This window comes from Monodon monoceros, unplaced genomic scaffold, assembly GCF_005190385.1.
Source record: "Monodon monoceros isolate NGI ecotype Baffin Bay Population unplaced genomic scaffold, NGI_Narwhal_1 Super_Scaffold_12, whole genome shotgun sequence".
Taxonomy (NCBI): domain Eukaryota; kingdom Metazoa; phylum Chordata; class Mammalia; order Artiodactyla; family Monodontidae; genus Monodon; species Monodon monoceros.
The window spans coordinates 100,796,966-100,864,152 of record NW_021703768.1 but is presented as its reverse complement, the minus strand read 5'-3'; the positions used below and the strand labels follow the sequence as shown (position 1 = coordinate 100,864,152).

The 67,187-nt window shown below is 37.4% G+C and overlaps 1 protein-coding gene across 2 annotated transcripts; it reads left to right on the top strand.

Annotated features, from left to right (window-relative positions):
• The first annotated feature begins 38,616 nt into the window (after window positions 1–38,616).
• LOX (lysyl oxidase) lies at window positions 38,617–50,729 on the top strand. Of its 2 annotated transcripts, XM_029215623.1 has the most exons (7): window positions 38,617–39,855; window positions 40,208–40,316; window positions 41,389–41,526; window positions 42,764–42,920; window positions 46,306–46,401; window positions 46,760–46,875; window positions 50,019–50,729. In XM_029215623.1, exons 1-7 carry the CDS (start codon window positions 39,234–39,236, stop codon window positions 50,023–50,025), a joined length of 1,245 nt encoding a protein of 414 aa, XP_029071456.1. In that variant the 5' UTR covers window positions 38,617–39,233; the 3' UTR covers window positions 50,026–50,729. The 2 variants fall into 2 exon arrangements, with proteins under 2 accessions (XP_029071456.1, XP_029071457.1); XM_029215624.1 differs by lacking the exon at window positions 50,019–50,729 and having other exon boundaries at window positions 46,760–46,879.
• Window positions 50,730–67,187: the final 16,458 nt, after the last annotated feature.

Genomic DNA, 67,187 nt, shown 5'->3' with positions numbered 1-67,187 from the left:
TGCAGAAAAGTTTAAAAATGAAAAAAGGGCATACACAAAGAATAAATTTTTTTCCCACCCTAGACTCACCAGGTTCCCACTTCAGGATCTACTGCAGCAGCAACCTGTGTTACCAGTTTCTTGTGCATTCTTCCAGGAAATCTATGCATTTACAGAAGTATACTTGCGGGTGAATATCACCTTCTGACCTGCAGGTTGGTGCCCTTCCCATTCCTCTCTATGGCCACCACAGGTTCTATTGCTCAAGACCAGCCATGACAAAACAGATGACACATTTGTCCTGTTGAAGGAAAACTTGGTGATTCAGACACAAATTGTTCCATACACCTTTCATCCTCATTACCAGGTAACTTTGCCAAGGTCAAGTGGTGACATTCTGATTTACTACTAAGCAGACTGAATACAACTCACATTTGATGAGAATCTGAAATTCAAATAAAAAAAAGAAAAAAATATATTTCATTAGTTTCATAATTGAACTTGCTTTTTTGCTTTGTTGAAAATATTATTTTCAATTTGGTTCAATGAATATGGTCTATCTGAAGGAATGAAAACAAGACCTCCCCCAAACCTCCAATTAATCACCAAATCTTTAAATTTAAGATCTAGTTTGACCACATTCCTGAAATCTCCATTTAGCAGCTCAGAGAGCAAGGACCGAGGAGACTCACTGTTTCCACTGGCCAGATTAGGTTGAGCCAAATCCAGACTCCAGGTATGAAATGCAAATTTGGCTGATTGCAGATTTGCCATTTACTAGAACCTGTATTTGAATAAATCAAAGGTACATTTCTCTTGGCTCTTATAGGGAGCCTTTTAAATGGTGACTTCAGCCCTCCTAAGGATTTTGTCCAGGTTGCCTGAAAGTGAACAATTTTCACAAGTTTGTTTTGGCATCCATGGCATAAATTTTTATTGAAAGTCACAGTTGTTTTAGTGGGCACCACAGTCTCCCAAGAGATCTCTGTAGAGGCCTCTCAGCCAACTTGATGAGAACTATGTGCACCTAAAACATGCCAAGTGTTGTAAGGACTGACCTGCCCTCCAACTCTTTGCTCATCTGTACACGACCACTGACTCATTTGTACTTTGGATTTAAAGACACGCTCTTGAGTGTGTCTGCAGCATTTCCGAAATCAAACAGCCATCTCTATGTTGAAGATTCTTCTGTTTTTGTTTTTTTTCTGCAAAGATTTCTGTTTCTCTGGAGTTACACCCAATTTATTCTATCATATCAAACAGGTAAGGTAATAGCAAGATGGGTTCATTGGGAACATACATTTTCCCTAGAATTAAACAAAATAAAGATTTGGTTGGGAAGGATAGGAATGTAGCCCCAAATCCACTCTCAAAATGTCCTTTAAACAACCAGTGGGAAAGATCACTGATTTAGGAGGCTTCAAACAAATATGTAGAGGTATTTTGAGACAAAAAAGGACATCTGTTATTTCTATACTACCACACATAAATCATCACATAATCACCAGGAAGTCAAACCAAAATTGGCTTAAATTGGAGTTTACAAGGTCCTTGTCCCATGATTGAGAGGTCCCCCACATTTTTCCTTTATTATTATTTTTTCTATATGTCATTTTATCCTTGTGTTATTACTTTGTATGATTGGAAAAATTGTTAGAATTTTACTTTATGAAATACTTAAGAAAGCTTAGCTTATTAATGGCTCAACATTGAAACAACATAATTCTCATTTAAAAAATTAAACTAAAAACCTCTAAGCCAGTTATTTCATATTTATAAACAACTTTCTTAACAAATTTTCAATAAGGCCAGAAAACTAATGCACAGCAAGGAAAAAAAATGTACATGAAAATAAATTTTATTAGTGGCTTTCAGTGAAAAAATGTTGCATACCAACCAGAGCAGAAGAGAAACCTGCTATTTTATAATTTTCACCTTCCCTTTAATTATACTAGCTTTAATATTTTTCCTTTGAATTCTCCTGGGTTAGACAGCACTCTTAAACCTCAAGATTATAAAAACAAGAAACCATTCCAAAATCACACAGGTAAACTCTCAACCTGCTGTTAAAAATACTACTGATGAGGACAGTGCTTCCTTCTCTGGGCGGGTTCCATAGGTTACATGAACCCAGAGAGCCACAGCAGGTAACACTGAACAGCAGGGAGCATGGCGTTCTGCACCACCCTTTCTCCAGAGAAATACTATGGCAGATCCTGGGAGTTGTTCCACCAACAGTCATTCCCTGCCTCATTTTTCCTTTCCTCTTTCCCACTAAAGAGGCTAAAAAAAAGGAAGATTACTTTCCCATCCTCCCTTCCACCTGGGGATAGCTATGTCACCAAGTTCTGGCTAAAAAGACATTAGAAAAAGTTTATAAGGGCAGTACTTCTCAAGCTTTACTGTGTATGAAAATTACCTGGGGATCTTGCTAAAATGCAGAATCTGAGTCAGTAATCAGGATAGGGCCTCGAATGCTGCATTTTATGTTCCTAGGTGATGGACCATGCTGTCGTCTGAGGACCACAATTTGAGTAGCAAGATGTCAGAGGGCTTCTGGCAAGGATTTCCCCCCTTGATTTGGACAGAGGTGTGCAAAGAGAAAGCCGCTTCCTGTCCTTTCCTTCGGCTTCCTGCTTTGAATAGGATTGAAGAAGGAGGTAGGTATGGGGCTGTGTCAGCTATCTTGCATCAAGAGAGATGGAAACCAACCAACTGAGAACAGCAAAGTAGGAGAATGGGAAGCGTCCAGGTACTGTATTATTTTCTTTTTCTCCATTTCACTCTAATTCTAGTTCAGTATCTTCTTATATCCACAACATTCTTGTTAATATGATCAAAGAAACTCAGCAAGCTTGAAAAGTATTTGTAGGTGAGTACACAACTTGGGGCTAACCAATGATCACCCTAAGACAAGTGTGGAGGATGGACAGACTGCGTCTATTAAATCATTACGTGCAAAAGGGCCTATGGAGACTCCCAGAAGAGAAATTATCTGAAGAGAGGGAATCTTTTAGATGCATTGGTTTATTTGGGGTACTCATTGCCAGGACAGAGGGTAAGGATGATTCTGAGAATAGCCCCATTTATGTCTGTAACTGTGGTCTAGCCACCATGATCTCATATTTGAGCTCAGGGACAAAGAGGATTGTAATTTTAAAAATGAATAAAAACTAATACAAATAAGATTTTTGAGCGTATATGGCATTGCTATATTGATGCTACAAGCTTACATGACAATGTAAGGGGGCATTTGTATTAAATGCAACAGTCAGAGGTTTGGTTTAGGTGCCATTGTCATTGGCTTAGGGCACTGCCATCTTGGCTCAGCAATTGCTGTATTGTGGTAGAAACACCTCAGCTGTGCATTGTTAAAAGAGCGACTACTTTGTTCATTGCCGTTGCCATAGAGATTTGGAGCAAAAGAGAAGATCACAGATGGTACATTGCAGCCAAAAGATTTGGCTGCAGAGCACAGGAAGAGTCTCCTCGAACTTTCAGGACTACTTTGGAAGAATTTGAGGGTTACTAGCTTTTCCACAAAACAGGTGACATGTGGCTAGAAAAAGACTGATTTGTAATTGTCCATTTTCTTCTTGTTATGATTATAGAAGTTCATTCTTCATTCAATAGTTCTCACAATTCCACATTCCCCAATGGCTATTGTATGGATATGGTTCAAATCAAGCCTGTTTGATTCCATCTTCCACCAGCTATTGCTCCCATCTGAAAAAGGCACACATCACTTTTCTTCCCATTCCATTGGCCAAAGCAAGTACAGCCTTAAGGAGGACAGGGAATGAAGATAAATACCATATGCCCAGAAGGAGAAGAATCAGAATTTAACAGTAAAATGACTGCCACAGTACTTAAACAGTGAATTACTGTTTAATTACTTAAACAGTGACTATCAAATGTCATATGATAGGACTGGGAATATTAGTTATGATAATTTTTATAACCAAATCAAAATTAAATTACTCCACCTAATTTTGGGGGTAACAACTGCATTAATTACTGTCCTCCTCACCTAGCTCAACTCTTCATGACTCCCTACGATACAGGTTGTGCCTACTAATGTATGACCTAATAGCCAAAGAGTATAAAGGAAACCATGATTCTTCTGGTCTATATTACATTGAAAAATTGGCCATGTAACAAAAAAGGTCTCACACCTGATGTTTATAAGAAGTTACATTTTAAAAGTACTTTCCAGTTTCCCCTTGAATGGCTATTGTGGACAGGGCTCAGAAGAGGAAAATTTGTGAATAGGGTATGATATGGAGCCATTTCATTATTGTTTGGGGGTAATACCTTCTTTCCACTCTCTACTCCTGCTTTCCAAGTCTTCTACCAGTCTACGGTCCACACTTAAGTTTTCATTTTTCTAAAGAGAAACCCTTATTAGGAACTGTTTTTATTGAAATATTCACAATCAAAATTTAACTCTACTGTGACACATTCTTTAGGGACACAGCTCTTCGTTAATCAATATGAAAAGATAATTTATTATAAAGTGTTCATGGCCAAAAGGAATAGAATACATGATCCTTTCCACTAACAAATTTACAAATTAACATGGGCTTTCAATACTTGAAGCCAAAGAAGAGAGAAACCATAGGAATTTCAGTGTTCAGGAAAAGAATTATGGGATACCTTGTTGAATACAGCTTCCCTTGAGGGTTTCCCTCAACTCACTCCATAGATTTTGAAATGATACTTAAAACATAAATAATATCTTTTTCATTCTCCTGCTATTAAAATAACCTAGATGATACCATCTGATGCTGGCAAGGGTACAGTTTAACTGGCCCTCTAATACTTTGCTTGGTATTAGGATAGGATGACTTTTGTTGGAAAGGAAGCTTGGATTATCTGCTCAACAGATACGTCAAGGTTTAAATCTGATTGTTGATGAATGTTAAGCAAAATGCAAAAGAAACCTTCAAATATTCCTACACACGATCCCCTCTGCAGGCACACTGCTTTCTTTTTTTTGTTTTTTTTTTCACCACACACATTCCCTTGCTTTGTGGGCTTTCACATGCCATTAGTGGTGCCTGAAGTGCATTACCCTCTTTCCCTATCCCACCCGACATCTTTGCTGACTAGTTCTTTATTCTTTACACTTTATTTAAAAGTTACTTCTTCTAGGAAGCCCTAGAAGGTTCTGTAATTAGAAGGTTGAGCCCCATCTATGTGTTTTTATAGGATATCTATGTCCCCCATCAAAGTACTGTGTCTTCTGTAGACTAGTCTGCACCATCCATAATAAGGAAAGCTTTATCTGGACAGGGATGGTGTCTCCCTTGGTCATTGTTGCCTTCCTAGTATGTCAGGAATAGTACTTGACATACTGCTCAAAAAGGATATTTTGAATAAATTCATTAATATATTTAAATTGTAAAAAATTATCTCTTCCTAATATACTAATTGGCTGTACCCTTGCCTGATGCTAGGGTTTCAAATTTTAACTATCGTAGTAAGTCAATAATAAATAGATACACACAGATATACTCTATTAGATTTAGATCTAGACAAATTAATAGATAGTCTATAAATAAATAATCCCCCATTAAGTTAAACAAAATATGTAAAAAGCTATAAGCACAAAGATGCTATTAAGAGTCTCGTTTATCAAACTTAAATATCAGATGTATTTCATATGGTCACCAATAGGGGATTATTTAAATAAATTATAGTGTGCCCCTGAATAGAATAATATATAGTCACTGAAATGATGATTATAAAAAAGAGGGTTGAAGAGACTATGTCATAACATGGAAAAGCCTTATGATAAAACGTTAAATAATTACAAAATAAGACACTAAATTGTATGGACATCATTATTATAGCTATGTGAAAACATGCATGAGAAAATAAATAAATTAGTGATTGCATTAAAGTGGTGGATTGTGGGAAAATACACTATATTTTCCTTCGGTTCATATTTTAATTCATGTGACTATGTTACTTTTATAACTAAAGTATGTAATAAAGATGTTTGTGACTTTAAAAGCAAATTAATATACATTATGGGTGACAAAATAAGAGTTTGACTAACCATCACGATTCAAAGTTTGAAAGACAAGATGCTAATAATGGAAACTAATATTGACTGGATAAAAGTAGAGATTTTACTTAGTGTGACAAATGAAAAGGAAATAAATTACTAGTTTGATAACAAATGTTTCTTTGGCAGAGCTCTTTTTGTCCAACAGAATGAAGGCAGCTGGCTTGCTTACCAAGCAGGGAGGAAATGCAGAAGAAATGGAAAGGTAGAACAAGCAAATAGCTAAACAAGGGAGTGTTGCAGCAAGGAAATAATCATGTAAGGACTTGGCCCAAAAGTAAATGGACTTGCAAAGAGAAATGTTCACAGCATCTATTAAATGCACACTCGATCCTTTCCATCACAAAACAAAACCCATCTGTTTAAAATTAACATTTGCAATAAACATTTTAAAGGAAGAAATGTAGAAGGCAAATATATATTGTAAAACAAAATCTACACTCTTGGGATAAGTAATATTTCCTTCAAACGAATTGCAGTGCTCCAGAGCTTATTCTTTATACCAGAAGAAATAACAATTAGATGCACAATGTTAACAGAGGCATATTTAGTTCTTTGAGAGGAAAGACTATTAAGCTGAGACTCAAGCACATGATTCCATTGTTTAGCATGCCAAACTTCCTTAGATGTAACTGACAAAAGAAAAAAATATGTAACTGGAGTGTATCCTAAAAATTAGAAACACAAATCGCACATCTTAAAACCATGACTTAGATATATTAAATTGTTTGGCTACTCGAAGAAGTTATTTGTCAGGAACTTCAACACAGAATCATGATTTACTAATTTACATTTGGACACTAGCATTAAATGAATATATAAGCATGTTAAAAAGGATGTATTTGAGAGAGCAAGGCTGGGGCAATAGAATACTAAAGGTTTAAATTGAGGTTTTTTTCCCTTTTTCAGTATTTTTATGGCTAGGTTTCATGCACATGGACACAGACCATATTAGATACTTAGCAAGTGGAAAGAAAAAAAAACTCCTGTCTTTTATATTCCTGGTTTATAACTGTTCCTAAATATCTGTGTTGAGAAACACACTTTAATAAGCCTGTCCAGTTCAGAAAGAGTGGCCTTTTGGTCAATGTTGGATGGTTGGGAGCTGTGGTATCCAATATAACAACCATTATAATAGCCACATGTAGCTATTGAATGTAAATGTAAATTAATTAAAATTAAATGTGACATTTAATTCATTTCTAGTGCTCAGCAGGCACATGTGGCTACCATATTGTATACAGCAGATTATAGAACATTTCCATCACCACAGTTGGAGAATGCTGATCTAGAGAAAGTTTGAGAGAGGAACTACTCTATAGGAATCTTAGATTTGAGGGACCAGTAAAACTCTAAAGAAGTGGCAAGGAGATGTGAAGGGTGAGGATGAAGGCTGCAGTGTGGGAGAGGCAAGGTCCTTATTAGAAAAGGGGGCCTGTTGGTTATAGAAATGTCTGGAGTATTTTTACAAACACAGCTAATATGCAGTGTGAAGTGCTTCACCTCATCCTATCCATACCCTTTGTTCCAAATCTTCAGGAAATTCTCCCCCACACACAGCAGTATTATTTAGAGGAGTATGAGTCAGTGTCATAGACTGTAGGTGAAATGAAAAGTGGAGATTAGAAATTCAATAGAAGCAGGAGCTTAAGATGAAAGATGAAAGCCAGGAAAAAATGAAGATATTCCCCCTCCTCCCCTTACTTCAACTACCCCCAAGTGAGAACCTTCAGAGAGGGGCTTACATCAAGTTTTATTTAAACTAATCAAAGGATAGGCAATCCCAACTGATCCTACAATTACTTCAGTTTGCCAAATGACACAGGTTATTACACATGTGGGAAAAAAATTATAAATTACCATTCCTTTGTCTTTATTTCCTGAGAGACAATAAACATTTTCTTAGGCAATAAGAAGGATAAAACAAAGAACCCAAATGCACTTTTCTCCATTTATTCAGCTGAGAAAAGGCTTAAGTTAAAAAAAGATAATTTTTTTTTGAGGTGGGAATTCCTTGCTGTTGATGAGAGATCAATTTTGGAAACTTTCCTCTTAGCTTTATCTCTGTCTGCTCTTTGCTACCAGTTTCAGAAACGTTAAGAATAGAAAGGGCCTTCCTGCAGAGCCTACTTTTTGAGGTAGATGTTCCAACTCAGAAATAAAATAAGGTTTATGTCATGAGGTTTCTGGGTTATCAATACCAGAAAGTCTGTTAGCTTTTGGGGTTGGGTGCAAGAGTGACTGACTATTTTTTGTTTTTCAAAAACCGGTAACGTCCACCATATTAAACAGGAATTTGATGTTTATTTGTGGCTTTTTAAAAAAGTCTTTTGGTCAGCCCTGCAAATAATGCAGACTTCCAAAATTAAAGGAATACCAAAATAACTGTGGCATTTCCTCAGTTGAGCAGAATGGTTTCTTCAGAGCAGATTTGCTGCGTAAACACTGAACATTTTCTTTCCCTCCAGTAACATCTGTGAACGAGTTTACCACTTGGGAAAATGAAGGACTAATAACTACATCCAGACATGGGTGGGTACAGGTGCTTCAACACACAGTTCCACAAACACATCTCAGTTCCGACAAGTGGGCTATTTCTGACAGACCTCTTAAGACTTCAGTCACACTGTGCATTTGGCTTGGGAGAAGGGTGACCTGCTGGCAGGGTTGTCAGCAGCATCATCTAAAGAGACTGACCTTTTACTAGCAGAGTGCATTCCTGAACATATTGACTCTCTGAACAGAGAACATCAGCCCAACAATTTATTAAAAGCAATTGTGTGTTTCTTAGGTCTAGCCAAACATTTGGTGCATGTTATACAACCCTCCAAGACCAAACTTCAGTCGTACTTCTTTGAAGAAAATCTTCCCCAAGTAGCCCAGATTTTGATGAACCTCTGATTTCCCATGGCAACCATTGTCTGGAAGGTTCACTGGACACTTAACCATGTACTGCCTTGTGAGAGGTACCACTTCCATTTGTAATAAAAGTTATTTAAAATTTTTATTCTATTTAATTTCTCTCATTTAAAACTTTCTTCTAGCTACCCTTCATACTCTTTAATGGCAAAGATAGCTTTTTATATTTATTTGTTTGCTGAATAATTCTTAGTATGATAGGTTGTACCTAATAGGCCTTAATACATTTTTGTTGATTTTTAAAATCATAATGGTGCATCAAAACATATATATATATATATATATATATATATATATATATATACACACATGAAAATCAATACCATAATCAAAATAGTGAACAACATGTTATCACTTCTAAAAGTTTCCTTGTCCCCTTTGTATCCCTCTCTCCTGCCCCCCATTCAACCTGAATCTACCATCCCCAGACAACCAGTGCTAACCTTCTGACGCTATAGATTAGCCTTCATTTTCTGGAATTTTATATAAATGGAATCATATAGAACATATGTTCTTGCATTTAGCTTCTTTCACTCAACATAATGATTTTGAGATTCACCCATGTTGTGTGTTCATAAATAGCTCAGTTCTTTTTATTGGTGAGTAGTATTCCATTGTATGGATACACCAAATTTTGTTAATCTACCCACATTTCATAGATATTTGGGTCGTTTCCAGTTTTTTACTCTATCACAAATAAAGCTGCTATGAATGTTTGTCTATAAGTCTTTGTATGGACATACACTTTCATTTCTCTTGAGTAAATGCCTAGAAGTATAAAAGCTGGATTGTGATAGGTGCATATTTAACTTAAGAGACTGCCAACTTGCTTTCTAAAGCAGTTGTATCATTTTATATTGCCAACAGCAATATATGAGTGTTAAAGATCCTCCACATCCTTGCCAACACATGATATGATTAGTCCTTTAATTCCAGCCACTCTAATAGGTGTATAGTTGTATCTCGTATTTGTGGTGTTGCTTGCATTTCCTAATGACTAAGGAGTTTTGACATCTGTTCAGGTGCTCATTTGCTATTCATAGGTCTTTTTTGTGAAGAGCCTGTTAAAGTATTTTTCCCACTTAAAATTTTTGATTGTTTACCCATTTTTGAATTTTGAGAGTTTGTTACATAATTTGCATAGAAGCCCTTTATCAGATATATGATTTACTAATAGTTTTCCCCATCTCTGACTTGTCTTAATTCTCAGAAGTTTTAATTTTGATGGAGTCCAATTTATCATTTTTTTGTGTGGGGGTTCCTGCTTTTGGTGTTGTATTTATGATCTCTGCCTAAACCAAGATGAAAAAATTTTCTCCTGTGTTTTCTTCTGGAAATTTTATAGTCTTAAATTCTACATTTGAGTTCATTTTTGTATGTGATGTGAGATATAGGTTGAAATTTATTTGTTTGCATATGAATAGCTATTTGTTCCAGCACCATCTGTGGAAAAGACATCCTATCTTCACTTAGTTACCTTTGCATATTATTGAAAATCAATTGACCATATACTTGTGGGTCTGTTTCTGGACTCTGTACTCTGTTACATTGATAAATTTGCCTACCTTAAAAGCAATACCACATTGCTTTGCTTTCTGTAGCATTATAAATCTTCAAATCAGGTAGTGCTTGGTCTCCTGACTTGTTCTAGTTTTTCAAAATTGTTGTGGTTATATTAAGTCTTTTTTCATTTCCATATGAATTTTAGAAGCAGATTGTCAATTTCTACAAAACAGCCTGCTGGGATTTTTTTTTTTTTTTCAGATTGAGCTGAACATATAGATCAATTGGGGAGAATTAACATCTTAACAATGTCTTAACATTTTCTGAACAATGAACAAGCAATGTCTGTCCATTACTTTAGGTCTTCTTTAATTCCACTCAATACTCTTGTATAGTTTCCAGTGAATGGGACTTGTATATATGTTGTCAGATTTATCTCTAAGTATCTCATATTATCTAAGGATATTGGAAATGATATTGTTTTTTACTTTCAGTTGCTGACTGATTGTTGCTAGCATAAAAATACAGTTGATTTTTGTATATTGATTCAGTATCCTACAGCCTCGTTAAACTCACTTATTAGCTCTATGAACTTTTTTGTGGATTCCAATAGATTTTCGGCAAAGACAATCATGTTGTCTGTGAATACAGTTTTGTTTATTTCTTTCCAAACTGGATGCCATTGTCTTCCTTGCTTTATTGAACTGGCTAGATCCTCTAGTATAAAGGTAAATAGACATGGTGAGAGCAGACATCCTTTTCTTGTTGCTGATCTTTAAGAAAACATTCAGAATTTCACCATTAAGATATTAGCTGTAGTTTTTGTTTTTGTTTTTAATAGATTCCCTTTCTCAGGTTGAATAAGTTTCCTTCTATACCTGGTCTGCTAAAGTTTTGGGGGCTTTTTTGTTTGTTTTTAATTAGGAATGGATGTTGAATCTTGCAAACGATTTTTCTGTCTGTTGAGTTGATCATATGCTGTTTGTTTGCTTTATAGTCATATATTTTTAATTGTTTTAATATTTCTCTGCATTCTTTAGAATTAAATATTTTTATGCTTCCAACTTAGTCTTCTTTTTTTGCTTATTACATATAACTTTTGTTTTGTTATTTTAGTGGTTTCAGGTTTATGTATAAAACTTATCAGTCTACTCTCAAGTGATATTATACCACTTTGTGTATAATTTAATAACCTTAAAATAATATACTTCATTTTTCCACTAGGGCCTTTATACTATTGTTTTCATACATTTTTATTACACATATATTATTTTTAAAGTAATTATCATTATCTTGTAAAGAAATTCAAATAATAAGGAAAAATCTTGTATATTTGTCCATATATATTTGCATTTTTCTGGTGCTCTTCTTTTGTATATTCCATATTTCCACTGCTGTTATTTTCTTTCTGAGAGCCTTCCTTTAAAATTTTATGTAATGTAGGCCTGTTTGTGATGGAGTCTTTCAGCTTTTGTACATTTTAGAAAGCCTTTATTTTGCCTTCATTTTTTAAAAACTATTTTGACTGGGTGTAGAATTCTAAATTGACCAATTTTTCTTTCTTTCAGTACTTGAAAGACATTCCACTGTCTTCTCACTTGTATTGCTTCATTAAGAAATCTGATGTAATTCTTATCTTTATCCCTTGGTAGAAAAGGTTTCTTTTTTTCCTCTGGCTCTTAAAAATAATTTTTTTTAATAATAGGTTTGGTACAATTAGGTTCTGATTATGATTATGTGGTTTTCATCATGTTTTTTGTGGTTTGGTTTGAAATCCTTGGACCTGTGGATTTATAATTCTCACCAAATTTGAAATCTCTTCAAAAAAATTTTTTTTGGTCTTCCCTCCTTTAGGGACTCCAATTATGTGTATATTAGGCTGCCTGAAGATTGCTCATGGCTCCTTTATGCTCACTTTATATATTTTTAAAGTTTTTATTCTCTGTGTGTTTTATTTCGGATTGTTTCTATTGCTATGTCTTGAAGTCATTAATCTTCTCTTCTTCAATATCTAATCTGCACTCCCTCCAGCTCCATCTTACAGAAGCTGTGACAGGCATTTTTAGGCATCTTAAGAGGGGACATCATGTTTCCTCATCCTCAGAGTAGACCATCCATAAGATGAAGAAACCTTTTTCTTGCTGGTGTTGACCACCTTTTAGAGCATAATTTCTGTGTTATTATTAGGATAACCATATGTTCTAGTTTGACTGGGACATTCCTTGTTAATGCCCATTGTTTTGAGCTAATTATTAATATACTCCCTTTCACTATTAAAAATCTCCCAGTTTGAAAATAAAACATATAGTCACCTAAGCCAATGTTCTAAGAAAACACAATTTCCTTTACTTTCTTTTATTAGCCATCCTCTCAATGTTAAGCAGTATAACTGGAAGTTCCTCATCATCTTGTTGGCTTCATGGTGTCTGTGTAGTTGAGAAAATACTGGCTCACTAGTGTTTCTATCAGTTTCTCTTTGGAAAAGACTCAATGAAATGGCTGTCTTATTTTATGAGGAAACACCTGTCTGTGCCACTATTTTCTTTATATCTGTGCTTTAATGGGTAAAGGAGACCAAGGAGAGGTTATTAAAGCTACTTTGTGCTTGATACTTGAAAGAGATGCATGAGGTTAGTGTGGTACTGGGGTGGGGTGGGGGGGCAAGCTGAGAATCAAAGGGAAACATGTTACCCTGTTTTCCCAGTCTTCGAACCAGAGGGCTTATGTGAGTCATATCTCTCTCAGAATCAATGGGCTGTATCAGATATTGGATATATCCTACTTTTTGGTGTTTTTATTACTCATTTTTTCCATCTCCCTTTAGTTCACTGGAACCCAGCTTCCCAGAGATCTTTGATTGCTATTCCTTGGATAAGAACAAGGAATGGCTTTGGGAAGGTGTGCACCCAGATAGAAACAATAGGGCTTAAAGAAGGCAGGAGGTAATATTTTACCTGGGAAGAACAGGAATTTTAAAAATACTACTTAATGTATTTTTTTCTCACGGTAATCCAGTTTTCCACCTTCCACTATTGTCCTTTAGCAATTAAGGCTAGACCCAAAGTTTTATTGTCCCATGGAAGGAGGAACAGACAGATATTCCCTAGATCAAAAATGTCATTTCTCAGGCTTCCCTGGTGGCGCAGTGGTTGAGAGTCCGCCTGCCGATGCAGGGGACACGGGTTCGTGCCCCGGTCCGGGAAGATCCCACATGCCACGGAGCGGATGGGCCCGTGAGCCATGGCTGCTGAGCCTGCGCGTCCGGAGCCTGTGCTCCGCAACGGGAGAGGCCACAACAGTGAGAGGCCCGTGTACCGCAAAAACAAAAACAAAAATAAAAACAAAACAAAATGTCATTTCTCAGATTTGAGTATAAAAACAGACTCTTCTGTTTTTTTTCTGAAAAATGTCTATTCAGGTTTTCTGCCCATTTTTAATCGAGCTATTCATTTTTTGATATCGAGTTGTATAAATTGTTTATATATTTTGGATATTAACCCGTTACCAGTCATATCATTGGCAAATATTTTCTCCCATTCAGTAGGTTGTCTATTTTGTCAATGATTTCCTTTGCTGTGCAAAAGATTTTAAGTTTAATTAGGTCCCATTTATTTATTTTTGCTTTTGTTTCTTTTTCCTTAGGAGACTGATTCAAAAAAATATTGCTTCGATTTATGTCGAAGAGTGTTCTGCCTATTTTCTCTTCTAGTTTTATGGTTTCTGGCCTTACATTTATATCTTTAATCCATTTTGAATTTATTTTTGTATATGGTGTGAGAAAATGTTCTAATCTCATTCTTTTACATGTAGCTGTCTAGTTTTCCCAGCAGCACTTATTGAAAAGACTGTCTTTTCGCCATTGTATATTCTTACCTCCTTTGTTGCAGATAAATTCATCTTAAGTTTGTAGGTTTATTTCTGGGCTCTCTGTTCTGTTCCATTGATTTATGTGTCTGCTTTTCTGCCAATAACATATTCTGAGTGTTTTAAAATTTGATTTCTATAAATAGTTTATTATCACAGTGGGATAGATGAATAAGATAAATGAATTAGCTTTTGGAACAGCTCTAATTTCTAACATGTAAAGAAGGTAAAAATATTCATTATAGAATGCTACAGTGAAAAAATATTTTCAGCTGGGTGGGAGGCTACTGTCAGGTCTGGGATTTGATTTTGCTCTACTTACAGAGTAAGAAATTAGCCTGTTACTGTTTCATGGGTTCTGGCTGAAGACACAAGACTTTGATTAGGAACACAGAACTCCATTACTCATGGCACAGCAAGGAGTATGAGTATCTGCATATTTACACGGGTTCTCCTGTCCCCAAGTCCCATCAACATGAACCAACTTGCTCAGATCGATTTGGATTTGATGCACACAGTGGGTTTGCATCACAGCTAAAGTACACTGACCTTGAGGAATCTACTGGTTTTTTAACAAACAGTAAGCAAGCCTATTCTTTGTCTGGGGAAATACCCTTACCTCTTCTATCAGAAGAGATTGAAAGTCTAATTATATCTTAGACTAGAAACTAGGTTAGGTGACATATGCAGTCATTCCCAACTCTGATATGCTAATCTCTCTGATCAAAAATTGTGTTTTTCTGTTGAAGTCATTAGGCAGAAGAATCCCTAGTTCAATCACAATTTTTAAACAGGTATAGAAGATAAAATTTTTCAGTAATAAATTTCACATAATTTCTCATTCTGAGACCACCCACCATTCTGCCTGATGCCAAAAACTTAAAGTAAAATTCAGTGATTTCACAGATATTTAGGTTTAACACTCAATCACATTGGGATGCTCCCTTTTCCTGAGTTCTGTTGATCCTAGGGCTTACACAAATGCTGCTGTTGTATGAGTGAGCATGGGAGAAGAGGAGGATGTTCATTTCCTCACCTGCTCAAGTTCTAGGCTGGCTTCCTGTTCCACACATCACTCTTGTCATGTACAAACAGGTCATATGCAGGATTCCCTTGGATCGATGGTGAAGTCATGAGGAAAAGAGAAGAGCACGCTGGTCAACAAACAAAAGTATTACCCTCCCATACAAGGCTAATTAAATATAACTTGATGGTCAAAGGTACTAGGATGAGGGAGGGAAATAAGACTCTAACTCTTGTAAGGTTGAGAGTCACTTTTCTCCAGATTTCTTTCCTCATATAGGAAGCCCAGCATGGAGTACATGTATAGTTGCACATGCCATGTTTCACAGCAAAGCAGATCTAGAAAAAGAATAAGCTCCTGCACGTTACTCACAGTGACCAGGAGAGGGCACTTAGTACAAATGAATGAAATAATTCTGCCAACACCTGGTTCTAAAGATTCCTCTTTGGCTCTACCATTTGTACAAATCAATTTATTTTATGTGTCCATTGCAAACTCCTTTGGAGCTAAGGATAATTGCAATTACACATTCCTCTTGATGACAGTCCTCAACTATAATAATATCCCAGGTGGTTGAGACACTCATTTTTCCATAGAGAACACAGGAACAAGACCACATGAATATGAAAAAAATTCAGAGGGAAGAATTTATTTTTGTAGACAATTTCTCAAAATGAGCACTTTAGAGGAATTAAAATGTGTTTGAGCAATCTTTCAGAAGAGGGAAAACATACTTATTGAAACCTTCCTGTAAGGAAAGACTTCTGATATGCTCTCTTTCCTCCATCTCATATATATATATATATATATATATATGTGGGTTGGTTCAGATTGTGAGCTCAAATAATTCACCTTTGAACACACTAAAATGAGGGAAAGAATAGTATTCTATCATAAAACAAAATGAGACACTGCATTTCCTAGGGAAAAAAAAAAACCCTTGAATTCTATGTATTTCCTTTTAGGCCTACCATAGACAAACAACAATAAATTGGCCAACCATGTTCTTCAGGTGTATAATTTTCTTTCTTCCCAAAGTGAACACTCCCTGGGAAAATACAAATAACTTCTAATTTCAAACTTCTAACTTCTAATAACTTCTAATTTTCTCCCTGGGAAAATACAAATAACTTCTAATTCAAATAACTTCAGAAGCTATTTTTATTTCTTTTCAACACAAAAAGAAAGTAGGCCACCTTGACCAGAGCACAAAATAATCTTTTCCAAGAGGACTTGAATGAGTACCTCATTATCCAAGGAAAAAATACATACCAAGATTTTTTACCACTTTGTTTTGATTCATTTTCAAATACTTTTTATAGCAATGGGAAAAAAATATCGATGAATCGGTTTTTCCAAAACAAAGCCATTTTGTCTTTTAATTTTAGCCTGAAAGTGGCTCCTCATCGTAAGTATTTTAGAAAGAATAACACTGTGGCAGAGAGTAGCTGAGAGACTTGCTTGTAGACACCTAATGTTTCCAAATTTGGGAGTAATATTTCCACCCATGAGGCATTGATTTTTTGTTATAAAGTCACCTACAAATTCCGAACTGTTTCTGTCCTATTAGATATAAAGAAATGTCAATAATCCAAAGAGATTATGGTTTAATTTACATTTAGTAACTGTAACCAGCTTTAGTTTGGGAACCTAATTCTTTCTGATTCAAAGGAAGTACATTTTGTTCTTGGTTGACAATTCACTTTCCATGTCATTAATAATAATAAACAGTAACATTACTGAGCGACTGTTTTGTGCCATCACCCTCTCAACTATCTTCTAAGATAGTTTTTATTATCCCCATTTACAAAAGAAAAAACTAAGGGAGCTCAGAGATGTTAAGTAACTGTCCCTGAATACAGAGCCACTAGTGGCAGAGGCAGAATTGGTACCAGCTGTATCTGACTCCTAATCCTTGCTGTCTCTACCATGCCTCACTTCTTCTTAATTGCATAAATTATTTTACCAAATTGAAACACAAATATCATTTTCTGTTAATAGCAACAGTAACTACTTTCTTGACTTTCTATTTTTCAATTTTGGGCAGAAAGGCATTACAAAGTGAATTAATTTTTTATTGCATCTGGTAAGAATCCAGAAAGTACTATGAATTCTTACTATAAAAAGTATACCTATATGACTAGGCTGAGACACAGTACTACATACATTTTCTAAGAGATCTTGTTTTCAATCAATATTAAGACACTTTGTCTACTTATTTATTTCATTTTAAACCAAGGTAAAAATCTTGCTGTTGGATATAATACTTAATAATCTAATAGTCAAGTTCTTGAAACAACAATATACAGTTATCTGAAAAAATACAGATTTCAGAAGGTTTAAGTAGATTCCCTCAGAAATCTATTCATGTGCTTACACCCAGAGGCCCACACAAGTTTTTTAAATCAGTTTCACACACTTTACCAAGTTCAAGCTAGGTGATATAGCAGGCTTTAGAAAATCTAGGGCTTATTTTTAAAAGGTCAGGTACATAAAATCTCAGAGGTGTGTACAATCCTTTTGAATAGCTGCCATCTTCCTGAGAGTCATCAGCATCAAAACAACAGGCAAGGTTTTCCATGTGGTTCCTGGTTGCCTGAGCCATTCCTTGGCAGGAGTGCTCAAGACCAGCTGAGCCTTGGGGAAAATACCCAGAAGATAGATTTCTGGGAGCTCCAAGCCATCTCAGACTAACCCCTGCCTCTGGTTCTGTCCCTCTCCCGTGGGTTGTAGCCAGAGGCCCCAGCCTGATCCATGTGTTGAAGGCTGTGTATGGGGCTGCTGTGCGGTCAGAGTGCTAGTGTGTTGAGCAGAGGCAGGGGCCAGCCTTCCTTAAACGTCTCCCTCCGTCCTTGTGGACCTGGATCAAGTCCTGTTCTTTCAGCGGGGAGCTGGCCCAGGGGCTGCCTAGCTGGGGGGCATGGCTGGAACTTGCATTCCCTCTGACCAGTCGGTCCACCTGTTCTCTTCAGATGACTATCCCAGTGCCTTAAGGGAAGGAATCCACCACACTTTGTCTGCTGGACCCACCCCAGCTCTGTCCTCTATATGGGGATTGCCCGGGGGTGGGGTGGCTGTGGGGAGGTATGCCCTCCGAGGACCCAGCCCAGGCTCCCAGGCACCTGAGCGGCAGGGCTCCCTCTGTCCTCACGTGCTCCTTCCATCCCCGCCTGCTCACCTCTGAGGCCTGTGATTTCGGCAGCTCCAAGCACTACCTCCAGTCTTCACCCTTTCTGTAGTCAGCACAGTAGAGCTGATCCAACCCCAGCTTCTGTACTTGCTGCCTGTGTGACATTGGCAATGACTTTGCCTCTTGGCTGAGCTTCACACTTTATGCAGGATACAAATGACATGTGACATTGTGGAAGTTTAAGTTATACAACATGTCAAATCAACATTTATGTCTCAATAGAAATAATAAATTAATAATAAGAGAAAATAAAGCTCAACTCTGAGGAGGCAGCTTGAAAGGCACTGATAAATTACTAGACTGTGAGGGACACAAGGCAGCAGAACTGTTAAGCTGTTATCGTCTCAAGAAAGCAACATTGCATAGTTGCGGGAATGGGAAGTTTTTTTTTATCTAGAAAGGAAAGGAAAATGGGATCCCAATCTCACTCTTTACACCAAAAAGACTACCATATTTTAAAATACAGCAATAGAAACCGTAAGTGAAGTGAAAATAAGATTCTGCCTAGAGTAACAGTACTGTGAACAAATGAGGGTAATTTTGGTAACAGAGCAAAATAAAGCTTATTTCATTAATCTACAGTTAACTACCATAAATCAAAGTGAAAGGACTAACAACCCCAGAGATAAAGGATATGAACACTTAACATGACTGGAAATACAAATTACTTTTAGACTTAAGAAAAGATGTTCAAAATCACCCATAGTAAAAGAAAAGCAAATTAACCCATAAGAAAAATAACCATTTCCATTTATCAGATTGATAAAGATCAAAACGTTTGATAGTACCCTGAGTTGAGCAGGATAGTACAGGAAAATAGGTGCTTTCAAATACTGCTGATGGGAATAAAAACTGAAACCATCCTTTTGGAAGGCAATTTGGCAGTGACTAACAAATTAAAAACACACATACCCTTTTATTCAAAAAGTCTCTTTTTAGGACTATATCCTGCAAATATATTTAAATATGAACAAAAAGCTATCTGTACAACGATATTCATTGCAGCATTTTTTAATAGTAGCAAAAGCTTGGAAAGAACTTAAAGATGTATAAGTAAGTCTAGTTACACAAATAAAGCTCTATATAGACAATAAACACTGTGTAGATATTAGCAAAATCAACAAGGCCATACTGCTTTACTAATATGTAATTGTCGCCAAGACAGTCAGATGGATATATTTTTTAAAAAGCATAAAATAATCTTATGGTGCTATCTTTTTGTGTTTTTAGGACAAATATTTGTGTGTGTATGCTTGTATATGTATGTACATATACATAGGGGATTAAATAAGAAATTGGTAACAGACACTCCAGGTAAACTGGTATCTGAGGGGCAGGGTGAAAGGGAAATTTATTTTTTACTATATATTCCTTAACTGCACCTTTTAAATTTTATAGCATATGCGTAATTTGCTTACTTTGTTTAAGAGTAGGGGCTTTGTGGTCAAACAGCTTTGTATGAAGTCCCATTTCTACCACTCTAGACAGATTACTTAATCTCTCATTTTTACAATGAGGATAATCCACTAAGTAGAAAGTGTTTGCCATTTTTTTTTTTTTGGTCTTTTTCTAGAATTAATTAATTAATTAATTAATTACTTTGGCTGTGTTGGGTCTTCGCTGCTGCGTGCGGGCTTTCCCTAGCTGCGGCGAGCAGGGGCTACTTTTCTTTGCGCTGCGCAGGCTTCTCATCGTGGTGTCTTCTCTTGTTGCGGAGCACGGGCTCTAGGCGCGCGGGCTTCAGTAGTTGTGGCTCACGGGCTCTAGAGCGCAGGCTCAGTAGTTGTGGCATGCAGGCTTAGTTGCTCTGCGGCATGTGGGATCTTCCTGAACCAGGGACCGAACCTGTGTCGCCTGCATTGGCAGGCAGATTCTTAACCACTGTGCCAGCAGGGAAGTCCCTGCCATTTTTAAAAGCGCAAATTTTAAACAACAGTAATTATTCGCTTGTGGTAGATTTTCAGTCATTATGATGGTATAAGGGATACATGGGGCAATGGCTTCCTAGATGACATGACAGTTGTTTTGCTACCCAGAATTCCCTTCCCTTCCTCTGGCAATCATATTCAGATATTCCTTTGGAGAACTACCATCTGCCCACTTCTCAAACCATTTGTTTTGAGTGGACCCGATGCTTGATACTGAGGGTTGACATGGAACTTAGACCTGGCCAATGAGGGCTTTGCATTCCTAGTCATAGTAAGGTAGAAGCAACAGTTTGGGAAGACTGTCATCAGCATACCGTGAACAGTGATATTCCCAATTGCACCTCTTTCTTCCCAGACCCATATATACATTGGTCACTGGTCGAGACAAGATTTCACATTCTCTGTGGACCCCAATTCACAAGGAGCTGACTTCTACCTACCATCATAATTGCTGTCTTCAATAAGCCATTTCATTCTTCTATGAGGCCGGCTGCTTCTGTGCAATGAGGTACACAGTAAGATCTATAAATCTTGTGAGAATCAGCACATTTCTTTACTTCTTTTGGCTAAATTTTGCAGTGTTTTGAAGTGCAACGTATTTTCCTTTCATGTGTGGCTTTGTAACTGGGTCCCTGTGGGATCAGATTCTACTTACAGGTCCAGAAGGACTGCTTTAAGTAGAATGGAACATGAGGCAAATTAGTATCCCCTGGTTAGGTGACAACTTCAACAAAAGTCACCACAGCTTTTTAAAGCAAGGAAAGACTAGAACACAGGATAGAAGGGGCTACATTTGCTGTCATTGGAAGGTCAATGGGTTTAGTTTCGGGGTAAAGAGAATTTTCCAAATTCTTCCAAGGATCACCTCTCCAAATTCCAGAATCTTACTTTTTCCCAAGATATGCATTTTCACGTAAGAAATCTGGCAAGTGTTTGAATTCAACCCATGTTGTAATTTAACAAGCCGTAGGGTCAGACTCTGGTTTCCGGCTACCAACAGCCACAAGAAAGAAGAGTTTTTTAAAGCTAAAAATTTCCTAGTTCTCTAACCACACTGAGTGGATAATTTAAAGCCCTGAATTTTTCATTTCTCTTTTTAATCTAACGCAGTATGCAGCGGCCAGTTCACCCCTACTCATCATGTCTTCATACTGTGCCACCTTATCACTCAGTTATCAAAGTCATGTTTCCTCTAGGCACCTCAAGCCAGGTGAATACAGGTAATAATTTAACTATTTCACCACTAGCTTCCACAGATTATTATTGTTCCATTGTTTAATGGTAGGTCAATCCTCACTTCCTTCAAACCCAAGTAGGTTAAATACCTAACCTACTACCTCAAACACTATTATCAATCAGAATTCAGTCACAGATAACAGAAAACACTCTATTTCAAGCCGGAAGTAATTTAAATCAGGGAATTAGATACTTATAAGATCATTTAAAGAGATGGAAAATTGGACTCTAGAAATAATTTCAAAATGATTCTCGCCCACTAAGGGAGCTGCTACCTTGACCACATTTAGGGAAGCTGGAAATCTGGAAGCTGTCCCTGGAACTATTGCTCTGGGAACAGTTAACTTAACTGTGCAATCCAGGGATCTGGAAGGTGTAGCTGTTAGCTCTAGAACCATTCTGCATCTCCTAGGCTCTGTACTATAACTGGGTCCTGCAAGCTACTAAATAGACCGGGGGCCTTCACCTGAAGCAGGGAATCCTAATTCCTGCGCAATCATGCTTACCAGCAAAATCAGCAGAAACTGAAGAAGGGAAACCTATGCCTTAAGTAAGTTTCAAATTTTGGGCATCCCGTCTGACTGCAGAACCTAATCCTTCAGCCCTAGCTTCAGTAGACTCTGAGAGGTATAGATTTTAACTTTCTCACTCCTGCAGTTCAGGAAGTCACACAAGAGGGGCCACATCCCCCATAAAGTCCCAAAGCAAAATTCTAACAAGCTTGAAACAGATGACCTCACTTATTCTTGGATTTGTAATAAATGTGGTTCTTGGATGTGTCATATTTACAAAATGTTAATGAGCTACATTCTGAGTCTAAAATCAGCTTAAGCACAATGTTTTTCCCCCGCTGACTTCCAGTGAGTTGGGACTGTACTACTTCTCGAACTTCCTTCTCTATGTGGTCAAGGGCTGAATTCTAAGCAAAGCAAATTAACTTCTAGGGATTTGTGAACTGAAAGGTTCTATAAACATCCCTTTAAACAATGTTTAAATTTACCTAAAAAAATTCTGGGGTAAAGTTTCATATGTCTCAGTGCAAGGGGTAGGGAAACATTTCCTGTTATATAACAGAGGAATATTATCTCCGTGAGTAGCTTTTTTTATCTGTTTCTTAGAAAATACGATGATCTTTTTATTTACATTAATTGACAAGAAAGGCAAATTATATGCTGATTAGGTACAGTAATTTCCTAAAATAATGAATATTAAAGTGACATGTGCAAGGGAAAAACAATGGATGAGAGCCCTGAGGCACATGGACATCCCTATACAGCAGCAGGCCCATTGCAAATGGAGCCACATATTTGCAAATTCTCAGATGAGATCTGCACAACCACATCTCATGGTTTAGTGCTTTTAACATATGGACAAATCAAAGAGGAGAACAACTTTATACTATTTAATTGTTTACATTAATGGCTGGAAGTTTAAAAGCAAAAATGAATTGTGTACAGATATGTTCAACAAATTTAAATAAAAAGGAGGAGGAAACTAAAGGCAGTGTAATCACTTTCAGGACCTAATAAACGTGCAGCGATGAAAGACCATTCAAAATTCAAAACTGTTCCTTAATTGTTCTCTGCACTGGGCACATCCTAACTAATACTTTGCAGGCAAACCAGCCCATTCACAGATGAATGTTTTTGAATTAACTGTTGCACTTAGGGTGTACCATTTGCAATTTATTTGCTTACATTTACATTCTAAGTTTCTATAAATTTGCTCCACACATCGCCAACTTGGATAGAACGACAAGGAGATTCAGTTTCAACTCACATTCAGTGAAAGAAGAATGTCAAAATCCAGATCTGGACATCGTGGCTGGGAACTGAGCGTTCTGTGTTGCTTGGCTGAGCAGTGGTGTAGTTGTCCTCTGGTTCCTATTTGCCCTAGTTCCTCATACTTTGTGGTTATTTCCAGTCAATGTGTGCTCTTAAATAATTGAACCCACCCTTCTTAACATGACCTAACTGTGGCCTTTGTATTTATATATCCAAAAAAGAGTATCATTTAATAAATGGATTATTAGTATGGTATAAAAAACACAAAAGGCAAGCAGAGTAGGAAAAAAAGAAGGAAACAAACTGTTAAGAGAAAAGGGGACCCAACAGCATAGGTTAATGAAATTCAGTGTTTGATTTGAAGAAAACATAGACCATGTATTTTTTGGATTTGCTGAGTGAATCCATCGATAAATCTCTTCTTCCAGCATATGTGCTTGAACTAACTCACCAACATTCCAACAGACTAATGTCTCCACCCAGCTACTCATTCCAGAGTTATAGTTATTGAGTCAAATGCCTTGGCCATTCTAAGAAAATTCCACAAGTAACAATTACTGTACTTGGCAGGAAGCCTGGTAATACCCAGCTAGAACTTTTTTGTTGTTGTTGATTTTTAAAATATGTTTCAGATTTATTGCTACTTAGGAAAGTGTATCATCAAAATATAAAGTGAAGAAAGAGCTAAAAGAAGTAACTTAGGCTAATAAATATATAATGATATTCCAAGTCAATATACTTTTTAATTATAACCTAAATATAATTGAATCCCTGTCCCCAAATGGCCTATTCTCAAATAGTAAATAAAAGCAATTGGAATCTTTGCGAAGTCTCTTGGTGGGGGAAAAATGCCTAAAAACGGATGGTGTGTTTTTAATACAAGCCACATGACTTAACTTTTTTATTTTTTTGGATAGTTTTCTTGCTCCTCATCACTTTTCAATATTCAACTCAGTCCCTTAATATGGTTCTCCCACTGCCACCCTTTCTCTCTCATTTTCCTCCTTCCAGAGAAGGGACCCTCCTATGAGTCCCTTACCAATAGCTCTAGCTGCCTACAGAGACTTTCCCTGCTGCATGCAGCCCTCTGTCAAATTTACTCTCACCCTGTGCTTTGATTGCTTTTCTCATTAGAATTGTCCTATCACTAAAATTCTGCATAGAAAATGAGATCCAATCAGTAATAATTTTTTCTCTTGGAAGAAAACAAAGTGGTGAGGGAGGCTATGGATACTTTCAAAGTAATTCTATTTCTCTGTTACCCTTTCTCCCATCAGATATTTATGCATCCACGACCCAGAGGAGAATGCCATATGTGTTTGTACAACTCACCACTACCGCTCATCACACTCCAACATGCTTTTCTCCTTCTTCACTTCGGTCAGACAGGTTTCCCATCAGGCACTCTGGAAAGTGTACCATACCTGTGTCTGTCTAAGTTTCTCCTAGAAAATTGGAAAGGAAATGCATCAGCATTAGGATTTTAGTGCCCACCCACCCTCCTGGGGTCCTTGTTTTCATAACATGAGGATGAAGGTAATTTCACAGAATTCTTTCTATTACACAGGCAATTGACTATTAGATGAACTGTACCAACATAACTGAGGCAGTATGGGACCAAGCTGAATAACCAAAGTTTTGAGAAATCAGAAGTCGCCTAGAAAAAATTTCTTGCCATCCTGAATACTATAAAATGAAGGGAGTTAGATAGCTGAAAAATCATACTGGAGTTAAATAAGGAGGGACACTCCCCAAACTGGAACTCCTTTGGCAAGACAGGGGCTCCTCAGGGTCAGAAGTCTCACTGTAGAGCATCGCACTTCAAGAGGCTCAGTCAGTCTTGCCCCGTCCCTTCCTCTTCAAGTCTTCTGCAGATCTGGGGTTTAGGTTCATTCATCTGTGATTCTCCTTCAGGGCAGCTGCATTCATCAATTGGTCTACCTCAGCACTGTTTAGCTTCACTAGCCACAAAAATTTGAGGGGATTCTGGGGCACTATAATAAAGTTAAAGCCTATTTAAGGTTTTCTCAAGTCTAAGACTAATCGTTCTTCATGATCAATCATTCCCTCAGGAACTTGATCCAGACAATTCTGAGTCTGTATCATGCTCTACTGCCCCCTAGAGGATGACTCATTTTAGTGGTTTTCTGTAGGAATGCAAAAGCAGAGTTTTTACCCACTCATAGCTATGAACTTGACATATGAATTCCAAAAAACTCCATCCTGCCATACACTCATTCTGGAGCAGTGAGAAAGTCCACTACAGAAAGGAAAAAACTGTGTGGCTTTGAATCCATTAGACCTATAGACAGTATTTTTCTGTCTCCAGGGAAGTCTACTAAAGCAGTTTTAAGTCATTTGCTAGCCACACCTAAAATTCCATTTCTTGGGTTCCTGGTGAGACACCTCCCATGAATTTCTCAAATTCCTAGTAGCAAGTAGCCTGTATCAGTAAATCCAGAAACTGATTTCAAATCTCTCAGTGGAAGCCATGTTCTGAGGACATGAAGTATTTGGAAGAGGAGTAGAGACATTATAAGCACATGTCTGCTATAATCTTTTTTTTTTTTTCCTTTCAGGAGTTATTACCAGAAATTGAGAAAAATTTCAAGAAATTGAGAGTCTGTTGAGAAAAGATTATAAATCAAGCTCATAGATAACCTCCAATACAATGCTGCATAAATCTAGTCCTGTTTTTAGAGCATCCAGTTCCCAAAATTGACATTTTGCTTCAGTACATCTCCACAGCATTTCATTGGCTTTTAGTATTATTCTAAAACCCATTGGCACTTGTTCTCAGACCATTTCCTCCTTTATATCTCTTCTGTTAATAGTTTGGAAGACATAGGGTAAGTGTTTAGTTCTAGCAATTATTATGCACTAGGCTCAAAATCACCAAAAATAGTCCCTAACTTGTAACTCAGATAGAATTTGGGGGCTTCCCTGGTGGCGCAGTGGTTGAGAGTCCGCCTGCCGATGCAGGGGACACGGGTTCGTGCACCGGTCTGGGAAGATCCCACATGCCGCAGAGCGGCTGGGCCCGTGAGCCATGGCCGCTGAGCCTGCGCGTCTGGAGCCTGTGCTCCGCAACGGGAGAGGCCACAGCAGCGAGAGGCCCGCGTACCGCAAAAAAAAAAAATAATAATAATAATAAACAATGGTCAGTCATCCTAATAGGTAATTAAGCAATTAGAAACTTTACTCAGTCCCCAAGGAAAATGCCAAAATAGAGAGCACATACTTATGACCGCCAGTTTTCTTTAAAAAAAATTTCTTCAGACATCACATTTAGTCTCAATATCTAGTCAATGTGAAATAAACATTGAATATTTAAGATATATCTCCATTCTCTTACAAAGTGTTGTGGCAGAGCTGCTCAGAAATTAAGTTGGAGTACCATCATGAAAGACATATCTTTTTGTGAAAGATGGTTAAATATACTGTAGCAGATACAGCAGTAGTTTATTTAGTGGTCCCTTAGTATCACATACAAAAAATGTATTATTTACTTCCAGAAATAATCAACTTGATAATATCCATTTACTCATAAGGAAATGGGTAAACTGTGTCAATTTTTCTTATGAATCACTTGTTTATATAGCTGATTATTAATACAAAGTTATAGCATAGTAAAAATGTATTGATAAATAAAACAGTAACTTCTGTTTCTTTATTCTTTGTTCCTATAGCTAGTTGTAAGGGATATTTTTCTTTTGTGAAAGGAAGCCTTTAATGTAGACACTTAGAGAAAAGCCCCTTTGATTGTGTACATAAGTGTCAACACAAGCAAAGTCTGCTGTAGTAATTTGTGAATTTCCTCTGTGGTTTGCTTGAAAGATCACAAAATGATCATTTAGCCCTTCTCATATGAAAATATCACCATTTGGATTGCAGCTGGAGCTGCTCTTAGCTGGGGTCCTGTTACTTCCAAAAACAAGTCACAGCATTTTTAAGAGCCCCGTTTCAATGCTCATGCATGCTTTCTGCCTCATAAACCTTGCAATTTAGTGTCAGATCACCTTAAATTATTTCTTCTCCTCATCTCATTCACAATTCACCATGCAGTCATTGTTGAGATGCCCAAACACCATTCTCAACAAAGGGCAGCTCATAAAATAACCAGGGTCCTAAGAAAATGTGAATAATCAGTTAAATGAATTATTCAATTTACTAATGAAAATTTAAATGGGATAACTCTAAAACTATTTAGTCTACTATAAAATGGCATTGTTTACAGTTAAGTTACCTTTACCCTTTTTAAATTAAGAAACAAGTAGATGTTGGTACATGAAATGTGAGGGCCTGACTAAAGCCAGTTTGGTGTGGTCAAGTATTGGGCAAGATTCCCCATTCACTTCGGCCAAAACCTTGTCATTTTGGTGAGATTAAGGTTCCAATTGCTTCAGCCCAAGACCTCTCTGGAGCAGACGCTCTGCTATTCTGGTTAAATTAAGCCCGTTTCTCTCCCAAGTGAGTAATTACTTAAGTTCCCATGCTGAGACAGCTGAAGTGACTTTTCATTTGGCACACTGATTCTGGGAGTGCAATACATGTTTGTTGAAACCATGCTAAGTTAGGACAAAGTGTTTTTATTATTACTACTTATTAACATGTATTGAGAAAAGATATTGTACTTAGTCCACAAACAATACATAAAGGAAGTCCTCATTCCTGCAGATGGAAATAAGCAACTTGGATGAATATATATGGATGAAATTTATATCCTTCTGGAAACTATAGCTCAATTGAGAAGATGGGCATTGAGCACATAATTACAGGTGAGGCTAGTTTTACAAACAAGTGCAGTATACTATGTATGTGCAAAAAAGGAGTTGACCTTGTTTTGGGGTGAAAAGAAAGTCTCCAGAAAGAAATGACATTTGCTCTGAGACTTGAAGAATGCGATGAAGTTGGCTAGCTAAAGAGTAGAAGACATAGTGATTAATGCAAAAAAGACTCTGACGGGAGAGCGTATGACAGTTTGGTCTGGAAACTGCAATGAACAGTAGCAGTGTAGAGGAGGTGGGGCTGTGGGGATGTGGCGGTGGTGGTGGCATTGAACCTACATAAATTGGCAAAAGCAGAGTCCATTAGGGCATAGTAGGAATTTTCTACTTCACTCTAAGGAAGTGAGCTTCTCCTAAATTGTTTTGATGACAGAAATGACATCGTCATATGTGTGTTTGTAAAAATAATCACCCTAGCTACAGTATGGACTATGTGAGGGTGGGCATGGGTCAATGAATGTGGGGAAATTGGCTAGGAAGTTATTGCCTGAGAGATAATTGGTGACTTTGTCAGGGGTGTTTGAAATGGAGATGGGAAAAAGCAGAAATGTTAAAGGAGGTCCAATGGACCATATTCTAAAATGGATTGGATGTTGGGGTAAAGGACAGCGTGACCTGAGGGATGACTCCCAGGTTTCTGGACTAGCCAGCTGGGGTTATGGTTACTAAGAGAGAAGAGAATAAAGTAAAAAGTTTGCTGCAGAAAAATAATCAGTTTGGGACATGTTATATTATATATTAAAAGTATTGGACTAGACATATATGTATATTAATGCATTATTAACATTAATTTAAAAATTATTTCCTTTCTATCCATGATTAAACAAACTTTCATATATACAAATACTACTCCTGATTCCTCTTATGTAACTCTTTTATTGATTCTGTGATGGGTTAAATTTATTTAATAAGTAAATAAAATACTTTATACTTTCTTTTTGATTTTTGATTATGATTTTTTATGAATCACCATAATTAGTTTAGAAGTATTAATATTTTATATTAATTAGTAGGTGAATATTTTTGGTAGTATCTGATTATTTCCAATATTGTGAGTATGTGAAATGAATTATTCATGTTCTTTTCAATAGATTTTTTTATGTTTGTTGTTTTCCCAATTGTTTTCCCCAATAAATTGATTTATTCACAGATAAAATAAAGTATGTACCAGATATGTTTCTGAGACAAAGGTACAGTTGAATGTATCTGTATGAGCAGCTAAAAACAGAATAACCACTCAGCTGACCCAAAGGACCGTGAAATAATACTATGTGTATTATTTTAAGGCACCAGGTTTTGAGATGATTTGTTACATAGCAATAGTTAGCAGATATGGTACTATTTTTTCATTACCTACCCTCTAAAATTGTTCATATACAATCATTCCTTGTGATCATATAGAATCATTCTTTGTTGTTCTCTTATTTACATCCATCAGGTTTCTTTCACAGTCTCTTATTATTCTCCTCCTTAAATCTTAACTAAAACAAAGTTTTAAAGAGGATATAAAGTCAATTTATAAAATCTATTGTGTTTCTATAAACTAGCAACAAACAATAAGAAAATTAAGTTTAAATATTTTCATTATAATAATCTCAAAACACATAAAATACTTATAAATTTAACAAAAGAGATGCAAAGTTTCTACACTGAACATTACAAAACACTGCTGAAAGAAATTAAAGACCTGAATAAGTGGAGTGTATACCATGTTCATGGACTGGAAGGCTCATATTGTTAAAGTATAAATTGTCCCCAAACTGATATATAGATTCAATGAAGCTTCAATCAGAATTCCAGCATTTTTTTGGGTAGAAATTGTCAGGCTGTTTCTAAAAGGTATATGGAAATGCAAAGAACCAAAAACAGTCAAAATATTTTTGGAGGACTTTCACTATCTGATTGCAAGACTTACTATAAAGCGATAATAATCATGACAGTGTGGTAATGACATGAGAATAAACATGCTAGTAAAAAAGAATAGGAAGTCTAGAAATAGATCTGCACATAGAGGCAAACTGACTTCTGACAAATGTGCAAAGGGGTGTCTTGGAGAAATAGTCTTTTCAACAAATTTTGCTGAATCAACTGGATAGCCATATGAAGAAAACCTCAACGCCTGCCTCGTACTATACCCAAAAGTATTTTAAAATGGATCATAGGCCTAAACATAAAGCTAAAATTATAAAACTTCTGGAAGAAAATCTTGTCAATCTGGGTTAGAAAAAGATTTCTTAGGATGCAAAAGGAAAATAAATTGATCATCTGGATTTTATCAAAATTACAAACTCCTGTTCTTCAAAAGACATTAAGAAAATGAAAAGGTAAGCCCATGGATGGAGAAAATATTTGTAATACATATGTCTCACATAAGTTTTGTTTCCAGAATGTATAAAAAACTCTTACACCTTAATAATATAAGAAAAAAATTGGGCAAAAAATTGAATATATATTTCAAAAATGTATAGCACACAAAAAAGTATCACATGAAAGTAATGCTTAAAATCATAAGTCATTAAGGAAATGCAAATTAAAATAACAATGAAATACCACTTCACACCCAATGGCTAAAATGGAAAAAGACTGAAATATCAGGGGTTGGCAAGAATGTGGAACAACGGAATCTCTGTATGCGGCTGGTGTGAATGTAAAATAATACAACTACTTATAAAAAGATTTGATAGTTTCTTATAAAAGTAAACACATACCTAACTCTAAAGATGCAGCAATTCTACCCCTAAGTATTTACAAAAATAAATAAAAAAGACATCCACTGAATAACCTGTAGATGAATACTCATAGCAGCTTTATTCATAATAGCTCCAGTCTGGGAAACAAACAAGCAAATAAACAAATTATGGTATGTTCATAGCATGAAACATTACTCATTATGAAAGATAAATGAACTGCAGATTGAGCAACAACATGGATGAATCTTAGATATGCTGAGCAAAAGAACAGACACAAAAGGATATCTGCTGCATAATTCCTACTTATATGAAGTCCTAGAGCAGATAAAACTAATCTAGGTGAAAAAAAATCAGATCTGTGGTTTCCTGGGGCAGGGGTGGGGTGGGCTCATGGGGACTTCATGGAATGATGGAAATAGTCTATATCCTGATTGTGGTGCTGATTACAAAGACATATGCATTTGTTAAAACTCATCAAACTGTGTACTTGCAAGTTACACATCTTATTTTATGTAAATTATAGCTAAATAAAGCTGACTTATTTTTTAAAGAATCTTCTTGTCTCAAAGTAACAAAACAGGCACTTTAAAAATTAAATAATGTCTCTTTTTCCATGTTTAGAGAAAACTCCTTTCTGCATAATTGTTTATATACAAATAGTCTTGTTGACTTTTAAATTGTAATGTCCAAGTACCAAGCATTAACAACAGTTATCATCTACTTACTGCCTAATGTAAGCTAGATTCTCTGCCATATACTTACAAATATTTCATCCTCACAACACTTCCTGCAAGATAAGTCTTATTATCTTTATTTTTGGTTGAGAAACCTGAGTCTCAGAACACTTAATTTGTCCAAGAACTCCCTGTTAGTAAATAGTAGAGGTAATAGTTATCCAAGGACTGTCTGTCTCCATCAACCAGTTATCCCAAAGCCATTTACCCTTAGGCACTAGGTAAACAGTCACTGCTAGTCATTTAATTGACCTGGCCACAACCTCCTTCAGTGAGTCACTAAGCCTAATTTTCCAATAATTAAAACAAAGAAAGAAAATGAAAGAGACTATTACTTACCTTTATTCTACTTCACGTGGCAAGAATAATATAGTGTTTATAACAGGATAAACCTGAGGTTCAAGATCTAGTTTTGTCCATTTTTAACTGAGCGTGTTGCTTAATCTATCTAAGCCTCTGTTTTCTATTCATAAAATGGAGTTATTAATAACCAGCTCACAGGGTTGTTGTGAGGATAAAATGAGGTAATACATTTAAGCACTTTACACTGTGTCAGAAGCATTGCAAATGACAAGAAATAGAAATGCTTATTGTTAATGAGAGGACCAGTAGTGTCCTTTAAAGAGAGTGATTAAGTTGCTATTTTTATTACTATTCATTTCCTTATTATTTCCTTCTTCTACTGAGAATCCATTTAGCAAGTTTGAAAAGGTCTTGTGTATTCAACTCATTTTTTGGGCATGAGAGATTCCTTCGTCACAGATCACTTTGAGGTTGTATACATTCATTTACAAGTTTCACTTAATATTCATTTTCATTTAATCAATTCATTTAATGTTTTCAAATATGCTATTGTATCATAGGCTCTTGTATTAATTATTTGCAAAAACTTATATAGACTGCTGAGAATAAAGTATAAGAGATATGTCACTGGCAGAAAAGCCTGTCTTGTTCCCATGAGTAGCCCAGAATAGTGGTCAAACTGTTCAGTGCCATTATGTGACCTATAGGAGACAGAGTTCCCACACACTTTATGAGCTTCAGTTTTTCTCTTTTTATCTGCCACTTTCTGGAAGGGATGGCTGTGATCCATGAAATAGCTGAAAAGTAGGAAAAGAAAATACATAGAAGCCAAAGAAACCCATGTTTACAACAACGTACTAACTATATAACTAACTGGACCTGCTTTAAAAGCTATATCATAGCTTTAAGAGCCATGATATAAAAGTCTTTGATTCTTTGCTTAAGGTGCTATATAATCAAGAAGAAGTGAGATGGTGAAATAAGCAATTTTCTAATAATAACAGAAAGAGAAAGAACAATGATTCTCAAAGCTCATCTTGAGCAACGATTAGTAAACAGGTTTTCACCTCTAGAGCCCCATCAAGATCTTTCTTCACTCCGCCTTTACTCCAAACATCCATAACACCCTCAAATGTTCTGAGAACTACTGTCTTACGGGAGAGAGAGAAAATAATACAACTCCATATAATTTGCAATAGGTTGTTAGTAATCTGTGGTCTTAGTCCTCCTGGACACTAAATGAAGGCAGGGCACTTTGGGTTAAGTTAAAGCAGAGGGAAGACGATCTGATGGTGGACTGCAATCATAGCATGTGACAAGTAGATGGGGACACCTTAGTTAAGCATGAATGTTCCCCTGACCTCTATCCCACCATCTCAGAGGATCATATCCAGGTTGTATTAAATAACTTTTAGGGTTCTGAGACAGTGAAGCTGAATCCAGGAAGAGCTGAGAAGCAGCAAATAAGGCAGGACATGGACCAAAGGACACACTTCATTGTATCAATTAAAAACAGGAATGACCCTAGTGCAACTCATGGCATGAAGAACAGTGGATTCTTTGTCATGGACAGTCCATCACGTCCAATCGAATCACTTGGACTTCATTTGTAGGCAGTTTTGCCAAAAATAAGGCTGACCCCTTATTTCTGTGGTCAATGTAACCAAATTACTTTGAACTCTGATTAACTGAACTTCAAAGACTCATTCTCCTATCATAACTTCACACCCTTCTCATCTTCCCGTTTTGTTATAGTGACTAACAATATTTACTTAATCACATATGAATATGCATTAAAGACACTAGAAAAAAATACTTTTCCATTCCCTAGGGTTAAGCTCCACTTTTCCATTCCCTAGGTGGCCCAAGGAGATAAGTAACCAAACAAGATATATTTAAAATTCATTATTTCTGGAATTCTTCTATCTGGTCTGTTTACAGTTTTGTTTTGTTTTTTTTTCATTTCAGCCTTGACACAGAGATAAGTGTGTACCAACAGTCTACTTTTTATATTTGAGCGAGTACCTGGAAGTGGTATGTGGCAGAAGATAAGAACGAGGTCAAGGGAACACAAGCACATTGCTAACTTCAAAACTAACTTGCTCTTCTCCTCCATTTTACCCTAAGTAAGAAGATTTCTGGTTCAAAGGCTTCTGGTTCACGCTGTACTCCTTTCTAAATTACCTTCAAAAATGTGCTTAGTGTTTTCATTCACCTCTCAATTCATCTCCCTTGTGTTGGATATCATGCCTACTTTTTTCTCAATCATTTCTCACTTACACATCTCCAACTTCCCACTTTCTTTGTTGATTTTATTCTCTGTGATGTTTTCAAACTGCATGGCACCAAAGCACGTATGAACATTAGTCTACCAATGAACGACATTTGTATGAGCTTCCTGAACCCCAAACTAAAGAATCTGTGCTCAACTCAGAGTCCTTCCACCAAGGCATTAGTGTTCTGGCTTTCTGCATAACTCTACTTTCCATTTATATGAATTATCCCACATATATGAATACAGTTTACAAATATCAGAACAGTCTTATAGAAACTTTCACAGGAGATGGAAGCAACCTAAGTGTCCATCATCGTATGAATGGATAAAGAAGATGTGGCACATATATACAATGGAATATTACTCAGCCATATAAAGAAACAAAATTGAGTTATTTGTAGTGAGGTGGATGGACCTAGAGTCTGTCATACAGAGTGAAGTAAGTCAGAAAGAGAAAGACAAATACCGTACGCTAACACATATATATGGAATCTAAGAAAAAAAAATGTCATGAAGAACCTAGGGGTAAGACGGGAATAAAGACACAGACCTACTAGAGAATGGACTTGAGGATGTGGGGAGGGGGAAGGGTAAGCTGTGACAAAGTGAGAGAGTGGCATGGACATATATACACTCCCAAATGTAAAACAGATAGCTAGTGGGAAGCAGCTGCATAGCACAGGGAGATCAGCTCGGTGCTTTGTGACCACCTAGAGGGGTGGGATAGGGAGGGTGGGAGGGAGGGAGACGCAAGAGGGAAGAGATATGGGAACACATGTATATGTATAACTGATTCACTTTGTTATAAAGCAGAAACTAACACACCATTGTAAAGCAATTATACTCCAATAAAGATGTAAAAAAATTATTTATTTATTCTTGGCTGCGTTGGGTCTTCGTTGCTGCGCGTGGGATTTCTCTAGTTGCAGTGAGCGGGGCTACTCTTCGTTGCGGTGTGTGGACTTCTCATTGTGGTGACTTCTCTTGTTGTGGAGCACGGGGTCTAGGCACATGGGCTTCAGTAGTTGTGGCACGCGGGCTCAGCAGTTGTGGCTCACGGGCTCTAGCGTGCAGGCTCAGTGGTAGCGCATGGGCTTAGTTGCTTCATGGCATGTGGGATCTTCCTGGACCAGGGCTTGAACCCGTGTCCTATGCATTGGCAGGTGGATTCTTAACCACTGCACCACCAGGGAAGTCCCAACAACTTTTACTTCTTAATCAATGTGACAGAAACTGCAGTTTAAATTCTTGATATCGATATTCTAGAACCTTGAAAAAAATAGCATAATTCCATCTCTTTTCCTCTTATGCTATATACTGTAGAATTGTCCACAAAAGAAGATCTCAGAGTCAAAGTGGAATCAGCTATGGATCTTACTAAAGCTAAAAGCAAAGGTATCTTGATGTAGCTGCAGTTATTATTGTCATGATTCATGATTATTTCAGTGTTGAGTAGAAGGAACTGTAGTTTCTCCAATTTTGTGAATAATAGCTTTGTCATTGAACAGAAGGCACAATGTGTGGCTAGACTGTCTCTCACAGGGTTTGCAAACACTTTCAATTGTCCCCAATGTGCTAGCCACATGTTTGTTTTCAGTTGGCTGCGTCATAAGGCAGAGAGAATTTAGAGAAAGGGGAAGAGAAAGAAAAGCAACTAACCATCTCATGAGGAAGTATAACAAAGGGTAATGTGTTTTCCCCCCTAAAGTACTGTTGTGTGTTTAAAAGAAAATAAATAGTGCACACATTACTATTCTAGTTATTTTATTCTGACAAGAAATTTTTAAGTCTGTTGGAGCAAATTTGAAAAAAATGGTGAACTTCATTCAGCCATAAATTTTGATGAGTTAATCAACTGACATTCATTGAGTGCCCAGGTGGGCAAATCACCATTACGGTATACTACACTTCACAGTATAACTGTATTCAAGAAATATTTGTAAAACAAATGTACACTGAATTTCTGAAGGGAAATATTTAAAAAGGGAAAATGGCAGTCTGCACACTCTCACACATAAAATACATCCAAAGCTTTAAAGTCCAACTAAAGGAGTTATTCAATTAAATATTAATAATCATAATGAAACGTTATAGTGAATGAATTGAAAGTAACTGGAGTTACTTGGCTATTCACAAAAATCAGTGATTTTAAAACAGGGAAATACTTTAGAAAGGATTTGAGTTAATCCTTGAATCCTACATAAAACTAAGAGCCGGGGAAAGTAAGTCAGCTGTCCAAAGATACACAGCTTTTTTATGTAAACACCAGGATTGGAAGCAAGAGTATTTTATCCAAGATCCAGGAAAAATTTTCTACCCTCCCATTAAGGGACACTCGGGTTTGCCACTCTGACAGTCTGAACTCCATAGCAGAGGTCTTCCCTCAGCAACGTGTGGTCAAGCCCTAGCAGTTGTGGGCTTCTCTTTCCTGGCGAACGAGCTCTTCATGGGTGAATATAGAACATTTTTCTGATGAGAGATAATTACACTCTCTCCCTTCCTGATTCTCCTATAATTTGGCCCATCCATCCAAATTATACACACCTGCTTCTTCTTTTTACTCCTTCTCTTAGTGCGTTTGGGGAATTGAGTAGTTTAAGTTCTGCCGCAAGTCTATAACATGATAGCTAGAGATGTCTCTGAACTTCATACAGAGGGATAGCACTGCTGACCTGTCATCATCCATGGGATTTGCACTTGAATTTTTATCTTCAACATTTAAGTAAGAGATCTGGCAATCCATAGGCAAGCTTCCACCTGACACCCGTTTGTGATCAAGGATGGTGTGTGGACACAGCAGAGCAAATCTTACTTGACTCAGTAAAAGCCAAACGCATCACCTTGGATTCAGAATCATGAGATCTGATTACGTGAGAGAACCAGCCAACCCTCACCTTAGTGTCAGTCAGGGTTCTTGAGTGGTAAACAACAGAAATTGACTCTGACCACATTAAGCCACAAAGGAATGCAGTGGAAGAATGGAAGGAAAAGCTGAAGAACCAGGTCTTCGAAGGTACTGGCCTAAGACACCTTAAGGGGAATCTGTGTAGCAACAACTCACAGAAACTTTCTTTACTAGCGGGAAGAGTGGGCTCCAACATTTCTGACCTTTGTGTACTTCTGCTCAAGATCTGAACTCTAGGGAGATGGTTTGATTAGCCATGCTTGAGTCTAATGACCACCGTTTGAAGTGGGGGAAGGCTCACGAATGCTCAGTCAGTCCCACCATGCAACTGGGTAGGGGAAGTTTCCAAAAGGAAGATACAGTTGTTCTGACCAGAAAACAAGTGAAATGTGTGTTGGGCAGTCAAATCAGCAGAGGTCCACGACACAATCCAAATGTGGTGGTTAATCATCAAGAGACAGAGACCAACAGTGATAGGTGAATATTGAAGTGTATCTAGACAATGGCCCAATCAATGATGAGTCCAATTAAAAGGTTAATAAAACCTGGTTCTGACTGTAGTTTTAAATTAAGCCGTTAAATACTTTTCTTTGAAATGCTTCCAGCACTGCCCAAACCCTGAGTGGCATGTGAACAACTCGTCCATTAAGCATCCCTTTCCAGTCAGCATTACCTATCTCCTACCCACAGCCTCCTACACATTCTCTTCTGGCCACTCCCATTCCCTTCTCTTTACCAAAATCTGAAACCCAAGGCTGTTTCTTCCTCAACCTCTTTGTTTAGCTTGGAAGATCAATCAAACACCAAAGGATTCTTTACTGACTTTTCAACATTTAACAAATGGTTATTTAAGTTTTTTTTTTAATCCAAAGTCAAACCTCCTTATTAAACATATAAAGAGAAAAAATCAGATGAAATGCATATTTGAAACTGCCTTCTGAGTGCTAGGGCAGACTTGCTCTAACCCTCTTTACTGAAACTTCCTGAGAGACACTGTGGAAATGAAAGATGGTTCTTCACTTCCACTTAAAGTACAATTCAGGCCTGCATTTTGAAAGAGACAGGTTTATTCATCACTTCAGCGTTAGCTGGCTTTGTTCCCTGTAAAATTTTACTTTTGGTTATTAAAATATTCACTGGAGGAAATAAATTTGTAACCCATTTCTCATATTACCTACACACAGAAAAACAAAATTTGATATCTTGGGGTTTATTTGCTGAAGGCGCTTCCCATAAAAGCGAGGCGTGTGGAAATTTGTCTGGTTAACTCCTTATGGATAACTTAGTCACAATCGTTCCTCCGCCCACTTTCCCCCTCCCCCCTCCCCCCTCCCCCCATCCCCGACTCTCGCCCCCAGCACCCTCCCTACCTCCCGACTTCCCGCCTCTGCAGGGCTGGTGACCTAATAGCATTTTTCTTCGTGCATATTTTGGCGTCGCCCCATGGCCTGGCTGGCTTTGCCTGTCTGAGTCTTTTGAAATTCCTGCATGTTCGCCCCAGATTAAGAGTGTGTCTCAGGATGTGTGTTCCGTTTTGTTCTTTCCCCTTAACGCTCCCTGTGCAACGTGTCTGGGGGGAGGAGGACAAGACGGGGAGGGGAGGGAGGGGCAGAGGCGAGGAGCTGTCCGCCTTGCACGTTTCCAATCACATTACGTGAACAAATAGCGGAGGGGCGGCCGGGCCAGAACGGCTTGTGTAACTTTGCAAATGTGCCAGAAAGTTTAAAATCTCTCCTCCTTCCTTCACTCCAGACACTGCCCGTTCGCCGGGGCCGCCACGCCGCTCCCCGTCGCCTTCCAGAAGGACTGAGAAAGAGGAGAGAGGCGAGTGCCACGTCCCAGCAGCCGCCTTTACTGGAGAGGGTCTGCAGCCCATCCTTGTCACTGCTTGGTGGGAACTGAGATAGACGCGAGCCCAGTCCGCCTCCCTAGTTGAAGATTTCTCCCTCCCTCTCGTGATTTGAGCCCCGTCTTTCTTTTTTTGTTTTTTTCTCCGAGCTACGTCCTCCAGGAGCGGGGACAATCCAGCAAAGGGAGCGATGCGCTACGCCTGGACCGCACTCCTGCTCGGGCCGCTGCAGCTCTGCGCACTCGTGCGCTGCGCCCCGCCGGCCGCCGGCCACCAGCAGCCGCCTCGCGAGCAGCCGGCGGCTCCGGGCGCCTGGCGCCAGAAGATCCAATGGGAGAACAACGGGCAGGTGTTCAGCTTGCTGAGCCTGGGCTCGCAGTACCAGCCACAACGCCGGCGAGACCCGGGCGCCACCGCCCCGGGCGCCGCCAACGCCACCGCCCCGCAGCTGCGCACGCCAATCTTGCTGCTCCGCAACAACCGCACGGTGGCGGCGCGGGCGCGGACAGCCGGCTCGTCTGGAGCCGCAGCTGGCCGCCCCAGGCCCGCCGCCCGCCACTGGTTCCAAGCTGGCTACTCAATGTCTGGGGCCCCGCGCACCGGTAACCAGACGGCGCCAGGAGAGCTCCCGGCGCTCAGTAACCTGCGGCCGCCCAACCGCGTGGACGTGGACGGCATGGTGGGCGACGACCCGTACAACCCCTACAAGTACACCGACGACAACCCCTATTACAACTACTACGACACATACGAAAGGCCCAGGCCTGGGAGCAGGTACCGGCCCGGATATGGCACCGGCTACTTCCAGTATGGTAAGCACCCCCAAGTCGCCGGAAACACCCGCGCACCCTTTCCCCAACTCTGTGGCTCCCCGACGTGGCTGCCTGGGCGCGGCAGGCCTCAGTCCATGCAGATCCCATCCCTCCCCCTGCTCCTGCAGAGGCAGCCCTGGAATCTGCTGCAAACCGCGCGCCTGGCCCCTCCTGCTTTCTTTGCACATTGCTTTGCAGCCCTCGGCGTCCCCATTCTTCTGCTAGCCGCAGCCCTACAACCACAGTCCGGCTGGGTGAAGGGTGAGGAGTAAGGGACCTGGAGGGACCCGGAGCCAGGGTGAGGGCCGCTGAGTTGTCTCACTGTTTTGCCTATCGCCTGGCTGACGTTTAGGTCTTCCGGACCTGGTGCCCGACCCCTACTACATACAGGCGTCCACGTACGTGCAAAAGACGGCCATGTACAACCTGAGATGCGCTGCGGAGGAAAACTGCTTGGCCAGGTACCAGCTGTATCTCCTCGGCCCAGCTCCTCCGTCTTGGTTCCGGGGGTGCTGCCCAAGTGCCTGGTTCTGACCACTCTTGTTCCGTGCAGACAGGAGTTGGGAAGTGGAACGTGTTCTCCTGGGCATGCTGACCTGGATGGAGAGTTAAAATTTTGAAGATTTCTGTGGGTTCTGACTTTCAAACTGTGGCACAAGTCAGGGAGATGAAACAAACCCTATCCTGGAGAGTGTGTGTGGGTGTCTCCTATTCTTTTTCCAAGGTCCTTAAACTGTGGAGCCAACTGTTTCCAATAAGGTTTTATTAAACTACTATAACGTGGAAAAAATACTGTAATGGAAGAGCTTGTTAATACCCCTTTAAAAGTTTGGGAGCCACTTTGCCAGTACGGCACCCCTTATTGGGTGTCATAGTTTTCTTCTTTTATTTGAAGCCACAATTAACTTAGTTATTTTGGTATTACTTCAGCCAGAATAAGAGCATGAGCAAGAGCTTTGTTTTTGCATTAGTCCTAAAATAAAATCTTAGCAATTTGGGGAATGGAATTCCCTGAGTTTGCTGCTGGGAAACCAGCAGAGGGAGCAAAAGATGATTTGATAAGATGCATAAAAAATTTTTTTAATGTAAAATAAGGTCATCAATAGTATTTAAATATATATAGTCACACAAAATAAATAAGACAAAATTTATTTTGTAAATTTCTTCCACTTCCTTTATAACTGTCCAGCTAAAAGAAGAAATCCAAGCTCATCATCTTCATTCTAGAGTCTTGCACCACACACCATTGCATTCCCTATGATATTACTACAGTAATGCCGTTGTTTTAAAGATAGTTACTAAATTATTTATCTAATCTGGGAATACTCTTTTATTAGAGTTACTTCCCCACTTTACATCTTAGTTAACTGTTTAAGAAAAAAATGTATGCAAAATGCCCTGATCTCTTGGAACTGATAGCCTAGTTGGGGGAAGAGGGTAGTGACCATTATAAAATGGAAAGGTTTTGCTTGTAATTTTGTCTTTAGTTAATATTCTGTGAAAATAATAATGTTTCCTTTTTCAAAATCACAGCTCAGCATACAGGGCAGATGTCAGAGATTATGATCACAGGGTGCTGCTAAGATTTCCCCAAAGAGTGAAAAACCAAGGGACATCAGATTTCTTACCAAGCCGACCGAGATATTCCTGGGAATGGCACAGTTGTCACCAGTAAGTGGATGGGCCTCTTGGGTACTTTTGAGTTGCTTTTTCATTTTACAGGTGATTCTTGATATGACAAATTCTTACACAAAGAGAGAAAATTGCTGTTATTTACATTTAGAATTTCTCTCTGTGTGATTTGACAAAATCTAGGAAATCTATCTTTAAAATAATACATCAACTACTATATCCTGTTATCTTTTAAACTGGAAACTCTAAGCCCAGCTTATTAAAACTGTTGACAGGATACAGCAATTAGCTTCGCTAGAATTTTATCCCAATATACTACAGGTAAGAGTTCTAAAAAAGCCTATTACAGTCAAGATCATCTACAGTTAGTTAGCATTTCATAGCATTTAATAAAGATCACACATTATGAAAAGGATTCAGATACCGTTCTCAAAGAAAGATGTAGATGATTTACTCCATGAACTGAGAAGGGCCTACCTCAATCTTTTAAAAGGCCTGTATCAAACCCAAGCAAAAGGTAGTTGCTTGTTTTATCCTAAATTTAAATATTTTCACATAAGGTAATTCTATAGTTTGACTTGGTAACTTGCCTAGGTGTCTATTGCCAGGAAATCCTGTTTTGTGCCCTTAAACTTTCTATAGTTCAAGCCATTTCTTCTTGTTCTTTCCTTATGTGAGAAGATGAACAGCTCAGCACCTTCACTTTAATGAAAGGAGGAAAATAGATGTGAGCACCTAATTTGCTGATAAAATAGAATTATTTCTAAATAAAAGTTTATACTAGTTAAATAATAATGGTGGATAAAACATGCCTTTATTTCTCCTTTGCATTTTAGTAAGGATTTTAAATGTGTGAGAACACAATTTTTTAAAATTTCACAGAAACCTCCCAAGAGACAAGTGCTCTTCTATTTTGGAATGAAGCATTGGTAGTGGCAGCCAAAGGAGATATACTAGAGAACATATGGCAAGTTTCACTTAAACAAAGATAATTTACTATCTCTATTTAATATTCAAATATAAAACAGAGTGAAATAGAAAAGCAACATACTCAAAGTAGGTCTTTTTTTCCTAGTAGCAAAGTTAAAGCCTTATAATTTTGATAGATTTTTGTCCTGGAAAAAAAATCTAGCATGAATCTACCTTTAAGAAGATCAACTTGATCTCAATTTTGATGTGAAAACAAGTGCAGGAAGCAGTGGGGATGTCATCTAGAATCCTCGTTGCTTTCTCTGTATGTTACTGACCACTGTCTCTGTGTTGTGTGGGACATTAGACATTACCACAGCATGGATGAATTCAGCCACTATGACCTGCTTGATGCCAGCACCCAGAGGAGAGTGGCTGAAGGCCACAAAGCAAGTTTCTGTCTTGAGGACACATCCTGTGACTACGGCTACCATAGGCGGTTTGCATGTACTGCACACACACAGGTAGGGTGGCAACCTGGAATCAAGAACCCACAGGCTTCAGAGAGAAAACAGTCTTCTATTTTCTTTCCTGCAGGCTGTCTTTTTAAAAAAAAAACTATTTTATTTAGGGGGTCATCTAATCCATATGGTAAATTATTGGGAAAAGGAAAGGGATGGCTTGATGATCCAAATTACTTTTAAAGTATTTCATCATCACAGAAAGTCAATGTGCCTACCTGTTATGTTCTACAGTGAAAAGCAGTAGTTTATTATCTGAAAAAATCCTAATGGTTTCCAGTTTCTGCACTCATTCTGTATTCTTTAACTTGATTGGTAAGCAATTGTTTAGATATCTCTGTTTTGTCACCTGCAAAACTATTCCTCCCTCTACCTATTAAACTAAAAATAGAATGGTGATTGGGATTAGCAAAAGGCCAGAAAATAAGTTTCTTAAAAAGTACTTTTAAAAATGTCTCTTTTAATCATATGAAGAAGAGCAGAGGACACAGTTTCTTTCTCCATGCATATATATTTAAACCTACGGTATAACTGATGTCAGATGTCCTTTGGATGGATTTTTAAAAAGAGTGCTGTCCTAAGCAGTTTGTATGTCTTATAATGGGAAAATGTGTGTCATTTAAAAGCTGTGCCAGTATTTCCATAAGAAACCCTAATTTGTAAAAGGACATTATAATTTTACTCCAGCGGAAATCTTGGCAGGGAGTAGTGAATGTACATAACTCAGGGCACAAAAGGATCAGCAGCTGGCATCTTGGGAAGCAAATTCCAGGGCTGTGGCAGGAAGCTTTCTGGTGACCTAAATGTTATCGTTGCTTCTTTCTCTCAGCTTACAACATCATAGCAATTGGAGGGGTAAGGGTTCAATTCCTCTCGCCCTGGGGCAGCACTTACTCTTTAAGCAAAAGAGATGTAACCTACCCACACATTACACATATGTGTATACAGAGGTCCCCTTTTCACTCAGTGATCTCTAAGTCCCACAGCACCCACCTGTGCAGTGGACCTGGAGTTTATTTTCTTCCTTGAGAAAAAGAGGCACTCTGGACGGCTCACTGCTGAAATATTTGAATCTAAGACTATAGGTATTTATAGCATGTGAGTCCCCCAGTTCCGTGGGGGGTGACCCTACTTCTTTTTATGTGGTAGCTTCCTTTTTTTTTTTTTTAACATCTTTATTGGAGTATAATTGCTTTACAATGGTGTGTTCGTTTCTGTGTATAATGAAGTGAAATCAGCTAGGTAGTTTTCTTGTTAATTGTCCTCCGTTTGTGTCCTATTTAACCATTATTCACTAGGTCTTACACTACAAATGACTAATGTATTTGTGTTTTTCACTAGACTGGTGTTTCTTGAACATGGGCTTCATTTAAAGGGAAAAAAAAAATTCTCACAAAGTCCCAGTATTGACTTAGATTAGTTGTATTATAAAGTTTTTAAATGTATCCAAAAGTAATACTAGATGTGACTTCTTTATATTTATACTTTGATATAAGTTCTTAGATAACAAATTTACATATTAAATATATACGAAACTAGAAAGTTACATTAACCTCATTAATTTATGTAACAAACAGTTATGTTTTGCTAAAACCGAATAGTTAATCTATACAGGCTTGGCTAAGGTTCTACATTTTTTTAAAAGTTTTCAAAGTTTGAATACAGGAAATGCCTGTTTGCTTACTGCCCTGAAAAACTTTTTTGTTTGCCAGTTCAAATAATCAAAGCTTATACTTAAATTCTGCCACTTGAGTAAGGTAGAGTGGCAATTTCAGCATTCTTTAAAGTTCTTTTGTTCACTTAAAGGTAAGATAAGCATTGTAGCATTATTTAAACCAGTCTTAAATGGGTATCTAATCCAGTGAATCCCTTACAGTGCCATGAAGGTGGTGGTAGTAGTAGTAGTAGTAGTAGTAGCGACAATAATAGCTAACACTTACTGAATATATATTATGTGCCAGAATCAGAATTATGTGCTGGAAATCAGAAACAGAAAATTCTTCATAATATATTTACTACTCAACATAAGGTTAACGAATGATCACAAGTTGGTATGGGCCAAAGTGGGAAAATGGTTCTCACTGCTGTGGCACAGGTACTTTTTGAGTTTGGCCTATCTGTACTACTGTGTGCTGGATGAGAGCACAGTTCTCCCCCATTCTTCCCAAATCAAACCACAGGCAAACCAGCACTAGTAGAGCACGCTTTAGATGATTCTGCCATCTCTCTGGTGACCAAGGTGATCTTAAGCACCAAACAATTTTGGTTGCTGAAATTAAATCGTGGTATTGAGTTTAAATGATTCTAGCCTATACTTTTTAATTCATTTTGATTAGTGTTAGACTGCAAATACAACAGTTAAAACGTCTGATGAAGAACCAGTGGAATCAAGAATATACCTATGGACTCCAATTTGAGCAAATTTCACCAGGCTATAACTTTCTGGAGAGCAAGGACCATATCTTAGTGGTGTTTTTCTCTTCTCAGCCTGTAGAAGGCACTCATTTACTGATTGAAGTGACTATCTTTGCAAGTAGAGTTGATGTGGCAATCGTCCCTTTAATACAACAAAATATTCAGTGATGATGTGAAAAAGAACATAGTGTGGTGGTTACAATCAGGGACCCTGGACCCCAAATGCCTAAACTCAAAACCAGCTCAGCCATTAACTAGCTGTATATTCTTGTGTGAGCTGTTTGACCTTATAGTGCCTCAGTTTCTTTATTTGTAAAATGGGTTAATACTACCTCCTGCCTCGTGTAGTTGTGAGAATTAAATTTATATATTTAACATGTTTAATTGATCCTGGCATATAATACATAGTTCATAAGTGTTAACTATTCAAAAATGCAATATGACTCTGTCCTTGGGGAGCTTACAATCTCTAGTTAGATATATTCTTATATAGTATGATTTTAATATAGAGGAGAAAAGGATAAATACCATAAAATCTATACACAGAGTATCTTGGATATTCAGAGTATAGGAAGGTAATTTCCAAGAAGAGAAATTGGAGAGAGTTCCACTGATAACAAGACATTTGAGTCAAGTTGATTATTACATGGCCTTTATTCCTGAACTGGTAATATTCAAGAATTTTGGTAGAGGCCTATTTTGTCACTTAAGATTGTATTTATCACTAGTGATTTATGACAATTTTAAGAAGCGAGATGTACTACTACTTATATTAGTCCTGTATTTTTTTTAGCTGGAGGTGCTATAAGGCTGAGTAATATATACTTCTCAAAGGAGATGCAATATAAGTATAGTTTTATGTCAAACTCTTGTAAGTACTAACTTAAAATTTAATTTGCAAATAATAAGCATATTCTTTAGCACATTCTAGCCATATACCATCTTTTTAATTTTTGAATTTTATTTGTTTCAGGGGCTGAGTCCTGGCTGCTATGATACCTATAATGCAGACATAGACTGCCAGTGGATTGATATTACAGATGTAAAACCTGGAAACTATATTCTAAAGGTAGAGAACTTTGAATATGTACCCATAATTTATTTCAGTTGCAACTCATGGGCCTCTTCTCTGGATTCCAATGTTAAATAATCACGGTCCTTCAAGCAATTATACATCTTCCAGAAGTACCTCTAAACCAACCTAGATATATTTTAAAAATGCTTATTTGAAAGAACTTTAGGGAAAAATATACAGCCTCCTTCGATAACTTCTCCAGAGTTGAACCACGTGCCTAACTTACACCCCCTCCCTGCTTGATTTAGTTGGAGCACATTGCCTCTGTTCTAGCCCTGTGAAAATAGGAAGAAATTAACCAGTAAACACTGCTAATAAAATCTGAAACACAGATGATGTTTATGTTGCCTAGGTCAGTGTGAACCCCAGCTACCTGGTGCCTGAGTCAGACTATACCAACAATGTCGTCCGCTGTGAAATTCGCTACACAGGACATCATGCATATGCCTCGGGCTGCACAATTTCACCGTGAGTCCTATTTGCCTAGCTAAGTAATTCTCCTGACAATGAGTTTTAGTTCATTGATAGGCATTATACACGTTTGTTTTCACTACTACTGCAGCTTCCTTGTAAAATAGACCAAAGGTAGAAAACGGCAGCTTCTGTACTATAACATAATTAGAGCTGATCTTTTTTTGATAATGCTAGAGAATGGAGAAGGGGATGTACTCAGGTTTTTATCACCCTGAAACTTAGCTTTTAAGACAAGACACAGAGCACATTGTTTACCCTCAAAGTCTATGGCAGCTGAGTCTGTAAAATATGCAATATGCAGTGTGGATAACCTTGTGGGAGCCCAGAGAGTTGGGTTTCCTGCCTCTTCCCCATAGTCCATGAAGGAGCCCTGAAGAAATTCCTAGAGTTCTTCAAAGTATACTTTGAAAGTGACTGTCTTAAAGCATGCAGCTGAAGAGGTCAGACCACCTGTTCTGTAGAAATCAAGATTTCACATATTTGAGTTCTACAAACACAAGTAATAGGGAAATACCCTGCAAAAGGAGGCTTGTATGGAGGTGCCTTCATAATTTTCCTAGTCCTGAAACCCTTCCTTGAATGAAATCTTAGAAGGAATCCCAGCATGTAAATATTGCAGGTGTGGTGCTTTGATGAGAGTAATTAAAGGGTAGTTTTGCGTTCTTGTCTCTCTGTCCCACCTTGACCCCTTAAGCACTGCCTGCTCTAGTGATGCTGGGTTATAGATTCTAACTACATATGCCACCTGTGAGTGATACCTTCCCAACACAAGAACACCATTAGAGTGATACTGAACACGTGTCAGCTTTGCTGTGATGTGAGAGGCACCAGTGAGTGCCTATGGATCATGCAGAAAGGTGTCTAACAGAGCTACACTAGAAACTTAAAATTTATAGAAATTTCTCCCTGCTACACAAACCAAGTGGTTGCTGCAGATGAACCTGTAGTTTGTGGGCTTTCCAAAGTACAGATAAACCTATCTGGTTGTGCATATTTTGCCCACTACTGGGGATCCTAGCCAGGAGGAAGGTGGAGCTTAAAGTGCATTGGGCTACATTCATCTTGGAGGGGAGCCTTTTCCTTATTTCCATAGAGGAGCAAAGCCTGTGCTTTTTAAGTGTCATCATAGCATTAGAGACAGATGTAGTCTATGACAGCAAAGGTGTAGCACTGAAAGAAGATTATCAAGTATATTCTTCTGAACATGCCCAAAATACAGAAAACCTGGCTGTTTATGGCCCATATTGTGTGGAGCTGATCACCGTATAACTGAAAATCCCCAGAAGAGGAGGAACTTAAAGTAAAATAATTTAAAATAAGTGGATTAATTTCCCTTAATTTTTATAATTCCTTAATTTATTCACTCATTATGTATTCATTGGCACTTTCATTTTTGATACAATATGAAAATTCCATGGTGGGGGGTAAAATAAAATGCAGTCAAAACAGGATGACCTCTGCTACAATAAGCTAAGTGACTCTCAGGTACAACTGCTGCCCTCCCATGAGGAAAAGGTCTGGTGAGGTGATTCTGTTGTTGTATAGAAGGTGTCTTGCTTGTCATCAGTAGAATCCATTGAATTGGGTATTGCTGGATATTTAGAACAAATAAAAATTATTTTGTTCCAGCATAGTTTCTTTCTCTTTTTTTAGCCACTTGTCACTGACTATAAATTGCAAGACTGGTTGATGTAAAATTTTAATGAGCAATATTGATCAGATGAAAATATGAAAAAATGAAAGGACCCACAGGTAGTCATTTGTAATAAAATAACGAGCTCATACTTCTCTACGAGTGGAAAATAATGGGAGAAGTACAGAAACCTTGACTTGCGAAAGAAACCCTCACCTTTAGAATGATGCTCACCTCTTATATTTTGACTTTCACTTTCGCCTCCCTTGGTAGGGATCAGAGTTCAGAGGAAGGCGAAATTTTCTCTGGCTGAGATGCAGGAGTGGCTTTAGGACAGCATTTGAATTGGGCCTTGAGGGCTGAGGAGGACTGCACTGGAGAGAGTTAAGGAAGGGCATGCTGGGAGGAGTCAACATCACCTGCAACTGCATGGCAAGAAGAAATTGCAGGGCATGTTTGGAAAAGCAAGTCTTCTAGTCTGGCTAAGGCATAAGTTTCATGGGCAAAAAGAATGGAAAATTTGGGACCAGATCAAAGCGAGCACTGAAGAGCAAGCTAAAATGTTTGAACTTCATCCTGGTGGCCACGGGGAGTCTTTGAAGTTTCTTGAGCAAGGTGTGTATCTTGCCTAAAGCCATGTGGTCAGTCCATGGCTCTGTAAGCAAGTGTGTGTGATTCCCTTGGTAACGTTATTGTACTTTTTTTTAACTCTTAAAGACACATCATCTCTTAGTTCACCGATTGTTTTTCATGCTAATCAAATATTTGAGAGCATTCTATTGGTGTGTAAAAACCACCCAGTAAGAAAGTGTGTGCCTTTGATGTGTCCTATCTCCCTCATCTTCCTCACTGTAAACCCAACGTATGAACCAGGTAACTCTGTGGCCCAGTTCAATTCTAAGATACCATGATTAAGTTCTTTTTTCATAGAAATGACTATTTGGAAACTGATGGTTTATGATTTGGACTAAGTGATTCTTATTTCATTTATGTGGGGATCTATGATCACAATATAAATACAATATTAGGTTTATTGGCTTTGACCCAGTCTCCTGCTAATGTAACATTCTACATCCAGAACCATGCTGGGAAAGGACTAATGCAGGACAGTGCAGAGGTCATGAACCTGCTTCTTAGTGGACATGCCACACTTGCTGCAAGGAGTGAACTCACCGGGCCAGGGCTGCTGTTCCTATACATCCTGCTTTAGCCTTGATTGTTTCAGAGGATTTCTTTTAACTCTAAACATCAAGTTTGTAGGTATCAGGCATACACTTTCTGCTACTGACATAGTCACTTTCTTCAAATCAGTATTAAAATAATGTATTAATGGATAATTTCAGAAGGTGACTATCGCTTTGGTTGAGGGAAATTGCTATCTATCTATCCATCTATCTGTATACACAGACACATATTTTAAAAAGGTGACTTTAAACTTGTCTACTACACTCATTCAGAGTATTATCAGGTTAATAACTTGTCTTATTTTGTTTTCTTAATCTAGGTATTAGAAAGCAAGCCAAAACTTCCAATGGATAAATCAGTACCTGGTGTTCTGAAGTGGGAAAAAATAGATTAACTTCAGTAGGATTCATGTATTTTGAAAGAGAGAACAGAAAACAACAAAGGAATTTTTGTTTGGACTGTTTTGTAACAAAGCACATAACTGGATTTTGAACATTTAAATCGGCATTATTTTGGAAATTTTTAATATTATCATTCACATTACTTTGTGAATTAATGCAGTGTTTCAAGTCTGTAATTGCACACTTGGCTCTTTCAAAGAAATCCAAATTTCTTATGCTCCTTCTGAAATTATAGTGCAAAACGAAAAAAAATATTTCAATGAATGAGTCAAAATTATTTTAAACTGAGAATTTTCTAAAGTTCTGAAACTTTAGTGAACCATAATAATAACTGGCTTATATATGTCCTAGAATAGATTACTTTAGAAATGAGGCTCCTACTGTTTAAATAGATATGGACACATTTGGTACTGAGGAAGGAACAAACACGTTACCATTGGTGTCAAGAAATATTACTATATAGCAGAGAAATGGCAATATATGTATTCAGATAGTTACACCCTATATAAAATTTATGTTTACATTTTAAAATTAGTAGATAAACTCCTTTCTTTCTGTCAAGTGTAAAATTTCATTCTGACTTAAGTCAGCTTTTGTTTTGGAATGAATTAAGTAATTGAGCTGCCCAACTCGTGTCTGACCTTTGTTGATGCTCCCCTCTATTCTTTAGTTTTCCTACGGGCAGAGACCTTTTAATTGGCATTCTTAAAATTACTGTTCTGGGGACTGCTATACATAGGACAACTGTGTCAATGGGAAGTCATTCTGATGATAGATGTAATACATCCAGAGATAGTATGCATTTAAGTATATTAAACTATTAGCCAAAAGAGTTTCCTTGCTTACATGAAAATCATTCAAACAAGTCCCCCAAACCACAACTGTCTCTAAAATACTTAGAAATATTAATGAAAAACACCTTAGGATTTTCAACTTTTCTACATTTTTTAAATGATCAGCTTTAAAAAGAATAAGACTGAAAAATTTTAAATTATCCAGAATAAATGACAATGTATATGGATACAAGAACATTATCCTAGGTCATCCAGGAATCAGTCATACATGTTTTTTTGTGTGTGTCTGAAATATAATACAAATTAGCAAAGCACATAGCATTATATACTTGAGATGTTGGTCAATAAGGAAAGAAAAAACAACTTTCTGCAAAACCAAGGACTGTGTTGCATGAGACAGCTGTGATTTTATTTTAAACTGTGAAACCATGTGCCACAACAGAATTTGGAGAATTTCTATTTTTCTGAGATTCAAAAGGTACAGAAAGAAATCAAATTACACTTTTAAGTTAGTGGTGCTTAAGCAGAAATTTTCCTCCCTTAACCAGTATTAAAATCTCAAGCAAGGTATTTCCAGTGCCAGGACACATTAGGTAGAATTTAAAAGTGAGTTGGCATCCCTGTATTATATGTCATAGAGCTGTAATGTCAACACCAGCTATAAGTAACCGTTCTGCACTCAACGAGTGCCTAGCAAGGCAAGAGGGGCTAGAGATGGACAGTAATCAAGGGCAGATAGAGTGGGCCACATGATCCTCATCTGCCAGGGCACACACTTACCAAGAGACAATACAGACAGCTTGATAGAGACCCAGAACTTCCACTGAGCTAGTATCTGAGCTATGGAATAGCTTCTTTGATGTACCTCTTTGCCTTAAATTGCTTTTAGTTTTAAGATTGTAGAATGATCCTTTTAAGTTGTAATCTTTTCTAATAGAGATATTTTAATATACTTGCTTTTTTAAAAACAAAAACTACTGTCAGTATTAATACTGAGCCAGACTGGCATCTACAGATTTAAGACCTATCATTTCATTAAGATTCTTACCCCTATACTAAAAACTAGCTAATATCATGGCCTTTGGATACATATGAGAAGATGTATTTACTATCATTCCATGGGCCTTCCATCTATCTGTACATACATCATCATTTAAAGGCCTAATATACACTAGGCACTCACATGCTAGGCATTGGGATATGAAAATGATTGTCCCTAACCTCAATAAGTATTCGAAATGTCATTATAACCCATGAGGTTCAGCTTACTTCATTTTTAACATCATAAGTACATGTCTAAAAGAATTTCTGTTTTAAGCACTATTGTTTTTCATGACCATAGTTTATTAAAGAAAATGTTAAAAATGAATAGATATATGCAAGTACGTGTTACTAATAGTTAAAACTATGTTTCCAACCCCTGAAGTGTCTGCCTTTTAAATGTAACACATACTATTTCGTTGATTTTAGAAAAAAACAGTTTCGATTAAGAGGCTAAAGATTCTCACTTATTCCTTATATAAATATTCCTCCCCACCCCTAAACACTCCCACATAACTCACAAGTATTGATTTAACACTCAATATTTTTGAACCTCAAGTAACCTCTTCTCTGAATAACCACCAAGACTCACAGATAATGATTAGCTGGTAAAATTTATCCATTAACAAAATAAAAAATATAATCCAGTCTTACCAAACTCCAAATAAAAAACCTTTTAAATAGGAAGTAGAAATGATACAAAGAATGTTGAGTACTGAAAAGAGACTGGTTTTTAAACTAATAAGAACTGTGAAAAAGTTGGCTAAATGGGAAGATAACTTAGTGAGTCTTCCACGTGCCATATTAGTGGCCTCATAATTATTCAGACCACAGTCTGTATTAAAGATGTCTTGACCTTTGAGGCTAGGATTCAGTCTCGCAACAGTACCATAACATACAAACACATAACTTGCCTATTTCCAGGAAATCTTTATATTTTTACATAATGACTTTATTCACAATTGCTATCATCTAATTATTCACTAGGCATTATTTTTAATAATGAACAATTTTTTTCTCCTTGACCTCATAGGAGATAATCACACTCATAAACGTTCCCAATACTTAGATTGTAGAGGAAATGCAGTTCACTAAAATTATCATGGTACTAAGAATTTATCTTTACCAAATTTGTTAAAATATTGAATTTATGGTCAGAAGATATTTTGTTTTAAAAATAGCTTGTTTTGATAGTTAACAGTATAACTGATAAGTAAAAATTACCCTTTTCTATATTTTTTATGTTTAGAATTCATATTCATAATCAATATATTCAATCAATAGCCATATTTCATTCCCAGCTACCAAAAGTCCTGGGCCACTTTTGAACACTTAAAGCATTTCATTTAACCTTCTAGCCAAAATGGTGCTGAATTATTTCAACTTGAATGTAAAATGTGTTGTCTTAGCTCACAGGATATAAACATTTAATATATAACTGCTTGCTATGAACTGAGTAACATGTGATTTGGTATTGTAATGTTTTTAATGAAGTTTTAGTTTCTCCCAAATTTTTCAGGAATTCTAGTTGTAAAACATTTTTAACTTTTTTGAAGAGCTCTTATTTTAAATGCCCAGACACTGGCTTTATATTCTTCTTTACACTCTCACATTCTTTTATTATATGCCTACACTATGATTGCAAGATTATGTAAAAATGCCTTGAATAAATGATTTCAAGTGTCTAGAGTGGTCATTTATTGTTACATATAAATAAATGATATGAATTTCACTTTAGATTAAGATCTTAAAGCCATGTGTATGGTTGGTGGTTTTGCTTAATTGCCTTTTGTATTAACAAATTATTTAACAAGCTCACATGACTTGAAACTTGTCTGTGATGGATAAAAATCTAGCTGACGTTTTAAAAAGAAACTATCATACATGAACAGATTCTAATGTTTGTCATCATTACCGACCACTTCCAAGGATGCAGGGCAAGCATTGTAAGAATAACCACTCTCTGTTTTGATTAGCATTTCTTAGAAATATACAAGAGCATATATACACCCACGGGACACATCCAGCTCTAGATACAAATTATTCATATGAAGGAAAATATTGCTATCTTAGTAATCCTTATTTAAACGTGTACCAGATTAGCCTGGAAGCTGGTAACCTGAGAGGACAAACAGGCCCCAAACTGTGGGCAAGTGTTTTGGGAGGACAATTTGAAAAATTAACCCACGAACAATTCACCTTTAAGGAGCTCTTGCAGGCAAAGTAGACGTAGGCTTGTGTCTGGCAATTTTCAGATTTGACATTAGCAGGACATTAGTGACACTGGAAACCACCAATTTCCTGCTTTCCTCGCCTGCTCAAGGCAAAATATGTTGTTAGTGTAAAAGATGTTTACCTTTCTCTCATCAGTGTTGACTGTTTCAGGCACTGTTCATTATTATTAGCTCACTAACCAAAGATAGGGAAAGGCAGGTTTTCCCTTCTATCAGAAACTTTGACTGCCTTAAGTTACTCATTTATTAATATTTCTAATCCTTGCCACATATTAGTAGGGAATTAACACATAGGTTGAATAAATCACTTAAAGCATGTATTAAGGAATTCTAGTTTCACAAATACTCTACTCAAAAAGAACCCCACAGTAAAATAACTATGGGAAATGTTATCTTTATGGTGGCGATTCACAATACATATTACCATGTTAAAGATTCTGAGAAGCCCTGCAGTGAAGAAACCAGTTTGTTAGCCAGTGTTTCTCAAATTTATTTTGCCACAAGTCTTCTTTTTTTTTTTTAAATAGCACTTGTTATCCTGTTAAACTTTTTTTTCTTCTTGGAAAACTCTGGAATATGACATATTAAGTAATTATCAATTCATAAAAATAAGATCATTTACAAATTACTTAAAGTATGATTGAGGTAGCATTTGCACTATAGGACATAGGAATACCTGAAACCCACCAATTTACTGCCTGCCTTGCTTCCAAAAAACTGCATGGTTAAATAGGGTCCTTTCAAAGGAAACGATTATTTCAGCTTCTAAATCATGTTCTCTTTCAGAAGGAAACAGAGATCTTTCTTATTTGTTAGGTAACTTGAAAGCTTTATATACCCCTAATTAAAATCTCTCCTCTCCTACATATTGTTTATAACATTCAGGATGAACCAGTCATTTTCTTCATAGTTCATTCATTTTGTATAACTGAAATTATGATGTTATACATAATAGCATAGCTTAAGTAAATTTCAATTAAATCTTAGTACTTCTCACAGTGGGCAGGGAAAAACAAAACTGCTAATGAATGACTTGGAAGGATATATGCATGTATTTACAGTTTGCTCCCAATAATTTGCTGTTTAAACTGTTGATAACAGGCAACAGGCAACTTTGGAGAGAGAAAAAATAGCCGCAAACCACAAGGTGAACCATCAATACAATGACCAAGAACATGTCTTTGCCGATGTTAGAAATACAATATTTCCAGTTCCTAATTCCTTTAAATACCAAGTCAAGCCAGAGTTCATGACACAACTGTACATAATAGGGACTAGGGACAAATGTGATGATAGAAACTTTTAAGAGATAACTCCTGTTAAAAATGAATCAATAATGCTGGATGTTTATTCACATATCTTTACTGAACTAATGCATACATTTGGAGCCTGAAAATTTTGGAGCCAATATTGCCAACCAGTCATTTGCAAACTAGTGAATTATACCACTGTCATACAGCAAACCATGAGAATCAACCATTTTCAATTATTACAATGACGGTTTTTCAGTGAGATGGTTTTAGGAAAAAAACTTATAACAATCTATAGTTGGGTTGATGCGGGGCTAAGATTCATGGATATATAAACAATCTGATAGTTGTGATCACTTCACTTTTGTTTTAGGGCTTTTTGGTTTCTGGTAACAGGAATATATTTTAAACTTGATTACTCCAAAGAGGAATTTTTAGGCTTATGTAACCAAACAGAGGAGGGGCAAGTTAGGGTTTACCTCAGGAGCAGATGGAACCAGGAAATCAAATACTATCAAGACCACATTCTTGCTACCTTTTCTCTGTTTGTGTGAACTTCATTCTCTTAATTTAGTTTCTCAATAAGGATGGAAACCTTATTGCCTGCAGATCTGGGTACACACCAACATAGCTTGTTGATCAGAAAGAAAATGGCATTAGCCTGTTACTCAAGTGTGAAAATTCTAAGGGAAGGCATTTCATAGGCTCAGTCTGGGTCATGTGCCAATGTCCGTTCCAGTCATTGTGGATACTATGACAGGTCCAACTGAGTCAAGTTCTTTACCCTATTAAATCACCAAGGTCAAGGAGACAGAGTCAAGTAAGAGGATGGCTACTCCCATCCAAAGCAAGTGACTGCATTTTTGGCTTCATGTGTGGGTATGAGGAGAAGGTGGGGCATGGACAATGGTAACTCCAGAGGAAGGGGGTGAGTTATGATGGGTATTGTCAATGAAAAGATTACTGGGAGCCAGCAAGTCACTCAATTTATGTCCAGCAAAAAGACTAATAAAATCAATATCTATAAAATTCAACTCATAACGTTTCCTTCCAAAATACTCACCCACCTCATTTCTGTTAAGAGAACCCCATATTCTCTGTATCTAAGGGCTATTCACCCAGAAAGAAGTAATGCCATCTTGCTCTCCCTTTCAAGATTATTCACCTCCCCTACTCGCAAGTCTGAACAGCATGTTCACTCTCACTCACCATTTCACGACATCTTTAGTAGGGCATTTCAGGAGGGAAGCTCATCTTTACACGTGCAAGAAGATACTAGTTCCTTTTTCTTCAACCAGTCACCTTGAAGTTGCAAAAAAGAAAAAAGAAAAAAAAAATCCATCCAAAGAGGAAAAGGAAAACAAATAAGAGAAAGAGCCATTCTTTTAAGATTTTGATCCTCCAAATGCTACCCATTCTCACTGACCCGTCTACTATCCCTCTACCCTGTTGTTTGTCTTTGACCATCAGTGAGAGACTCCATCTGGAAGGGATATCTTAGAGAGGGAACATTGCCTTCTTTAGTTCTGTTAGTTACATTATGCTTCTAACACATTTACAGTCCCTGTAGAGTAGGTATAATTCAATGGCAGGGAAAGTGGGGAATGAAAACCTCAGAGAAAAGCACAGCAAAATATTAGTGTTCTGGAAGAACTGCAGCTGTAATGAGAGGCTTGGGTGAGAGTAATAAGTAGTCAGCTATACCCATCCCTCTCCCAATATTATCTTAGTGTTTTCACCATTCTTTTAAATCTACAGTACAGAAAAATTTACACGGGGTTGATGCTGGGGTGAGGCAGGAGTGGTGCACAGGTATGACAACTCATCCCAGACGTTTCTGAACCTGAGTCCAAGAGCATCAGCAACTGGGTTAAATTTGCTTTGCAGATGAGGATGAGGTCAGAGGAATGGGATGGAAAACATACATGGTGCAACTTCTTCACTAATTTAGGCAACTAGCTCTCTGGAAAGTGACCTACAAAGCCAAGATATTCTCCAAGGCCTAGGCTGACCAGAGTTGCCTTTTCGTCCACAGGGAGTTATTCTGTTACTCTTTCAGAGTTTGAGAAGGTTTATCAGGAGCTAGGCACACATAGCCTTATTTCCTGCCCCCCTTCTCCCCAATTTTCTAAAAGGAATACTTTTGAGTATTAGAGACATGGAAAAAAATGACATTCTCCTTTTCTCTCTCATCATGTACAAGATTTCACAATTTAGCAACGGGGGTTCCTCTCTTAATGATCAACAAGAGGCCAATAACAGTGCTTTAACCTCAAACATTGGTCTCATTTGAATGCACTTAGAAAAAATCTAAGAGTTAGACTTTGCCCTATCAGAGTATTTTAGATTTTCACTCAAAATCAATACTTCCATCCTGGTTCCACTGAAATCCTTTAAGTTGGTTATCATCAATAAATAATTTTCATTTCCCTGCAGTAATTACTAAGGTAACAGTTCCTTAATATCATCAGATATCTAGTTAGCATTCAAATTTCACCAATTGTCTCATAATTTTTTTCCTTTTAAGTTGATTTGAGGAGCAAACAAGGACCACACAATGGCTTGGTTATTATGTGTTTTAGTCTCTTTAAAATATATATATTTCCTTTTTATCATTCTTTATCTTGCTCTTAATGTGTGTGAAAAAATAGGTATTTTTATAGAATACCTACTGTCTCATAGAATTTTCCACATCCTAGATTTTCCAGACTGTGTCCTGGTGGTGTCACTTAATACATTCTTCTGTTCCTTGTATTTCCTATGAAAAGTCAAATCTAGAGGCTTGACCAGATGTAGGTTAGGTGATTTGGGGGAGCAAGAAGACATGATACATGGTGGTGTGTTATTCATAACTGCATCATATGAGGAAGTCCAGGATGTCTCTACCATCTATCTTTTGGTGATGTTAAGAATGACTAGTGGGTTCAGTGTTGTCAGTCTGATCCATCCAATATAGAAGTCCCCATCAGATTTTCACCTACTCATTTTAGCAGCCATTATTGATCATTGCTAGATCCATTATCAAATTTTCAAAATAGGTGATTTTAAAATTTTTTTAACTTTTTTTTTTACTTATTCCTTCTTTTTAAAAAATTTTTATTGGAGTACAGTTGCTTTACAATATTGTGTTAGTTTATACTGTACAGCAAAGTGAATGATATATATATATATATACATATATATATATATACACACACACATATATCCCCTCTTTTTTGTATTTCCTTCTCATCTAGGTCAAAATAAGTGATTTTCTTAAAAAAAGAACAGTGAGTATTCCATAATGCTATATATGCTTTTTCATTTGAATTGAACTACTTGTTTCTTTCATTAATGCACTTTATTAAATTAAATAACATTTAACATGAAACTTGATAACTGATCTTTTTTTCTTTTAGTAATTTGAGATAGTTTTGGAACCTTATAAAAGACATTTAAGGTGCTGTGCTCTTTCACAAGAAAGGCCAAAACGTTGTTTTTGGAGCTGTTTTTCTCGTGTGCGTGTATATTTTTCTCCCCTTATTGTCAAAGGTAATTTTAACCTTACACAAGTGATCTGTTGACTTGAAATATCATGGGAAAACTTTGACCTAGAACATTTTCAAAGAGGATAGTTACTGGAAATACACAAAAGCTAAGGACACTTGGCAAGGAGGTTATATTACTTGCTTCAAATCTCTACACAAGTACATAGCTTTCTCCTTCCTCAGATTTTTCAATTTTAAATTTGGTTTCTCAATTTCCTGTAAACTAAATTTCAAGAACTTTAAATGACATTCAAGGCCTACCTTTATCTCATCCTAATTCTCCACTTTATTGGTTTCATATCTACTACTTTTGTGCATTGTCTCCTCTGGCCAAACTAGACAACTGACTATTCTCCTTACCCCTCTTGTCTCCCCAGGAGTTAAGTACTTCCTGGGGTACACAGAGGGACTTCACTTCTCTCTTAAGGTGTTTGTTTTTTTTTTAATAGATTCATATATATTCACGCTCTCTTACTAGACTTGTAGTGGACAGCTACTCTTTCTCGGCTAACACCATGTCTTCCTACTATTTAAAAGAAATTAGTACCCTGATTTCCTTTTGGGGGAATACTTCTCTCACATTGCATTGTTAATCACGGTATCCTACACCAAGCAGGACACAGCTCCAGGTCCCAAGCTCGATGAATTAAAGGAGACTTTCTCCCTAAAATTTTAATTATCAGCAAAGTGACTAAAAGATTGATAATGGTTATAAAGGATTAACTGGCAGCCAGATGAGTTTCTCAAGAACTAATAGCTATTATTTACTGGGCACTTGACAAAGAACCCTAAATACTATGTATAGACTACTATTTGCAAATATAGCAGGGCTAGGTCTTAGTATTTATTTTGTTGTTTTCAGGGTATTTCTTACCCTCTTTTCTTTCTCACTTACCCTCAATTGGTCATTTCTCTACTCCCAGTTCATATTCACTCAGGAACAAAGATTCAAAAAAAAACTTACCCCTGAAGTGTCAGATGAGTTCTTTTCTTTCTTTTTTATTTATTTTCTTATGAATTACAGAGATTTATTTAAGAGTTCCTTCTCTTTCCCCCATAAAACACACACAAAACACTTCTGAAAATCAGCAAAGTCACTCAAAGGCTTTTGTTTCCTGAATTTTATTTATTTATTTATACAGCAGGTTCTGATTATCTATTTTATACATATTAGTGTATATATGTTAATCCCAATCTCCCAGTTCATCACACCACCCTCCTCCCCCTGTTTTCCCCCCATGGTACCTATACGTTTGTTCTCTACATTTGTGTCTCTATTTCTGCCTTGCAAACCAGTTCATTGGTACCATTTTTCTAGATTCCACATATATGTGCTAATATACAATATTTGTTTTTCTCTTTCTGACTTACTTCACTCTGCATGACAGTCTCTAGGTCCATCCATGTCTCTACAAATGACCCAATTACATTCCTTTTAACGGCCGAGTAATATTCCATTGTATATATGTGCCACTTCTTCTTTATCCATTCGTTTGTTGATGGGCATTTACGTTGTTTCCATGACCTGGCTATTGTAAATAGTGCTGCAATGAACATTGGGGTGCATGTGCCTTTTTTAATTATGGTTTTCTCTGGGTATATGCCCAGTAGTGGGATTACTAGGTCATATGGTAATTCTGCTGTTAGTTTTTTAAGGAACGTCCATACTGTTCTCCATAGTGTCTGTATCAATTTACATTCCCACCAACAGTGCAAAAGCGTTCTCTTTTCTCCACACCCTCTCCAGCATTTGTTGTTTCTAGGTTTTCTAATGATGCCCATTCTAACTGGTGTGAGGTGATACCTCACTGTAGTTTTGATTTGCATTTCTCTAATAATTAGTGATGTTGAGCAGCTCTTCATGTGCCTCTTGGCCATCTGTATGTCTTCCTTGGAGAAATGTCTATTTAGATCTTCTGCCCATTTTTTGATTAGGTTGTTTGCTTTTTTAATATTGAGCTGCATGAGCTGTTTAAATATTTTGGAGATCAATCCTTTGTTGATTCGTTTGTAAATATTTTCTTCCATTCTGAGAGTTGTCTTTTCGTCTTGTTTATAGTTTCCTTTGCTGTGCAAAAGCTTTAAAATTTCATTAGGTCCCATTTGTTTATTTTTGTTTTTATTTCCATTACTGTAGGAGATGGGTCAAAAAAGATTTTGCTGTGATTTACATCAAAGAGTGTTCTTCCTATGTTTCCCGCTAAGAGTTTAATAGTGTCCGGTCTTACATTTAGGTCTTTAATCCATTTTGAGTTTATTGTTGTGTATGGTATTAGGGAGTGTTCTAATTTCATTCTTTTACATAAAGCTGTCCAGTTTTCCCAGCACTGCTTATTGAAGAGACTGTCTTCTCTATTGTATATCCTTGCCTCCTTTGTCATAGATTAGTTGACCAAAGGTGCATGAGTTTATCTCTGGGCTTTCTATCCTGTTCCATTGATCTATATTTCTGTTTTTGTGCCAGTACCATATTGTCTTGAGTACTGTAGCTTTGTAGTATAGTCTGAAGTCAGAGAGTCTGATTCCTCGAGCTTTATTTTTTTCCCTCAAGATTGCTTTGGCTATTTGGGGTCTTTTGTGTCTCCATAAGATTTTTTGTTCTAGTTCTGTAAAAAATGTCATTGGTAATTTGATAGGGATTGCATTGAATCTGTAGATTGCTTTGGGTAGTATGGTCACTTTCACAATATTGATTCTTCCAAGCCAAGAACATGGTATATCTCTCCATCTGTTTGTGTCATCTTTGATTTCTTTCATCAGTGTCTTATAGTTTTCTGAGTACAGGTATTTTACCTCCTTAGGTAGGTTTATTCCTAGGTATTTTATTCTTTTTGTTGCAATGGTGAATGGGATTGTTTCCTTAATTTCTCTTTCTGATCTGTCATTGTTAGTGTATAGGAATGCAAGAGATTTCTGTGCATTGATTTTGTATAGTGCAACTTTACCAAATTCATTGATTAGCTCTAGTAGTTTTCTGGTAGCATCTTTAGGATTCTCTATGTATAGTATCATGTCATCTGCGGACAGTGACAGTTTTACTTCTTCTTTTCCAATTTGGATTCCTTTTATTTCTTTTTCTTCTCTGACTGCCGTGGCTAGGACTTCCAAAGCTATGTTGAATAATAGTGGTGAGAGTGGACATCCTTGTCTTGTTCCTGATCTTAGAGCAAATGCTTTCAGTTTTTCACCATTGAGAATGATGTTTCCTGTGGGTTTGCCATATATGGTCTTTATTATGTTGAGGTAGATTCCCTCTATACCCACTTTCTGGAGAGTTTTTATCATAAATGGATGTTGAATTTTGTCAAAGCTTTTTCTGCATCTGTTGAGATGATCATATGGTTTTCATTCTTCAATTTGCTAATATGATGTATCACATTGATTGATTTACATATATTGAAGAATCCTTACATCACTGGGATAAATCCCACTTTATTATAGTGTATGATCCTTTTAATGTTTTGTTGGATTCTGTTTGCTAGTATTTTGTTGAGGATTTTTGCATCTATATTCATCAGTGATATTGGCCTGTAATTTTCTTTTTTTGTAGCATCTCTGTCTGGTTTTGGTGTCAGGGTGATGGTGGCCTCGTAGAATGAGTTTGGGAGTGTTCCTTCCTCTGCAATTTTTTGGAGGTGTTTGAGAAGGATAGGTGTTAACTCTTCTCTAAATGTTTGATAGAATTCACCTGTGAAACCATCTGGTACTGGACTTTTGGTTGTTGGAAGATTTTTAATCACAGTTTCAATTTCAGTGCCTGTGAGTGGTCTGTTCATATTTTCTATTTCTTCGTGATTCAGTCTTAGAAGGTTATACCTAAGAATTTGTCCAATTCTTCCAGGTTGTCCATTTTATTGGCATAGAGTTGCTTGTAGTAGTCTTTTATGATGCTTTGTATATCTGCAGTGTCCTTTGTAACTTCTCCTTTTTCATTTCTAACTTTATTGATTTGAGTCCTCTCCCTCTTTTGCTTGATGAATCTGGCTTAAGATTTACCAATTTTGTTTATCTCCTTAAAGAACCAGCTTTTAGTTTTATCGATCTTTGCTACTGTTTTCTTTGTTTGTATTTCATTTATTTCTGCTCTGATCTGTATGATTTCTTTCCTGCTACTAACTTTGGGTTTTCTTTGTTCTTCTTTCTCTAGTTCCTTTAGCTGTAAGGTTAGATTGTTTACTTGAGATTTTTCTTGTTTCTTGAGGTAGGATTGTATTGCTATAATCTTCCCGCTTAGAACTGCTTTTGCTACATCCCATAGGTTTTGGATTGCTGTGTTTTCTTTGTTATTTGTCTCTATGTATTTTTTGATTTCCTCTTTGATTTCTTCAGTGATCTCTTGGTTATTTTGTAGCATATTGTTTAGCCTCCACGTGTTCGTGTTTTTTACAGTATTTTTTCCTGCAACTGATTTCTAATCTCACAGCGTTGTGGTCAGAAAAGATGCTTGATACAACTTCACTTTTCTTAAACTTACCGAGGCTTGATCTGTGACCCAAGATGTGATGTATCTTGGAGAATGTTCTGTGTGCACTTGAGAAGAAAGTGTAATCTGCTGTTTGCAGATAGAAGGTTCTATAAATATCAATTAAATCTGGTCTATTGTATCATTTAAAGCTTGTGTTTCCTTATTAATTTTCTATCTGGATGATCTGTCCATTGGTGTAAGTGAGGTGTTAACGTCCCCCACTATTATTGTGGTACTGTTGATGTCCTCTTTTCCAGCTGTTAGCAGTTGCCTTACGTATTGAGGTGCTCCTACGTTGGGTGCATATATGTATATAATTGTTATATCTTCTTGGACTGATCCCTTGATCATTATGTGGTGTCCTTCCTTGTCTCTTATAACATTCTTTATTTCAAAGTCTATGTTATCTGATATGAGTATTGCTACTCCAGCTTTCTTTTGATTTCCATTTGCATGGAATATCTTTTTCCATCCCCTAATTTTCAGTCTGCATGTGTCCCCAGGTCTGAAGTGGTTCTCTTGTAAACAGCATATAAGTGGTATGTTGTTTTTGTATCCATTCATCAAGCCTGTGTCTTTTGGTTGGAGCATTTAATCCATTCACATTTAAGGTAATTATCAATATGTATGTTCCTATGACCATTTTCTTAATTGTTTTGGGTTTGTTTTTGTAGGTCCTTTTCTTCCCTTGTGTTTCCCACTTAGAGAAGTTCGTTTAGCATTTGTTGTGGAGCTGATTTGGTGGTGCTGAATTCTCTTAGCTTTTGCTTCTCTGTAAAGCTTTTGATTTCTCCATCGAATCTGAATGAGATCCTTGCTGGGTAGAGTAATCTTGGTTGTAGGTTCTTCCCTTTCATCACTTTAAGTATATCATGCCACTCCCTTCTGGGTTGTAGAGTTTCTGCTGAGAAATCAGCTGTTAACCTTACAGGAGTTCCCTTGTATGTTCTTTGTCATTTTTCCTTTGTTGCTTTTAATAATTTTTCTTTGTCTTTAATTTTTGTGTACTATGTGTCTTGGCATGTTTCTCCTTGCGTTTGTCCTGCCTGGGACTCTCTGAACTTCCTGGACTTGGGTGGCTATTTCCTTTCCCATGTTAGGGAAGTTTTTGACTATAATCTCTTCAAGTATTTTCTCGGATCTTTTCTTTCTCTCTTCTTCTGGGACCCCTATAATGCGAATGTTGGTGCGTTTAATGTTGTCTCAGAGATCTCTTAGGCTGTCTTTGTTTCTTTTTATTTTTTTTTCTTTATTCTGTTCCATGGCAGTGAATTCCACTATTCTGTCTTCCAGGTTACTTATCCATTCTTCTGCCTCATATATTCTGCTATTGATTCCTTCTAGTGTATTTTTCATTTCAGTTATTGTATTGCTCATCTGTTTGTTTGTTCTTTAATTCTTCTAGTTCTTTGTTCTTTAATTCTTCTAGATCTTTGTTAAACATTTCTTGCATCTTCTCGATCTTTACTCCATTCTTTTTCTGAGGTCCTGGATCATCTTCACTATCATTATTTTGAATTCTTTTTCTAGAAGGTTGCCAATCCCACTTCATTTAGTTGTTTTTCTGGGGTTTTATCTTGTTCCTTCATCTGGCACATAGTCCTCTGCCTTTTCATTTTGTCTATCTTTCTGTGAATGTGGTTTTCGTTCCATACACTGCAGGATTGTCATTCTTCTTGCTTCTGCTGTCTGCCCTCTGGTGGATGAGGCTACCTAAGAGGCTTGTGGGAGCTTCCTGATGGGAGAGACTGGTGGTGGGTAGAGCTGGGTGTTGCTCTGGTGGGCAGAGCTCAGTAAGACTTTAATCCACTTATCTGCTGATGGGTGGGGCTGAGTTCCCTCCTTGCTGGTTGTGTGGCCTGAGGCGACCCAGCACTGGAGACTACCCAGCTCTTTGGTGGGGCTAATGGTGGTCTTTGGGAGGGCTCACACCAAGGAGTACGTCCCAGAACTTCTGCTGCCAGTGTCTTTGTCCCCGCAGTGAGCCAAAGACACCCCCTGCCTCTGCAGGAGACCCTCCAACACTAGCAGGCAGGTCTGGTTCAGTCTCCTATGGGGTCACTGCTCCTTCCCCCTGGGTCCTGATGCACACGCTACTTTGTGTGTGCCCTCCAAGAGTGGAGTCTCTGTCTCCTCCAGTCCTGTCAAAGTCCTGCAGTCAATTCCCACTAGCCTTCAAAGTCTGATTCTCTGGGAATTTCTCCTCCTGTTGTTGGACCCCCAGGTTGGGAAGCCTGACGTGGGGCTCAGAACCTTCACTCCAGTTGGTGGACTTCTGTGGTATAACTGTTCTCCTGTTTGTGAGTCACCTACCCAGCAATTATGGGATTTAATTTTATTGTGATTGCACCCCTCCTACCATCTCATTGTGGCTTTTCCTTTGTCTTTGGATGTGGGGTATCTTTTTTGGTGAGTTCCAGTGTCTTCCTGTCAATGATTGTTCAGCAGTTAGTTGTGATTCCGGTGTTCTCGTAAGAGGGAGTGAGTGCACGTCCTTCTACTCCATCTTGAACCAATCTCCAGATCGTTCTTATAGGCATACTTGTAGGGCTGTTTTCTCTGGATTCAAAAGAACAAATAAAACTGGAACTGGAAAAAGAAAAAGGTAGAGTGGGAATTCAACCTGATGAGGAAGATGGTTAGAAAGAGGAAGGATTAGAACTTTCAGAGTTTGGGGGAGCAGAATGAAAGTTTCTCTGATTTTTTACCTACAGGTAACCTGTCATTCAACAGTCCTGAATACTTGTGGGTCCTCCTGGAGAAAGGGGTGAGGGAACTTGGATAACCTTACATGAAGATGAGAAAAAACAAACAAAAAACACCCTTACTGTAACTGCAATAAAATTGGAATAAAATGAATGGGAAATTCCACTATACATGAGGCAGAGGTAGAACCAGTGTTAATCTTATTTCTTCTTTTCCTGTTAGTTATACCTATCGTATTTCTTTTATTTCTAACTACACTGGCTTCAACTTTCCAAACCAATGTGAAGTGAAATTGTAATAATAGTATAATGACAGCCATCCTTGTTACGTTTCTAAATTCCAATATTTCTCCATTAAATGCAATATTGGCTATTAGTCTAAGATACCCATTTTCACATTAAGAAATTAAACTTCTACTCCTAGATTTTTTAAGTGCTTTGTTTAGAAATGGACAGATTAATGAATCTCTTGGTGTTTTAACGAGATGAAAAAAGATTTTTTATTGGTCTTACTGGAATGATGCATTTGGTCAAATTCAGTTCCTATCATTTAATTAACCATGGTAATACTGAACAACACTAAAAAATATAGAGAAGTTGGTTTGCAGTATTATTTGACATTTTCCCATTCACATTTATAAATGATTCAGCTCCTCCCACTCCTCATAATATAATCTTTGTTAATTGTAGTACCAAGATTATCCAATCTTCCAAAAAATACAGCCGCATGATGTAGTTGTTAACAACACAGGCGATTCAGTTCACATCTTAGCTTCACCACTTACTGGCTGTGTGACCTTCAACAAGTCAAGTGACCAACAAAGATTAGGGTGATAGAACAGAATGTAAATTCTATAAACCTTCATAAGGTAGAAATGGTATAAATAACAAACAGTGAGAAGGGAAGAAAAAGCAAAGAAAAATTTGCTACTTTTTCATATTTTTATAGCTGGGTCAAAATATGTAATTGAAAGCAGATAAATATATCCATCCACCTATTCTTAGATTTATTAGTATAAAGGTAAACCCTAAGAAAGATAATATCACTGACTAATAGTGATGGACGAAAGA

Excerpts from the sequence above, each read along its gene's own strand:
- LOX (XM_029215623.1), top strand. The coding sequence starts at position 39,234 with ATGCGCTACGCCTGGACCGCACTCCTGCTCGGGCCGCTGCAGCTCTGC. Across the intron at positions 40,317-41,388 it reads GAGGAAAACTGCTTGGCCAG|CTCAGCATACAGGGCAGATG; the intron begins GTACCAGCTGTA and ends TCAAAATCACAG. Across the intron at positions 46,402-46,759 it reads CTGGAAACTATATTCTAAAG|GTCAGTGTGAACCCCAGCTA; the intron begins GTAGAGAACTTT and ends TATGTTGCCTAG.